The following is a 72089-nucleotide window of genomic DNA, read 5'->3' on the forward strand; positions in this document are numbered from 1 at the left end:
AAAGTTCTCCTCTAATGCCTTGCATGAGTACAAAGCCCATGCGTTGTTCCTACTCATCTCGAACAACGTATGGACAACGACCGAGCTGTTTGGAACAAGCCGTGGCCGCACACCCTCTAGGACAACAGTATGGGACTGCTGGTTCACACGTAGAAGGCGTATAACATGTGATTTCAGGCCATCTAGGTCAATAGATACCTCAACCGAACTCTCTATGTACTGGCAGTTCTGAATTGTTATGAGTCTCCTGTGCAAAACTGCAGGATGTTCTCCATAATAAATATGGAAAGTCATACTGTATCTCCTAAACAAATGTACATGTAATAAATAATAAGTAAAAAAATAATACTAATTAAATAGTGCAATACTTAACAATACTAAATATTTAAGTAAGTAACTATGCTAATTAAATCATCAATATTGAATTTAAATGAAAGAACAAATATTAAAGATCGAATTAAAATATTAATTAAACAATACGTAAGTACTAATATACAACTATTATAAATAAGTACTAATATACAACTAATATGCATCTTTATTGCTACTGCACACTATCTTCTACGGTTCTATTAAACCTAAGTGATTAAACTAATTAATCAAGTAAATTGAAATAATCAAATTACTTTAATAAAACTTATTACCTGGATTAAATTACGTAAATTTATGTTATTAAATTAAGTAAAGAATGTAATGACACTTACTAATAAAATTCATATAATTCAACTAAACAAATAATCTAAATACTCTAATTTATCAAAATAATATAATTAATCAAATGTACTTGAAAGGATTTAACAATCTACTTACGAAGGGACTAATATACTTCTGAACGGACTAAGAAAAATCTAATTACTATTACTAATTAACTACGTAATCTAAGAACTTATCTAAAGGAAATTGAGCGCGGCTGCTGCTCGCGTTGATCCTCTCCGGCTGCTCCCTCTGCTCGAGCTGCTTCTCCTAGCGTTGCTCCTCTGCTGCTCTCTTCTCTCCACTGCTGCTCTCTTCTCTTCTCCCTTCTCTCCTCTGCTAGCCAGCGCATTTTATTAGGCACAAAAGCATCAGAGACTCCGCACATGTCACGCATGCACCGAAAGCATCGACACAACGCGACGTGACAAGATGCAGAGGCGACGCACGCGCCAGGCCCAGCGGCTTTTGAAAACTGAGGTGCCGAATACGGCACTGTGCACTGTATTCAGCACCTCAGTTGCAAAATATAGAGAGTTTTCAGCAACTGAGGTGCCGAATACATACCGTATTCGGCACCTCAGTTTCCGAAAACTGTAGAGCCGGTGTTTTTTCGATATTTCAATAACCGAAAATAAGATTTCGGATTTTGAGGTTCGAATACATGTGCTAAATTTACAAATACGCTTATCTGTTATCTATTTTTACAAATACACTACAGTATGTTATCTTAAATTTCCAATTTTGCCTTTTCCGGGGTATTTGATGTTTTCCCGAAGCAAAATTTTCCTTCCTCTCAAGTCTGAAGTTGAATAAAGCTCGCTACCTTAAAAATATACAAAGGAATATTCTGCTCGGCACCTCACGGGAACGCTAACAGGCTGCGCAGCCTTACGTCGCCGCCACTGCGATGGCCGCTCCCGCCGCCGGAGATGGAGGCGATGTCTCCGAGCCGTGGTGGCGGAGGAAGCGCCAGCGGCGGCCGCCGCCTCCCCCGGAAGCGGACGCTGAGGCGGTGAAGGCGGAGGCTCTGGAACTGATGGCGGCACTCCCCGTGCTCCCGCGCCTCGTCGTCTTCGACCTCGACCACACCCTCTGGCCGTTCCAGTGGTCCGTCTTTCTCCCCCCTCCATTCTCCTATCGCTCTTTGGCATCTCTTTTGTCTTATTTTCCGTCAATACTTTTTATTAGTTGATTGCTAGAGAGGTTAATTGAGGCTCCAAGAATGGTTCTTGGAATCTGAGGACTTCGCCCGTTCTTGGGTTATACATTGTCTCTGATTATTGTAGGAATCTCAGCACTTAAGCCAGGGCCTATACTACACAAATCACTCATATTTGGCCTTAGGATAAAGTTTTGAATGTCCATCTCGTGTTACCTGAAAGGGGTTTATCTTGTGTTCATTCTTTGTTGAATTCGAGTTATTGGCTAAATTTCATAATTGACGAGCTGCACCATACCAATTAACGGGTTAACTCCATTAATTCGCATCATGCGGTGTTGGCTTCATGCCGCCATGAATTATGTATTTTCTTGCTCTAATAAAGCAATAGCTTTGACATGGCTCTGGATTTAGGATTTACATAGCATAGGCTTCAAACTCTACGAAGAAATGGTGCTACCAGTAAATTTCCTTGGATGTTTTGAATGTGGTGTTCGCCCTGATTTCAACATTTCCCTCGTTTGTTTGCTAAACTCCCTAGCTTTCTTATATTAAAGGAAGAACCAGTTATAAAGAACAGAATAAAACAATTTCTCTTACTTCCACTATGAAGATGGTTATGTACTTATGTTCACTTGGGTGTGTAACTGAAGTGCTAGATTACTTAAGGTTCTCCATGGAGTTCTGATTCACACAAACCACATTATCATGGGAATCAAATTGGATTTCCTGCAAACGGAACTTACTCCTGACTCTGGATAAAATCTCATCAACATAAAAATTTGGAGTTAAAAGTAAGAAGGTCAAACATTTAAAACACATGGGGTTATTTGTGTCACAAGTTTTACTCGATGGTAACTATCAACATACACAGTGCTGAATTGTGAGTCTGAGCCAGGGTTAGAAATGGTAAAGCAGGAACAGGATTCTGTCGAGACAAGGTAAGGTCGAAAACGGAGAGATGAACCAAAATGAGAGTCTAGCCACCACTATGTCAACCGAAGGAAAGCAGTTGGAGCAGGTGTCAAAGTTGTTTTTCATGGGCAAGAATAGACTCAATCGCTCAATAAACCAATTGTGTAACATTTTAGATTAATATCACCAGCCACTTTGTATAGTATTGCACCACTTCCGTTTATGGATTTCTATGATCTTCATAGCAATGTTTTTTCGTTACTTACGACGCAAATTCAGAATTTCTTTATAGAATTATCACACTTTTCTGGAAATAGAACAATACATACCTGAAAATCTATTGATTTCTGACTATATGTGAGTTCAGTAATGTTGATCATATTCAATTGGCCTAAAATGGTCCATCAACTTCTGATGTGAGACTTTGCTTCTAGTACTAATCCTTACCTTCTTTCCACAACTGTATGATGATTAAATCATATGATCATTTTGCTACGATGCCGTAAAATCCCTTGGCAAGGGACTTATTGAAGCACCTGTTCACAGTTTCTTTCTCAATGTTTCAATAGTTCACGTAGTATGGTCATGCTTCTATTATTCCAAATTTGGGTCTTATTTTGTGACCTGGGTTTTTCAAATAAGCTAATGCTAAATTCTGCAACTGCGAGCAGCTGTCCATATCTGTAATAATTTCACTTCCTGTATCAGCTTGTTATTGCTCTTTTTTATGTGGAATAAGATGATAATTTATTCCAGTGACCGTCTGCCCAAAGATGAAATGCCGTATCTTTATCCGCAAGCTAGAGGCATACTGAATGCACTCAAGGATAAAGGAGTTGAGATGGCCATTGCTTCTCGAGCATCGAGGAGAGGTGCTGCTAAAACATTTCTGGAAAAACTTGGCATTCACTCCATGTTTGGGGTACAGGTGAGTGCATTTTATTTGGACACTTCTTAAAATGTTGAAAAATACCATTTACCAGCATGTCCATGTTTGTGTTGTAGTTAACTTTCTCCATCATTGTTTCTCGGTAAGATATTGGTGTTATCATCAGGACAGAATACCTTTTGACTCTACTAGAAGTTTGTAGCTTTATGCGAGGCACCCATAAAGCTGTAAGAGAATGTTTTTATGCTACAGAAAAGTGATGTTATTTATCACTGTAAACTTGAATTTTGTATTTGCCATCTCATTCCATCTGTTTGGTTTTTTCTGATTCAAAACAACATCTGGTCCCTTGTTGCACTGTTTTCCGTAACATTTTGCTAAAATTAATTAGGGCAAAATGTTGCTAGCATTATAAATTTCTCTATTATGTAAAAGGAGTATAATAATGTTACTTGGAAACCATAAAGTAATATGAACACCAAAAGAACATTTTGAACCCTAGGAATATGTTTGGACAAACATATGTATATTCTTTTGTCTTTTCATGCCACAATACACAATAAACTTCTACTTGCTACTTGTCGCTAAAGAAGTTTTCATGTAAAATAGGAAATATTCTATACTTGGAGCCCGAAAGGTGACCATTTCCAGAATATCTGCAGGAAGACAGGTGTACCTTATCAATCCATGCTTTTATTTGACGATGAAGTCAGGAATATTATAGCAGTAAGTTCCTTGTACTGTATATTTCTCCACATGTGGTTCTTCTTTTGATACAATGCAGATATCCGTTTATTTGTACTACTAGACCCATTATGACCATGCCAAACAGATACAGATGGCTCTAAAAACAAATATTAGTTAAGAAAGCAGGCATACTTTCTTTCTTGTTACATAATATACTAAGAAACAAATATTTGTAATAATCATCATGAGCAATAAAAAAACTCGACATTGTAAAAAGGATCGGTGACGTCTTAAGAGAGGGTGAATTTGAACACCTAAAACTAATTGGCTCCAAAAACTTTACAAAATAAATCTGTATCAATTTATATCTAAATGTGTTTTAGATTTATCTAGTGTATCTACTCTACCATTCAAAAGGTTTGCAATCTATAGCCAATCATAACAAACTACTCTAGGAAGATAAATATGCAAAGATATATTGCAAGAATGTAAATACGGAACCGTAAAGATGGTAAAGAGAGCAAACTCGGCATAAGGAATTTTTATCCTATGGTATCGATGGCATAAATGTCACCCCTAGTTTACATTAGAGTAGCCACCTAAGCTATAGCTCCCGGATGGCACCCGGTCACAGCCCTTAAGCCATCTAGACCTCAAGTACATGTCATTAGCACTTTTATGGAAAAGTTATTTAATGTTATTGAACTTAGAGACTAGCACATGATATTTCCCATTACGCACATCCTTTGTACCTTCATGTATTTCAATGAGGTTAGTCTAAATATCATGACCATTAGTGAGAGAATAAACTCGATTAAATGTATCAATGTGTAGAGATGATAAAAGGATACCCTTCGCTAAAGCATCGAATTGTCTCTCCTTATTTGTGACACGTTACTTTATCCCCTCTTTGGTGACTCTCCAAACATCTAAACATTTTGGCTTGCAAATAACAAGTCATTAGAATTTTTCAACAGGAGAAATAAGTGTTGTCAAAACGTGGAGCACTACCGGTATCCATCCTTATCCTGAACGTCACATCTCACTAGGCGGTGAAGCCTAATCGATCAAAATGAGAACACAGCTCACATGCCACTTGAATTGACTTATCCTTGTGAAAGGTTTGAGTTCTGGCTCTAATACCAATTGAAAGGGTCGTAGAACCGGCTCTAATACCAATTGAAAAGGATTGATGAGGTCCTAAGAGAGGGATGAATTAAGATATAAAATTAGTTGGCTCCAAAAACTTCACAAGATAAACATATATCAATTTCTATTTAAATGTGCTTAGGTTCATTTAGTGTGTCTACTCTATCGTTTAAAAGGTTTACAACATATAGCCAATACTAACAAACTACTCTAGGAAGGTAAACATGGAAAGGTAGATTGCAAAAATATAAATATAGAAACGTAAAGATAGTAACGAGAGCAAACTTGGCATAAGAGATTTTTATCCCGTAGTATTGATGACATAAACGTCACTCCTAGTCCATATTGGAGCAGACAACTAGGCTATAGCTCCCAGACGCACCCGGTCACGGCCCTTGAGACACCTAGGCCTCAAGTAGTTTGAGCCACTAAGGCAAGTCCTCACCACAAGCCTCTCTTTTGATAACTTGCCACCGTCTTCACTTCGGAGCTTGAGCTACCAAGGCATGGGTCTCCACATCCTTGTACAAGAGTTTTGTCGTTGCTCCACACCAAATTGGAGAATCAACAAGTATGAACCACAAAGGCTCACGGTGTCGGTGAGTCACCAAGATTTTAAGGCGCTGGCATACCACTTGATACAAGCTAGGATCACTTATTGATCCTTTCTCTAAGCAGCAACGCTTAGCAACAACTCTCTCTAGACCTATTAGCACTAATCACTTTCTAATCATGTGCTAATTGTCTTGGATGATCACTTAAGTATTTTGGTAGCTTGGATGTCTTCTTAAGTGTTTATGAGCTTCTCTAGACTCTAGCATACTCAAATGACCGAGTAGATGGTATTTATAGCCTCAAACTCATGCACTAGCTGTTGCTCCAATGATCATAAAAGACTGTGAACACTGGATGATCCAGCGTTAACAGCAGTACAAACACTAACCATTGGAACCCCACTCAAACTCATTGTGAACACCGAATATTCCGGTGTAACCTTGAACAACATCACCAAATTATCCAGTGTGTTTGCTTTAGTCGACCGAGCCTTTCTTCTACACTGTTCAGCCGACCGAGCCTTTCTTCTACACTGTTCATTGTCCGGTGTCTAGATCTTCAGGACACCGGATCATCCGGCATGTACAACCATGCCAAACTAACCATTGAAACATTCTCCTGAAAAATACTTCGGTGCAATCATCCGGCGTGTACACCTTCGAGCATCGGACTATTCGGTATGTATAAATCTTCTACGCCAAAATATTCCTTCTAGAATATACTCCGGTGAGGTTGTCTCAGTGATCACCAGACCATCTGGTGAGTCCATCCTTCTTCTTTTGAAAAATTCACTTCTCCTGTAAAACACTCTGGTGTTCATATCACCTTAACATCAGACCATCAGGTGTGTTATTTTTGGAAAGCTTCTTTTGAGCCAAGAACACCCCGGTGTGTACAACAATCTGAGCACCAGACCATCCGGTGAGTGCAATTTTATCTGATCTCATCCAATTCAATCTTTCTTGAGTTTGGCTTTGGTAGTTTCTTCATGTATAGCATATATGAGACCTACTTAAGCATATATTTGACAAACATATTATTTTCATTAACTATGTTATCATTAATCACTAAAATAGTATACATACTCTAAAAGGATCATGTTCGCTACACATGGAGAGAAGACATCCCTAGCTTCATCTTAAAAAAGGGGAGTAACAAACCCTGGCTAGCTAGGAAGCGCACTGAAACCAACTCTTAGGGAGGTACCAACTTTTTGTTAGCACACTGGTTCGAGTCTGGGTGAGCGGTCTCTCAACTGTAGGCTCTACCAAGAAATTATGCTAGTTGGGTATACAGTGCATCAATGGACTTGAATCTAGCTGTTGATTACTACAAAGTTGATCGAAACTCCAATTCTCCTTTAACATTTTAATAAATGTGTGCATCTCCTTTTGCTATTGTTCTTTCATTGTTGTTCAAGCACATATTAAATTTTTAGCTTATTTTCTTTTACACTCGTCGTGTGCTGTTTCAGACAAATAAGCTAGGGGTTTGTTGCCTGCGCGTGGAGAAAGGTGTAACTCTTGAGAAGCTAAGGATGGGACTGAGCAACTTTGCTAAGACTTCAGCGTCACCAAAGGCAGATCCAACTAGGATGGGACTGAGCAGCTTTGTTAAGACTTCTACAGCTTCGACAGCAGAGAGCCGGTAGAGAGATGAGTTTACTGCATTCCTCGATCCCTTCCTATACTGTCGGCTATGACTACCTTATTGACGCCTGAATTCAGCTGTGATTGTGCGTTCAGCAACACCACTGGGTGATCTATTAGTCTGTTTGCTACATGTCGGGCTTGATAGATGTTGATTTTAGCAAATTGCAATAGGGACTGCATTTCCCGAGTGCAAGAAAATCCTAAAACGAGAGCACCACTGTTGTCATGCTATGCTTGGCCCCCTAAAGATTTCACATGCAATTATGCGAAGGGTAGTGATATTGGAAAACTTTGCCAGGAGAAGTGCGAGGCCAGGATGAGGTCCAGCAAATCAAGTGCTGAAGTGAAGCGGATGTGATGGACAAGTTCATCATCCTGTTGGAAGAAGCCGAGGAGGGGTGGCTTCCAGTGGTGGGTGCGGAAGCTACGGTGGAAACTGGGCTCAGAGACAATGTGCCGCCACTGCTTGCAGACAAGTCACGCAGGAGGGAGAGCGGCCGCAGCGGGAGGCGGAGTAGGATCTCGATGAGGAGGTCCTCATCGTCCAGCGGGGTCTTCGGTGCCGCTGAGCTAGGGAGGCGGCACTAGGTCATCTTGCCGTCTTCACCGCTATCTACGTGTGCTCACGAACTACGCTGCTGTCGGATTTGCGCCAAGGGAGCCGCGCTACCGGAGGCTACTGAGGCAGATGCCACCAGATTTGAGCCTCAAGAGGCTTCTGATCTGGGTCGGAAAGAGGCGGAAAGTTTTTGGTTTAGGGAGAGTGAGGGATCCAGTTGAGCTAGGTCTCAACTTAAGCACCATACAAGATGGATGCAAACCAGCTGCAAAAATGATAGGAAAAAATAGAGCAATGTGTCAGTGCTAAATCCTCAACACAGATGAATTTAGTGTTATATTCCAAATTATCTCCTATTACCATATGTTTGCAATGAAACAACTCCCTCCATTAAAAAGGCATTTTGAACATTCAAGTGTTTTCCAAAACTCTTCGTGTCGACGTATGTGTTGTTTGAGATTATAGTGTGAGTAGTTAGCGTAGTCCAAGTGGCTTGAATGACAAATGGACCTTGAGCTCGAAGTGTAGTGGTGAGTTTTAGGTTGTCGGGAGGTATGTGATGCCGTTGTGTTATGTTTTAAAGTTGTCGAATAAATTTTTTAGCTATGTATACTTATTGTTAAATATTACACCCGCCACTACATGCAAAGGGTAGTGATATTGGAAAACTTCTCCAGGTTTTGGGTGCTGATAGCCGATAGGTCGAAATGGCGCAGTGCGGTCAGAACTAGCAACTGTTGTTACGAGATACAATATGTTCATCGTTGGGTAATTCCAAGAGTACGAGTCACAGCCCACAGGTACATCATCTGTTTTGGGGACCTGAAATTCTTTTAACTTTGAGCATCAAAGCAATATGAAGAATTTCCAAAAACAATGTATCAGGTTTCTCTTTCCGTTCTCCCAACACGAATTATACCTGAACTTGAAAATGAAATGGACTTTTACTAAATTCGAGCTACTTTCGACAAATTTTTGTAGAAGTTTTCATGTTTATTATTGCTCGATCTTGGCTTCGAAATTTTTAAAAGATTTGTTTTTACCGGATATATTTCATTAGAAATGAGTCAGGTTTGCACCACGGTCCCACATGCGAATAAGCCAGTACCAGTTTAGACTAGGGGAAAAAAAGGTCCGATTGGTACGGAAGTGTATCAACTTTCAGCTAATTTGCATCAGATTTCTCAAGTCAAATTCCTTAGCCCGTGTGTTGTCCGCTCTGAGACCGCAAAGGCTCAAAGTACTATGAGTGTATTGCCAACTCAGTTTGCTCTTTGGTCGAATCAACTGGATTCCTCTACATCCTTTTTTTTTTAATGGAAAGTAACTCCATTAACCAGAGGCCAAAACATCAGCGGCCACCAAAGATATTACATCTTGAGGAACGGAATCCGGCCAAGTAGAACACCACCAAAAAAAAGACCGGCACTAATGCTAACTAGCTTATAAGCTATCTTGTTACATGACCGTGGGTTATGCAAAACTCGAACCACATTGAAGCTAGTAACCATGAGAAATTTAATCTCCCTAATAAGGACCCCAATGCTGACGAATCTAGGATTGAACTGGTAATAGTTGATTTCAAAGTGCTCGCATCCGTCTCAGGTTCAATTCTCATCATACCAGCCTCGCTTGCAAAGTTTAGAGCCTATAGACATGCTTCAGCTTGCAGGGCATGAGAGATATGTTGGATACTCCCTGCACCCGATGCAACCTCCTCACCACGGTGATCACGGATGATGAAGCCCCAACCACCTTTATTTCTTTGCTCATAAAAGGACCCATCGACATTGACTTTTAAAAATTCTTCTGTAGGCCTTTGCCACATTCGATCAGAAATTACATGCTGCACACGTGGCTTTTGAAGATACTCCAAAAATTTAGTAACGTGTCTCTGAATTTGGAAGCAGATCTAATCATGAGATTTAGCCTTATCCCCTGCATTTACACCATTCCTTTCTGTCCAGATCATCCACAACACAACAACCACCCATAGCTAGATTTCTTCAGGCAAACTCCAAGTATACAACAGGATTTCCTTAGGAGAAAGCATGGCCTGCATTGCATTACGATGATCCTCCATTTGTAGCTGCCTCCAGATTACTCGGGCAGACTTACATTTCAGCAGCAAGTGACCCCAGTCCTCATCGAACCTAAAAACACATAGGACATCTGTGTCCAGATCAATGCCACATGACTTAATTTTCCTGCGCATGGGCAAGCTATTATGTGCCAATCTCCAAGCAAAGACCTTTATTTTGTTCGGACATTAAGATGCCATATCTTGTGCCAAGGGAAGCCAAACCCCATTTCTGGAATTTGAATAGCAACAGCAATACTTGGGCCTTGCGGATCAGCGCCACAAGCAATGCAAACCTTATAAGCCGATTTAACACTAAAAATTCCTTTCAGATCAAAGTGCCAAGCAATGAAATCTTCCATATCATCACGGAGAGGAATAGAAAGAATGATATCTGCATCCTCTGTGTTGAACCTTTGCTGTACCAACTGAACATCCCATCTTGCCGTGATTGGATTAATTAGATCACTTACTCGGTGCAGCAAAGATTGCCCCTGTATGGTGCTCGGCCTCCTAGTAGTTCCTCTAGGCATCCATGGATCAGACCAGATATTAACAATTTCCCCATTGCCAATACCAAATAAAGCCTTCTTTCAGAAGATTGATCCCTTTCAACACACTGCACCAGGTTATGACATACCATCTATACCTTGCGCTTCAAGTACGTTCCCATGTGGATAATATTTGACCTGTAAGATTTGTGCACATAAAGAATACGATTCTTTTAGCAACCTTCAACCTTGTTTAGCTAGCATTGCCAAATTAAACACATGCAGGTCCTAAAAACCCAAACCACCATCTTTCTTTGGTTACGTCAACTTTTCCCATGATAACCGATGCATCTTATCCTTCTCCTGCTGACTCCACCAATACCGACATATCATCGAGCTCACTTTATCGCAAAAGCTTTTCGTGAGGTCGAAACATGCCATTGCGTAGATCGGAATCGCTTGTGCAACCGCTTTGATCAAGATTTCCTTTCTAGCTTTAGAGAGAAATTTCTCCTTCCATCCTTGTATGCGTTTCCAAATGCGACCCTTGATATACTGGAAGGCCTTTGACTTGGAATGGCTGATATGTATGGGCAAGCCCAAGTATTTATCATTGGGAGCTTCTAAGCTTAATTGCAGGACTTTTTTTACCTCCTGGCGTCTGACTTCCAAGACATTCTTGCTAAACATGATAGATGATTTTTCATTGTTTATCTTTCGCCCCTAATACTCCTCATAAACCTCTAGTATATGTTGCAACTGTGATGCATTCTTGGCCTTCATCAAGATCAAAGAATCATCTGCGAATAACAAATGCGAGATACTGGACGCCCCTTGGCATATGGTAATACCTTGAATCATATTGTTTGCTTCAGTGTGATGTAACAAAGAAGAAAAACCCTCGGCACAGATCAATAATAGATATGGAGACAAAGGATCTCCCTGTCGTAGTCCCCTTTTTGGGATGATCTCCTCCGAAAGTTCACTGTTAATCTTGATACGTTACCAAACAGTCCGCACATATTTCATGAGCAAATCAACCATACCTTGATGTAGACCTAGACGTGTCAACATGGCTTCCAAGAAATCCCATTCAACTCGGTCATAGGCTTTGCTCATATCGAGCTTCAGAGCCAAATAACCATCATTCCTAGCCCTCTTATTCTGCAGAAAATGTGTCATCTCATATGCCACGAGTACATTGTTCGTAATCAACCATCCTGGGACAAAAGCACTCTGGTTTGGTGATATAATATTATTCAGAAAAACTTTGAGCTGATTAGCTAACACCTTAGAGATGATCTTGTATTAAACATTGCATAGACTAATGGGACGCAGATCTTTTAGACGCTGAGGATCTTTTACCTTAGGAATAAGAATCACCATTGTTTCATTCCAACCTCTAGCACATCACCCCCATTCAGCACCATGAGCACCTCCTCTGTGAGGAACCGTCCAAATAGTATTCTAATTAATCATCAGGAGGATCATTATTCATAATCACAACCTCGACGATTAACCAGAATACCATTCCGGTAGTCCCGGCACGTGTTTTGTGCCCAGGATCGGAACACATGCCTTCCAACTCAAATATCACAACACAGTTTAATAGAGAGCAAATAATTAAACTGGATTACCATTATTAAACAAGCAACTGCTTCCACAATTTACAACAAAAGAGGAACAACAACAACTAAGCAGCGGAAGAAAACCTATACAACCAAAAGAGTATGGAGCCGCATGCCCTTAGGCTCCATACCAAAAGCGCCGGAGCTCGGAGTAGAAGGTGCTACTCCTGCCCGCCACCCTGATCGGCAGGCACAAAGTAGCCGAACACTGCCTCTTCATCGCCAACCTGCGAACCTGGAAGCAACTTAAGGGCAGCACCCTTAGTACGAAGGTACTAGCAAGTCTTACACAGTATGAGTATATATATTCTCGACTCCAAGGATCATGCATTTAAAGCTGTAGCAAGGATTAAGACATGTTTAAGTTCATTAAGCGGTAAGCAACCTAGACTCTAGGTGTAAGCAACTGACTTAACCAACCACCAACTCAAACCCTGCCAACCACCTGATCAAAACAGATATGTAACAACAAGTGTATAAAAGTAAACCATTCCCACCAAACCACCAACCACATACCGACCAAACCACCCAAACCATTCCCACCAAACCACCAACCACATACCGACCAAACCACCCCAATCCAACCATGCCACAACCCACATCGAAACTCTACGACCAAAATATGGTCGCTCGGTGGAGATAAGCGATAGCGATGCTCATGACCGAGAGCGCGGCAGCTCGAACTGATTTTACACCCTGCAGGGGGATACTCCTGGACCCACACGACACAGGGACCATACGGCTTGTGCCACCCGCTAAGATGCGCACAAGGGGGTACCCGTGACAACCTTTCCCAACCAGGCCCAACCATGTGGATCAACCATAGCTCGGCACGGCGGTATTAGAACTACTCCCCGAGCAAACTAATACCGCTAAAAGCCGGACTCAAACCGGACTCACACCGTCTATGACGAGGCCCACATGACCACGTCTGCGAAGGTAATCGGCTCGCCTACCATTATATCAGCATGTGGTGAGTAAGGTATGTGCTAAAGCCGACTACACCGATGATCGGTGCTTAACCGGTGCAAGCGGTCTACGGTGTCCGGGTTCCCTCCCCGAACTGCCTGAGGACTCCTCGTGAGCAGATGACACCCCTAACACCGCCCACACCTCGTCTCAACTCACCACTCACCAAACCGACTCATCATCAACACAACCATAAGTGCGAACAAATAATAAGTCCTAGGCTCGCGACAACGGTGGACGCCGTCGTCGACTTCTACCGGAAAGCCTAAGTACCACTAAGCATAGCGAACTAAAATTAGACCTCGATGACACCACTAGGCTCCTAGGAACAACACATGACACGTGACCGAAATGGGATAATGCATCGGCATAGGTTCTACCCAACTCAGTACCCGACACATGCAATGTATACATAAGCGTAGATAACATATTAAAATTTCAAGTAGACACGGTGCAATATGAACGATGCTTGCCTTGCTGCCCTGAATCAGAAAGGTGGGACGCCTCACGATCGCCCACGGCCTCCGGGATCGACGGATCGGCGTTCACTACAGAGAGCAACGCGTGCAATGTAATGAGCATGTATGAAATGCGATCATGTAGGAAAAATATGCTCCACAATACATGACAACATTATTCCAAGATCGTACTGTCCAAACCAGAATTTTCCAAGTGGTCTCAAAAGTTTGGAGTTCCTACGAATTAACTACGAATTTTACAAGCTATCAGCTATCAGGAAAGCCTGATAAACCGTGCTCGGGTGCCCGGGATGAACAGTACTCACGGGGGTACCCGGGGTGAACAGTACCCGGGGGTGCTCGTGATCGACCGTGCTCGGGTGCTCGGGGGTGAACAGTACAGGGGGGTGCTCGGGGTGAACAGTACCCGGGGGTCGTCGGGGTCGACCGTGCTCGGGGTGAACAGTACAGGGGGTCCTCGGGTGAACAGTACCCGGGGGGTCGTCGGGTGAACAGTACCGGGGGTGCTCGGGTGAACAGTACCCGGGGGTCGTCGGTGAACAGTATCAGGGAGTGCTCGGTGAACAGTATCAGGGGGTGCTCGCGGTGACTGAACTCGTGCTCGGGTGAACAGTACCCAGAGGTCGTCGGGTGAACAGTACCCGGGGTGCTCGGGAGTGCTCGCGGTGACTGAGCTCGTGCTCGGGTGAACAGTACCCGGGGGTCGTCGGGTGAACAGTACCGGGGGGTCGTCGGTGAACAGTACCCGGGGTGCTCGGGAGTGCTCGCGGTGACTGAGCTCGTGCTCGGGTGAACAGTACCCGGGGGTCGTCGGGTGAACAGTACCCGGGGTGCTCGGGAGTGCTCGCGGTGACTGAGCTCGTGCTCGGGTGAACAGTACCGGGGGTCGTCGGTGAACAGTATCAGGGGTGCTCGGGTGAACAGTACCCGGGGTGCTCGGGTGAACAGTACTCGGCGCTACAGTAAAATCAGCCTCGCGCAGCTCCAGAACAGCAGCCATTACGAAGGGAAAAACTGAGCTAAACTAACCTGGGAGTCTCTCTAAATCAAAAGTAAAAATGCCTAGAAGGGTGTACAGGGTCTAGACTTTGCTCAACCGCCTAGCAACATGATTCCTAACTCAAATCCACATAAATCCTCATTTGTTCCCAGACTGCAGAACTTTAAGAACTTTGCAACCCTAGTTCCAGATCCAAGATCTATCCAACCAAAAATGAGCATACTTGCCATGGGAGCCTAGCAGACTCACCTAAGGTCCTTTGCTGAGGTTGGTGACCGCCAGTTGAAGGAGGAAACGACGGAAAATGGCTTGGAGAAGAGAGGAAAAAACTGCTGCTTCCTTGCTTCTCCCAAAGAACACCAAACAAGTTCAGAACCAGCTCGAATTCCTTCGGGGAAACTGAAAATGAATTGGATGGACGAGTAGTCCCTGAGCTGGTGGTCAGGTGAGTACCACATACGTACCTTGATCTTGCTCCCAGAGGTAGGGATCCAAAACGGGAAAAATGGAGCCTAAAAGAGAGAGTGAGAGACAGCCAACTCCAACTTGCTTCCTCAAAAAGCCTTATCTGGTGGAGTGGGTGAGTAGTACGTATGGGCAAGCTTTTTAGGGGGAGAGAGAGTGTTGTTGCCCACCTATAGAGAGATATTTTCCACCCAAGTGGGCCCCATTTACCTAGAGGAAAGTCCAGACTTGCTTCTAGCTCTTTTATTTCTCTTAGATTTTCCTTCTCCCACCTCATTGATTCAAAGTGAGGTGCTCCAGTGACCCAAACTGGAACATGAAGCTGAAATTGCATGTTTTAGGATTAAAACACACAATTACGGATTTTAGGACGTGACAAACCTCCCCCCCTAAAAAGAATCTCGTCCCGAGATTCAGTATGAGTCGGGGAGAGAACGATGAGCACACTCATGTGAGAGATTCCAAATATACCATATTGCGACATCTTTCACAAGTCCTCAAAGAACTCAGGATACTCGGAGCGGAGCTTATCTTCCCGCTCCCATGTCGCTTCGGCTTCTGTATGGTGGCTCCATTGGACTTTCAGGAATTTGGTAGAGTGGCGTCGTGTCTTGCGCTCGGCTTCATCCAAGATACAAATTGGTCGCTCACAATATGTCAAATCCGGTTGCAACTCTTGGGGTGCAATTTCAACGACTTCCGTCGGGACTCGGAGACACTTCTTCAATTGTGACACATGGAACACATTGTGTACGGCGGAGAGAGACGGAGGTAAGTCCAACTGGTACGCGACCTCTCCACGCCGAGCAAGAATCTGAAATGGACCAACATACCGAGGCGCCAATTTGCCTCGGACTTGGAATCGACGAACGCCTTTGAGAGGTGAGACCTTCAGGTACACGTGATCCCCCACCTCAAAGGTGAGCTCTCGGCGACGTCGATCTGCATAGCTCTTCTGCCTAGACTGGGCCGTGAGAATACTCCTGCGGATATTCTGGACATGGTCTTCTGCCTCCTTGACCAAATCCGGACCCAGAAAAGCCCGCTCACCGGATTCAGACCAATTCAGCGGCATACGGCACCTCCGACCATAAAGGGCCTCGAATGGCGCCATCCCAATACTAGCCTGGAAACTGTTGTTATACGAAAATTCCGCGAACGGCAGGCATATGTCCCACTTCTTCCCATAAGTGAGCACACAAGCACGGAGCATATCTTCGAGAATCTGATTTACCCTCTCCGTCTGACCATCCGTCTGCGGGTGATACGCCGTGCTGTGGAACAATTCGGTTTCCATAGCCTCCTGGAAACTTCTCCAGAAATGAGAAGTAAACTGTGTACCCCGATCAGAAACGAGCTTCTTCGGCACTCCATGGAGACAAACAATTCTAGTGAGGTACAACTCCGCATACTGCTTAGCAGAATAAGTGGTCCTGACAGGAAGGAAATGCGCGGATTTTGTCAACCGGTCCACGATGACCCAAATAGAGTCATACCCACTCGAAGTCTTCGGTAAGCCAGTAATGAAATCCATCCCAACTTCTTCCCACTTCCAAGATGGAATGGGCAAAGGCTGGAGTGTGCCGGCAGGCTTGATGTGTTCAGCCTTCACCCTTCGGCAGACGTCGCACTCAGACACATACCTAGCAATCTCCCGCTTCATGCGAGTCCACCAGAAGCGGGGTTTCAAATCCTGATACATCTTCGTACTGCCAGGGTGAATGGCCAGCAACGAATCATGAGCCTCGTCAAGGATCTTCTTCCTCAGCGCCTCGACCCTCGGAACCACTAGACGGTCCCCAAACCAGATAACGCCTTGATCATCCTCAGTAAAGCACAAGGCCTGCCCGATCTTCCTCTTCTCTCGAATTCGGGCCATACCCTTATCATCCCTCTGTGCAGCCTTAATCTCATCAATGAGCGTGGACTTGATTTCGAGATTGGCAATAAAACCGTCCGGCACCATATCAAGCCCAAGACGCCGGAAATCATCGCATAACGTGGAATCCATCGGCGAGGCTACAAGACAGTGACAATGAGCCCTTCGACTCAAAGCATCGGCGACCACATTCGCCTTGCCAGGATGGTAGTGAACCTCCAGTTCGTAGTCTTTGATCAACTCAAGCCACCTGCGCTGCCTCATGTTCAAATCTGACTGCGTGAAGATGTACTTCAGGCTCTTGTGATCTGTGTAGATACGGCACAAGTTGCCCATCAAGTAGTGGCGCCACATCTTCAGAGCGTGCACGACAGCTGCAAGTTCAAGATCATGTGTTGGATAGTTCTCCTCGTGACGCTTCAGCTGTCGGGATGCATATGCAACGACTCGGTCCTCCTGCATCAAAACACAGCCGAGACCGATGCCGGACGCGTCGCAATACACATCAAATCCTCTGGTCACATCAGGTTGAGCAAGCACTGGAGCGGTCGTGAGCAGCTTCTTCAATGTCTGGAAGGCAGACTCACAGGCATCTGACCACTCAAACACGCTGCCTTGCTTCAACAACTGAGTCATCGGCTTCGCAACCTTGGAGAAGTTCTCGATGAACCGACGGTAATAGCCTGCAAGTCCAAGAAAACTCCGGATCTCACTGACATTCTGGGGCTGAACCCAGTCGAGCACATCCTGCACCTTGCTCGGGTCAACTGCCACTCCGTTCTCTGATAGAACATGTCCCAGAAAAGCCACCTCCCTGAGCCAGAACTCACACTTGCTGAACTTGGCATACAACTGATGCTCTCGGAGCCTGCCCAGAACAATACGGAGGTGCCCAATGTGCTCTTGTACAGTCTTGGAGTATATCAGAATGTCGTCGATGAAAACAATGACAAACTTGTCCAACTCCTCCATGAATACCGAGTTCATGAGGTACATAAAGAAAGCCGGCGCATTAGTCAAGCCAAACGACATAACGGTGAACTCATACAAGCCGTATCGAGTAGAGAACGCTGTCTTTGGAATATCCTCTGGTCGGACCTTGATCTGGTGATAGCCCAGCCTCAAGTCAATCTTTGAGAAGACTCGGGCTCCAGTCAACTGATCAAACAAGATGTCGATCCTAGGAAGCGGATACACATTCTTCACAGTGACTGCATTCAGTGGACGGTAATCAACACACATCCGGAGAGTGTCGTCCTTCTTCTTCACGAATAGAGCCGAGCATCCCCAAGGTGAGGAACTAGGACGAATGAAACCCTTCGCCAGCAGCTCCTGGATCTGCTTCTTCAGCTCAACTAGCTCAACTGGCGACATCTTATACATCTTCTTCGAAACCGGGGCCGCACCGGGCACGAGATCAACAGAGAACTCCACTGCCCTACCAGGCGGCATTCCAGGCAACTCATCCGGAAAGACATCCGGAAATTCCCACACCACAGGAATGGTCTCCATAATCCTGGTGGGGACAGCCTTTACGGCGAACAGGCAGGACTTGACATCCTCTAGCTTTAACTGGACCCGAGTACCCGACAGACCATTGAGGGTGACGGTCCGCCGAGCACAGTCCAACACAGCCTTGTTCTTGGAGAGCCAATTCATCCCCAGAATAATATCAATTCCCTTCGAGTTCATCACTAACAGATTGACAAAGAAGGGAACTCCGTTGACAATTACCGCCGCTTTATTCACACACTGGTTGATTAAAACTTTGGCCCCTGGGGCGTCTATAAGGTACGGTGTGTGGGTAGCACTGACTCTCAACCCACTTTTCCAAACATAACCCGAAGATATAAAGGAGTGAGAGGCTCCTGAATCAAACAAAACCACTGCAGAAAAGATGTCAGAGTTGAAACTCATATCCAACGTACCCATTAGGACGGTGTCACCCTCCTGAACCTCGTCGGCGGTAGTGTGGCGAGCTCGACCACGCTTGGGAACGTGAGTCGCCTGCGAAGACTGTGGTGCTGACTGAGCCGGCGGTGGTCGCGGGGCACTCAGCGCGGCTCCTGGCCTCGGATACGGGCACTCCCTCGAGAAATGGCCGACGCGGCCGCAGTTGAAGCACGGACCGCCTGAGCCACCGGTCACGCTCACTTGGGAGCCGGCTGGTCGTGCAGCCTGCCCCTGTGGAGCGGAGAACGCAGGACGTGGTACAAACCACATCGGTCGTGGGTAGCCAGCCGACGGCACTTGAGACTGTGGAGGCTGACTCTCAGTGCGGGCGCGTTGCGAGCTCCCGCCCACAGAAGACGAGGAACCCCTCTTCCGCCTCTTCTCCTCTTGGTGGCTCTTATACTTGAGCTCCACTGTGATCGACGTGCTCACCAACTCGTTGAAGTCGGCGAACTTATGCGCGGACAACCGGTCCTGCATCTTTGAGTTCAGGCCATTCACAAAGCGGCGCTGCTTGCGCGCATCCGTGCTGACCTCCTCGGTAGCATATTGTGCAAGGTGGTTGAACATCTGCACGTACTCCATCACCGCCCGACCTCCTTGCTTGAGGTCCTCAAACTCCCGCCTCTTAGCCTCCATGAGGCCACTCGGTATGTGAAACGAGCGGAAGGCCTCGCGAAACTCCGCCCATGACACGCGGTGATCGGCGGGGTGCATGGCCAGAAAGCCGGACCACCACGCACCCGCCGGGCCCTGAAGCTGATGGGTGGCGAAGAGCGCCTTCTCGTGATCCTCACAACGAAGAAGGGCGAGCTTCTGCTCAATCGTCCGGAGCCAATGATCAGCATCGAGAGGATCCTCAGCTCGCGAGAAGACCGGCGGCTGAGTCCGCAAAAAGTCCGAGAAGTCGTCTCGGCGCACGGCCCCACCTCCTCCATGAGGAGCCGCGTTGCGCACGAGAGCCTCCAGGAGCGCTTGGTTCGTCTGGAGGAGAGCGTGATTCGCTTGGCGGTTCTGCTCAATTTGCATGAGCACTTCCGCCATGGTCGGCGGTGGAGGAGGGTTGTTCTGACCGGAACCCTCCGGAACCTCTCCACTACGCCGAGTGACAACCATTCTTGAAATGTAAAATAAAAGGGGGAAACGTCAAATTCCGACTCAGCACAATGCGTTCGCCGGATATATTGTTAGAATCCCGTAATACATGTACAAACATGAATGCATGCATGAATGCCATGAAATGATGCATGCTCGAACCTAGCTACCGCTTCTTTCTCAAAATAAGAATCGCACCTGCAAGCATCAAAATCACAGGCAGTTTATAATATCCAGAACGTACCCTTCGCGCTAGAAAGAGTAAGAGCGCGAACGGCCCTTGTACCACATGCCGTACAAGCGACAATCCATACGTCGACAACGACGTATTCACTTCCCGTAGACCCTACGGGACATCTCGTGTAAACGCCACACGAGTAGACGACCATGTCTCCCATCGCATGGTGGATGTTCATACGCTATTGCTAGCGTATTCACTTCCCGTACGGATCACCGTACGGAACATGCCGGGCCCCTGCCTCGCATCCGGCTGAGCCCTCGGTGATTAACCGCCACCGAGCGTCGTACCTTACCTTCCGACGATGCAAAGCCGAAGATGCAATGCTCAACATGAATCGATGCAGGGTCGAAAGCAAAACAATGTGGTATAAGACATATAAACGTCACTCATAATACGCATTTTAACTTAGGGGCATAAACGATAGCAGTTTAATACATATTAGACCTGAAGAGGCATAAACATAATTCATGGGTTATTTAGGTGAAGTTGTCGACTTACTAAACAACGCACTAATTATGTTTAGGCTACTAAATTAAACCAGGCTCTGATACCAAGCTGTGAGGAACCGTCCAAATAGTATTCTAATTAATCATCAGGAGGATCATTATTCATAATCACAACCTCGACGATTAACCAGAATACCATTCCGGTAGTCCCGGCACGTGTTTTGTGCCCAGGATCGGAACACATGCCTTCCAACTCAAATATCACAACACAGTTTAATAGAGAGCAAATAATTAAACTGGATTACCATTATTAAACAAGCAACTGCTTCCACAATTTACAACAAAAGAGGAACAACAACAACTAAGCAGCGGAAGAAAACCTATACAACCAAAAGAGTATGGAGCCGCATGCCCTTAGGCTCCATACCAAAAGCGCCGGAGCTCGGAGTAGAAGGTGCTACTCCTGCCCGCCACCCTGATCGGCAGGCACAAAGTAGCCGAACACTGCCTCTTCATCGCCAACCTGCGAACCTGGAAGCAACTTAAGGGCAGCACCCTTAGTACGAAGGTACTAGCAAGTCTTACACAGTATGAGTATATATATTCTCGACTCCAAGGATCATGCATTTAAAGCTGTAGCAAGGATTAAGACATGTTTAAGTTCATTAAGCGGTAAGCAACCTAGACTCTAGGTGTAAGCAACTGACTTAACCAACCACCAACTCAAACCCTGCCAACCACCTGATCAAAACAGATATGTAACAACAAGTGTATAAAAGTAAACCATTCCCACCAAACCACCAACCACATACCGACCAAACCACCCAAACCATTCCCACCAAACCACCAACCACATACCGACCAAACCACCCCAATCCAACCATGCCACAACCCACATCGAAACTCTACGACCAAAATATGGTCGCTCGGTGGAGATAAGCGATAGCGATGCTCATGACCGAGAGCGCGGCAGCTCGAACTGATTTTACACCCTGCAGGGGGATACTCCTGGACCCACACGACACAGGGACCATACGGCTTGTGCCACCCGCTAAGATGCGCACAAGGGGGTACCCGTGACAACCTTTCCCAACCAGGCCCAACCATGTGGATCAACCATAGCTCGGCACGGCGGTATTAGAACTACTCCCCGAGCAAACTAATACCGCTAAAAGCCGGACTCAAACCGGACTCACACCGTCTATGACGAGGCCCACATGACCACGTCTGCGAAGGTAATCGGCTCGCCTACCATTATATCAGCATGTGGTGAGTAAGGTATGTGCTAAAGCCGACTACACCGATGATCGGTGCTTAACCGGTGCAAGCGGTCTACGGTGTCCGGGTTCCCTCCCCGAACTGCCTGAGGACTCCTCGTGAGCAGATGACACCCCTAACACCGCCCACACCTCGTCTCAACTCACCACTCACCAAACCGACTCATCATCAACACAACCATAAGTGCGAACAAATAATAAGTCCTAGGCTCGCGACAACGGTGGACGCCGTCGTCGACTTCTACCGGAAAGCCTAAGTACCACTAAGCATAGCGAACTAAAATTAGACCTCGATGACACCACTAGGCTCCTAGGAACAACACATGACACGTGACCGAAATGGGATAATGCATCGGCATAGGTTCTACCCAACTCAGTACCCGACACATGCAATGTATACATAAGCGTAGATAACATATTAAAATTTCAAGTAGACACGGTGCAATATGAACGATGCTTGCCTTGCTGCCCTGAATCAGAAAGGTGGGACGCCTCACGATCGCCCACGGCCTCCGGGATCGACGGATCGGCGTTCACTACAGAGAGCAACGCGTGCAATGTAATGAGCATGTATGAAATGCGATCATGTAGGAAAAATATGCTCCACAATACATGACAACATTATTCCAAGATCGTACTGTCCAAACCAGAATTTTCCAAGTGGTCTCAAAAGTTTGGAGTTCCTACGAATTAACTACGAATTTTACAAGCTATCAGCTATCAGGAAAGCCTGATAAACCGTGCTCGGGTGCCCGGGATGAACAGTACTCACGGGGGTACCCGGGGTGAACAGTACCCGGGGGTGCTCGTGATCGACCGTGCTCGGGTGCTCGGGGTGAACAGTACAGGGGGGTGCTCGGGGTGAACAGTACCCGGGGGTCGTCGGGGTCGACCGTGCTCGGGGTGAACAGTACAGGGGTCCTCGGGTGAACAGTACCCGGGGGTCGTCGGGTGAACAGTACCGGGGGTGCTCGGATGAACAGTACCCGGGGGTCGTCGGTGAACAGTATCAGGGAGTGCTCGGTGAACAGTATCAGGGGGTGCTCGCGGTGACTGAACTCGTGCTCGGGTGAACAGTACCCAGAGGTCGTCGGGTGAACAGTACCCGGGGTGCTCGGGAGTGCTCGCGGTGACTGAGCTCGTGCTCGGGTGAACAGTACCCGGGGGTCGTCGGGTGAACAGTACCGGGGGGTCGTCGGTGAACAGTACCCGGGGTGCTCGGGAGTGCTCGCGGTGACTGAGCTCGTGCTCGGGTGAACAGTACCCGGGGGTCGTCGGGTGAACAGTACCCGGGGGTGCTCGGGAGTGCTCGCGGTGACTGAGCTCGTGCTCGGGTGAACAGTACCGGGGGTCGTCGGTGAACAGTATCAGGGGTGCTCGGGTGAACAGTACCCGGGGTGCTCGGGTGAACAGTACTCGGCGCTACAGTAAAATCAGCCTCGCGCAGCTCCAGAACAGCAGCCATTACGAAGGGAAAAACTGAGCTAAACTAACCTGGGAGTCTCTCTAAATCAAAAGTAAAAATGCCTAGAAGGGTGTACAGGGTCTAGACTTTGCTCAACCGCCTAGCAACATGATTCCTAACTCAAATCCACATAAATCCTCATTTGTTCCCAGACTGCAGAACTTTAAGAACTTTGCAACCCTAGTTCCAGATCCAAGATCTATCCAACCAAAAATGAGCATACTTGCCATGGGAGCCTAGCAGACTCACCTAAGGTCCTTTGCTGAGGTTGGTGACCGCCAGTTGAAGGAGGAAACGACGGAAAATGGCTTGGAGAAGAGAGGAAAAAACTGCTGCTTCCTTGCTTCTCCCAAAGAACACCAAACAAGTTCAGAACCAGCTCGAATTCCTTCGGGGAAACTGAAAATGAATTGGATGGACGAGTAGTCCCTGAGCTGGTGGTCAGGTGAGTACCACATACGTACCTTGATCTTGCTCCCAGAGGTAGGGATCCAAAACGGGAAAAATGGAGCCTAAAAGAGAGAGTGAGAGACAGCCAACTCCAACTTGCTTCCTCAAAAAGCCTTATCTGGTGGAGTGGGTGAGTAGTACGTATGGGCAAGCTTTTTAGGGGGAGAGAGAGTGTTGTTGCCCACCTATAGAGAGATATTTTCCACCCAAGTGGGCCCCATTTACCTAGAGGAAAGTCCAGACTTGCTTCTAGCTCTTTTATTTCTCTTAGATTTTCCTTCTCCCACCTCATTGATTCAAAGTGAGGTGCTCCAGTGACCCAAACTGGAACATGAAGCTGAAATTGCATGTTTTAGGATTAAAACACACAATTACGGATTTTAGGACGTGACATCCTCCTTCACTTTTACACCAATATTGTCCCAGAAAGTCTTCAAAAAAACAGCCGGCATTCCATCTGGCCCGAGAGCTTTCAGATCACCAATTCCATTAAGGGCTTCAACAATTTCCTCCTTTGTAAATGCTGATGAGAACGATTCGTTCATTGCCGGAGTAACACAGATTTGAACTTTGTCCAGCACCTCATGTACATGTGACACACCTTGAGAAGTGAACAAATCATTATATTGTGTAGCAATGTAGTCACACAGGCCACTCTCTTATATCCAGGTCCCATCCTCATGTTGTAGGCACTTAATTCTATTTATTTTCTTCCTATGGGAGGCGGATGCATGAAAGAATCTTGTATTTCGATCACCTTGTCGCAACCACTCGACATGAGCCCTCTGTTTCCAATACAAGTTCTGTTGGTCCTCAAGATGCTCGAGCATATACCGAATAACTTGTTCCTTGTGCACACTATCCTGAGAGATTGGTGCTCGTAGACAATCTGCAAGTTCTTTCTTCACCTTTTTTATTCTTTTCTCTAGATCACCAAGAACATTCTTGTTCCAATCTGATAGAACTCAAGATACATCCTTCAGTCCTTCCTTTACAGAATTAGAACCCAGTTGAAAAGATTCCATCCACACTTGTTGCACCAACTCCGCATAGCCATCCTTCATGAGCCATCGAGCTTCAAATTTGGAACACATCAGGGTCGGCTCATTAGTATCTCCGTTATCCATACCATCTAGATGGATAATAATGGGACGGTGGTCAGAGTGTCTAGGCTTGCCGTTTACAACTTCATGGAGAGGGAAGCGACTTCGCCCATCAAGATTCACCACAGCCCTATCCAACCTCTCCCGGATGTATCGATCAACAGTATGTCTCTGATTACGCCAGGTAAAATCATCACCGTTGTACCCCAGATCATTCAACCAAACCACAATCCTCCAACACCTCCCAAAACCTGTCCATGAAAGCTTGGGGCCGAGCTACCCCACCCTACTTCTCATGAGTGAACAAGATCTCGTTGAAGTCTCCCACACACATCCATGGACCCGAAACGTGATGGTTTTTCAATGTCCGAAGTGCCCTCCATGTGAGGTCCTTCTTATCCCATTGCGGCTCACCATAGATGCTCGTAAGCTGCCAAGTACCACCATGCTGATCTCCCACGTCCACATCAATGTACAGTCTCGAAATCTCTTTGAGACTTACATCAATGCCCGATCGCCAAAATAGTGCCAAACCTCCACTTCTACCCACACATGGTTTGCGCACCATATTGGTAAGCCCTAACATCCATCTAAACTTCTCAACTCCCCGCTTGTCCATCTTAGTTTTAGATAAGAAGATAATATCCTAATCCACCCGCTTCTGGAGACCCAGAAGCCCCGAATTGCCGAGCGGTTGCCCAGCCCCTAGCAGTTCCAAGCCACTATCTTCATTGGGACTTGCAAGGCTGTTTCGACAGCCCCACATCAATGTTTGCACCTTTGGTAGCAACCACATCCTCGCCACATCCGTCCTCCATCACAATATCTGCACCCATCGAAGCCATATCCTTCACTACTTTCGCCACACCCCTACCTTTCTTGACAACTCTACCATCTGGAACCTCCTCTACAGAACCAGTATATTTACGGCCAACCTCTCGCACAACCTTCATAGCATTAGTTACCACTCCCCTAGCTCGCTTCTTATAGGTGCCTCCAAACTTCTTCGTCTCTGCTTTCTTTATGTCACTAGTAGATGCTAGCTTCTCCAGTCTCGACCCATCTCTAGTCACAGGAACAATACCATGAAGGGACCCAACAACTTCATCCATAGTACCCTTCTCACCCGCACTCAACACCCTCCCTCCTTCCAACCTCCCCACAACACTCCCACCGACCTCACCGTTCTTACTCCCAACATCAATACACCGAAAAGTGGATCCTTTCGACACCTAAGCTTCGCCCTTCCCGACCCTATGAATGGTGTTTAGTCTTTCTTCTTCGTCTCTCCAATCTCCACTACTACTCGAGTGCCATTTACTGCACGAGTGACCCCTGGCCATCACCCTCCCTCGTATATCTTCCGAGATGTATCGTTTTGCTAGGAGGACACAAAGCCACTTGTCATATTGGCAATCAGATGAACTCTTGTCCCTAGCAGTACAATTCTTGTCAATATGACCAATGATGCCAAAACAAAAAAAACAGAATTCCAGCAAGAACTCATACTCAAAAGGGCACCACCTCTTCTCCTCCTCCTCCTCAACCTCCTTCTCGATCTCGAGGGTAACACCTCGCAAAATCGGAAGACGAATGTCTATGCGCACCTTTATCCTAAGATAGCACCCTACAACAGACTCATTCTCTTCCACATCCACGTCTAGGAACTGCCCCACCTTATTAGCAATGATCTCTACAACCTCCTGATTCATCATGCCGAGCGGCAGTCTTCCCACTTGGGTCCACATCAAGATGTGATTGAATTCCATCTCTGCCAGATCCTTGCGACCGTCGTACACCGACATCACCGTCAAGCTATGGTTAGGGCATGTAGACCATGGCCCATCCTCCAAAGCCCTTTTGATCCCGCAAGATTGATTGGAAGAGAAGAGGAAAATACTATCTCCCATCTCCTTGATCACCATCCCCTTATCCGGACACCAAATCTTGCTAAGGGTTTGATGCAAAACATCAACAAAGACTGGTTTCTCTGCAAGAGCTTTGCCCACGTCATGCCAGTCCTCTCCCCTTAAAGATTTCACCACACGCCACACCCGGAAAAAGGAAAGAACAGCAGGTGGAAGAAAACACTGGAAACCCTAGATTAGAACCACGCCGTAACGTAAGCCCGAAACCCTATTTGAAGTCACCCAGGGAGCCAGGCACCGAAATTTTTTCGTCAGACCCGCGTCAGATTTGATCCTGGAGAAAAAGGATTTTATGGCCACAGATTCCTTGGACGTAATATTCCTATCAGAAATTGTATTCCTGAGATGAAAAACAGAGCTTAAAAAAACTGAAAGTCTAATTTGCTAAGTGTGTTCATAAAAAGAATCGTTTGGCAACCTAGCCACTCAACTGACTTTTGAAAAAGGTTCGGAAATATAATTCCATCAGATTTGTTCATATTAGATGCAAATTTGGCTTCACGATGCTCTGGCACACTTCGCACAAACCCCAGCTGTATGCATAACCAACTTACATTTCAGATAAAGAAAATACGGCAACATCTAACACAAAAACCTCAATTAATGCATACACCGTAAGAGGCTGGGCGATGTCAACATACATGAGTATAGACTATGGATAATAGACATTTGGGGGCAACTTATACATTCTTTTAGGGTTATTTCCCAAAAAATTGTCTGATCTCAGAAAACTGTCACGATGTAGGGATGTGGCCAAAAAACAGAAATGGGAAATTTTCTCACAACTCCAACCTACGAACCGGTAAATTATCAGCAACTATCAAACAGGGTGTACAACTTTTGCATACATGTCCTTAAGATTGAACGGCCAGCCTTTGAAGGTGCTCACAGAAAACCTGGAAGCTAACATCATCGGTGAATATGATGTCAGAACCTGGAGCAACATCGTGTGCTGAGTTATATGTGGCCGATGGATTAAGCTTAGCCAACAAAAACCTTGCCTGCAAAGAGTGGTACAATATGTGGTGTCAAATATCGCATGGGATAAGTTGCTGACACTTTCTTCACGAATGCAGTATCATACACAACTGTAGAAGGAAAATGTTCTCTCACACTAAACAGTAACAAATATCCTCTACAAGAAACAGTAGTCAGAAATATCAACTAAAGTGTACTGAAGTTCTTGTGTGCAAAGAAGCCCACTAAATTTATGTTTTTCTAATTCAAAATAGAAGGTAGAAACAAGGATAAAAAAACTATGAATTTTCAAAGCATTTGTTGCAAGTTGCAATATGAAGATGGCAGTAGCAACAAACGAGAATGGAACATGAAATACGTAAAGATCACAAACCTGGGAGCCATGTTGGTCACAGACAACCAGCCTTGGAACTGGAAAACGACCTTTTATTATCATCTGAGCCTCCTCGTGGGGAGCTTGTAATAATTGTGCAAATTGCTGAAATAAAATAAAATAGTGAGCATAAAAAATGCAAGAAATTCTAGATTATGGATAATGTTTCAGGCGCACATCAGCTCACAAAATACTATAAGTCCAATGTGTGCTCATCAAAGACAGTATGTAAGATCTCCAAAAGGAGCATACCCACTACCCAGCAAGGCCATTAGTGTGACTGGTGAAACATGCACACCAGTGCCTACGTATTTCTAGGACCAATGTCCTCACAAAAGAAAAATGAACCAATATATACTGCTCTCAAAGCCTCGAAAGCAGATGAGCTTATATACCTAGCGAATTATTAGGGTGCTAAGGCCTGTAATGAGGGAAACAAGTGCTTATGGATTAGAAAGTGCATAAAAGATCACTCAAGTTACCTCATGCTCAGGTTGGTTCTGGTAACCCATGTTTCTCCATTGAGCAATTGTCATGCCATGGAAGATGACAACACTAAAGTATGCATCAAGTAGCAGTATACGATCTGCTGCTATCGATGCCACATCAAGGAATACTGGAGAAGGAGGTGAATCAAAAGAAAATGAGATTAACGAAGGCTGGATCATGGCAACCGAGTTGGTGATACTCTCGCGGTTGAGTAACATCCGGAAATAAGCTGTCTCATCTGGACTGTTATTGAAAACCTGTAACATAAAATCTGACAGTGTTAATAAGGCAACAAACAATTTTCCTACAGAGGGGGGCAAAAATAGGTGTGTAACACATCACCTGAACAAATTGTGAACGCCGCAGATTAAACATAAACTGAGGGAACAATGAGAAATTTGAATGCAGGCTAAATGAAGAGGGATCATCCTTCCTATAATCCCCAAATCTTGAACAAAGTCGTATGAGAGATCTATCAAGCCACCGTGTTGCATCAAACTCTTCCTACAATTATTAGAAGAAAAGGTTACTGATGCGTCTCAACGTCTCAATTTTCAGATAGAAATTTTGATTAATCAACACAAAGGGCAAAAAAAAAGAGTATGTACATATGCAATTGTGCGTGTGCACATGTAAGGTAGGGAGGAAAGAGTATTCGCCACTAACACGTCATCAAAACAGCAAAAAGATCTGTTTTACAAAATTGGCTAAAGAAACATTCTTTAAATGTCTAACCGAGCGACCCCAGCGACAACCGATCAGTTACTGGTTACTGCTATTAACGAATATTTCTAGTGCACACTGGGAGAACATATCTCAGGCATGGAAGTATTGAACATTTAAATTCTAATTCAGATTGAATTTAAATCAAGGGATAATAATTACAGTTGGGAACCGATTATTCTGGGCTGCAACCAAATTGAGAATCGGTCATGTTCAAGAATCAAGATTATTAAGTAAATTCACCAAATGAAAGCAGCCAGAAAATGAACCAGTTCCCGCTTGTAGCCTGGGAACTGGTCCAAGATTTTGTGATAAACAAAAATCTGAACCCCTGGTAACTCAGAGACCCTAAGGTTGTGATTGGTTAGGTGCATGCCCTTGGGCCAGGCTCCCTGCATGCATAATCTTTTGACAATGCACTTGTTTTGATGGTTGCATGCCCCTCCAGGCTTGGCTGAACTCGAGCAAATAGGGCCTCTGGCCAGACTCCATAGGCACGCGGATCTTCTCCATTCCTCCCGAGCCAGGCTGCGCAGACTCTGCACGTGGACTCACGTGACCGTTCCCCTCACCTCTGTGTACTCTTCTTGCCCCCACCTCCTTACCCTCCTTCCCCAATCCACAACTTCTAGATCCAGAAAAGGCAGTAGCTCCCGTTCCATGGATGGTGACAATTTTTTCGGCACCGGCAGTGGAGCCTCCTGACGGCTGCGAAGCGAACTAGTCAACCAGAACCGCGTTGGTGGTGTTGCGGTGTGGGCCTCACCGGCCACCACCGTAGCGCTGCACACCCGACGTAACAAGCGTTGAGCACCGAGGCCAACATCAGGACTGCGACAGCGAGCTTGAAAAGAGTGTGCCTATGCATGAGGTGAGCATGGTGGGCATCCTTGCTGCCGCCTCTTGGATCGATCTTGCCTCACTAAAGAAACATGGCATGCTCTGTACCATTCATGATTGGCTAATTTATCTCCTTTTCTTGTTACTTCGATTCTTTTACTTGATGCTGGGTATGATTTTGCTCTAGCAGCTGCAATTTGTAACAAGTATTTTATTGTGAAGTTAATATATTATTTAAACTTGCTACGTTGGTTCTTGCTTTTTCTTTTAACTTCGAGAGGAACGTGAGTGGAACTGGGGGTAACGCTACCATGTCAACATGCAAGGTAAGGTTATCAATTTTGGTGCAGTCAACCAATCAAGATCTTAGAAGAGCCTGGCCAACTTGTGATATCAACCAATCAACCTAGCACTGCATCAACAGTGCCTGGTTTTGCTCAGCCAGGCCCATCCACCCAACCAGGCCAAGAGACCTCCAGACAACAACTCACACCCTAAGCTGGTAGCTGTCAGCTTTAAGAGCTATTAATTGAATAAACTAACATAGCAGTCATTTGACAATACACCTTAAGCTTTAAAATAAGGTTTCTCTTAGCATCTTCCAGTCGAGGAGATGAAAATTCACGTAGATTACTCATGATATATTTTGTATGCCCGAGCAAAGAACAAATACTAGAATTGGGATTGGGGTGGAGTTATCATAAGGAGGTGGCTGCGGAGTCAGGTCGCAAAGATTCTGCCGAGGTGGCTATGGTGTATGGTTTCAAAGAAAATATTTTCCAACAATGCAGCCAATGTTTTCAGACTGAACTGTTCTCATGACTCAATAGAAACACACTCGCATGCACTAACACAATAATCGGGGAAAAAAAAGAATATGCAACAAGTTCAGCACGGTGGTATTGAATGCTGAGGACAGTAGATAAATTGATGTTACCAAAATCATTAAAGTCAGAAACAGCCCAGCTTAAGTGAGAAGAACATTATCACTACAGTTAAGATATACAGAAAGGTTACCTCCATTTCCATTTTCAAAGAGATGTATCTTGCCAAAACAACAGCTGCAGTTTCCTGGTCAAAACCTTCCACTAATTCCTATATTAAAATAAAATCTCTCTTTAAGTCAAATCTGCAAGGCTGGCATTTGCCATTTCTTGGAATATCATCCAAGGAAATTTAATATATCAAAAGAAAAACTTTTGAATTGATATTCTTCATATGAATAAGCAAGCACAAATTTGTTTGCATAAAAATATCACAAGAAAACTGAACAAAGTGTTGTATATTGACTTTAAGCAGAAATTGTGCACAAGAAATTATATGATTACGAGGAAAACATGCAAATGCATATGATCTACCCAGCACGAGCACGACCACAGATGCTCCAGTGATTCACACTTGATTTAGATTATATATTGTTACAATTAGATTCAAATGGTGCATATCATAACATACAAAGCATGTAAAAACTTTTATGGCTAACCTCGGTGTTAGTGGAACCATCCACCCATTTTCTGCATATAGTAGTAACTCTTATCCTCATTTGGCCTTCTGGGTGTTGGTAACTATAAAAGAATCAGCACAATTAGTACATTGAGCCATCATTACACCGAAGGTAACAGAAAAGGATAAAATACCTTGTTACAAATTGTATATACAAATGGGGATTTTGATGTCCTGGTTGGCTCGACCTTTCACTCGGCGAGACATCAAAAAATACTGTCAACGAAGTATTCCTATCGAGACCACACATTTTCCATGCAATTGTATTTCCTTGACCAACAACTGTGTCAGCACACAGAGCTCCTTTCTGTGAGAGAAAGGTGCAAATATGAAGCCAAATCTTAATATTGGTACCTTCGATTTTTATGAGATATAAATAGGCGTACCTTCTCCAAAGATGTACATGGTCCAACAATACCTTGGACTTTAATGTCTTTTGAACAGTTTATTTCAAGAGTGCCACTATAAAATAAGAAAAGCCATGAATCAGTGCATTTTAAGAGTAACTACAGTAATATTATATTTAACGAAGGAGCCGTTCTGATATGCATATAAAGCAGTACAACTGAAAGCTTATGAGACTAGTAGAAATTAGGTCCTATTTGGGGGAGCTTTTGCTTTATAAGTATCTATTGGCTAGCTTTTCTGAGGAGCAGCTTCGTCCTGGTTTTTTTACTTCTAGTGATTGAGTGACTTTTGTCAATGCCACCTCCAGACTCAACTAGGAATGTGCAATAGCCAAGAAGCATAATTCATGATTTCATGTTAACCATTGTGTTAGGAAAAAATGGTAATTCATTCACTTAATCCATGTTCTAAATTTATGCTTCAAGAAAATAGCAGACTCAACATACTTTATGCATCTCATCTAATCTTAAAGATCTCAAAACAGAAACTCAACTCATCTATGAGCACTTTCTGCTGCAACTCCATGGATGTTGTGCCAAGCTAGGCAAAATTTCTACTCAACTCATCTCATGAGGTCGTTCTGTATTTTATCCCATACTTTTTCGTCAATTCAGTCATTAAATACAAATCAAGATGGTGTAGAACAGGGATATTGTTATTACTATATAATCGTGTTCTATGCACAGAAATAAAGATATCTAACAATAGCAGGCATGAAATGTTAGCCAGCAACTATACATATATAATAACAAACTGTAATATCTAGCAAAAATGATTCAGGTCTTTAGGTTGGTAACGAAGCAGCTGTTCCATATTTGTTCTAGACAAGGAACAAAAAAAAACAATTTTAATGTGATCTTTGATTATAACAAGCCCAATATGTAACCTGCATGTGGCACAAATGTCCACCCTAATCAAGCAGGCTAGAAATCTCATTGCTGCTCTTCTTCAATCTATTGATACAATTTGCACTATGTCAGCACCATTAGATTCCTAAAGACATCTGATTTTGGTTGTCCCGCATATCCAAATCTCAACGGATACTCCTCTCCCAAATCCTAATTTGTATCTAAGCAAACTGTCCAAATTCAAACCCCGAAAATGTCTGCACCATCAATTTTGTAAGGTCAGCAAGGAAATATCTGATCCAGTTGCACCCCTAAATGGTGATACAGATAAACGATTTAATACATGCCTCACATTATATCACGACTTCAAACCTCAGGGATTTTTCAGGGGTTATCTCCAAACAGATATCCAAACATATCAACTTCGGGTGAATATGTAAGAGAGAGAGAGAGAGAGAGAGAGAGAGAGAGAGAGAGCAGCTAACTCACTTGAATGAAAGGCCTAGAGACTGTTCACCTCCCTCAAAAATGCGTTTGAAAGAATCCTTAAATACGGAATGCCCAAAACTTTCAGATAAGACAACAAGGCCACCTGTTCTCTCAATAGCAACCTTCATCTCAGCTAATCCAACCTGTTGACGTTCCAAACATTAGTACAAGCACATGTTCAAGCCACTTGTCTAACACAATCAGCAATTAGGGAGTGACAAGTAAAGAGAATCAGCTGTAATTAACATACCAACTGAGAATTCTGTACCACTAGCATACCTATTACAACTAAGTCAATACTTAGTAATCATTTTAGAAAATATAGCCCATTCTCAAGATCACAAAACTGACAAAAGTACATGTATGCTGCCACAGCCCACAACGCTGAAGCTCCCAAATAAACCATCAAATATATAATATAATTTGCTGAGTCGTATTTTGTCGTGCTTACACTTTACAGCAGTTGGTTTCACATAGAAATTAAGCAAGCACTCATAGATTGATATCAATGCAGAATTGCACACATGGGATAAACAGGAAAAGTTACCATGAAAACAATGTCTGATGGGGGTGATATTGGCTCATGCATTGTGGTTTCATTAAGATGATCATATCTTAATCTTAATAAAGGAAAAGGTCCACTTTTTTCTCATACTAGAAATCACATTTAAGTTGAAAGTTTGTGCAATGATAGTTGACATCATGCCCTATCCAAGTGCTTGAAACCTATGCAAATAAAAACTATTTAAGAGAATCTCTAGATACCCTAACAAGTGAAATATAACCATTATGATATACGGCAAGTCAGCAAGTAAAAAGTTTGTGGAACAAGAACATACACTCATCAGAAATAATAATTGATTAAACAATGCTTTGCTATCCACCAATCCAGTGCACCCCAGTATATCCTGCTAACTTTTCCCAGTTTCCAAATATTCGATCAAATATAACCAAAGATCCACAGGATTAAAAATTCACTGTTTAGCATCTGTTCGTGAACTAAATAAAAAAATTCAAGATATTGGTTCTCATAAGCCCTCATTACTTTGTTAGAAACAATGCAAGAAACATTTATGTATTTTATACCTTATGAGACATGATGACAAAAACATATTCTTAAGAGGTTTCCAGTTAGACATTTAAACATAGAACTTGATTAAGGAGGAAACTGACAACAATATCTTCGACTGGAATGGTGAGCACAAATTGACAACATTTTGAGCAATATACCAGAACACAATACTTCAACATAATGTAGAACTAATGAAGATAGAAACCTTGATGCAAATGCAAGCATAAATTGCCAGCTAAACAGAGTATTATACAAACCTGATCGAGAGCAGATGCGAAAACATCTAACACGTGGCCTTGACTGACCAACTGCTTGGCAAGACCATCATAAAATTTGACTGATTTCTGGAAGTGAGGAGCTGCGTCCTTGTCGAGATCCTTATGCGATCTAACTGGCTCCGACAAATCTTTTGAAACAATCTGCATTATCCAGATAAGTACAAAATATATTTCAAGCCAACATGAACATAACAAAAGAGAATAAGTAATATAGAAATATGCTATGAACAAACAGCATGACGTGAAGTTCTACAAATCTAAAGGATACCATATATGTCTGTCAGGAGGGTACTGATTAATCAAAAGAACAGCATCTATGCAAGTTCCAGAAATATAATATGTATATTCAACAAAAGTGGGCAGAGGTTTTAACCGAAGTTGCCTCTTTGCCTACAAAAGCTATACAAGTGCACTTCAGAATAATGCTTCTGACACCCCATAAACCAGTAAAAATATCCAATTTCTAAGACATCTTTAACAGGCCAACATTCAAGTACATGATTAATAGCCATCACCAAATTGTATCACAATAGTGTCAAAAATACATTCAGACTGTAAATAAAGGAGGGGTCTTTACCATTCCAGGACCCTCGGTACATGGCCCGCCAAGCAATGCAATAATCCTTGCACCTGTCCCAGGCATGCAAGCGCCAAGCAGCCCAGCTGCCACGCCCAACGCAACACCCGTGCACCGGATCGCACGGTTCCCAGCCTCTACCGGCCACTGGTCAGGCTGCAACTCGTCCAGCAACTGCAACGAACGAGGAACATATATCAGGTTACAATTGCTTCCAGTCAAATCCCCAAACCCAGTGGCTCCAACCGAATCCCTCACCGTGCTAAGCGTGCATTCGCACTCTGACACCGGGAGCAAGAACCTGTTCACCCCGGCCGTTGCCGCCGGATGCATCCCGTTCGACTGTGGCCCGCCCGGTTGCTGCGGCATCTTGGGGAACCCCGGGCGCCCGGTACCTGCCAACCCAAGCTGATCCAAAATCTGCTCCTTGGAGATCTCCTTGGTCCCCCGGAACACGTAGATCTTGTTGAGATCGGAGAAGCCGAGCTCGTGTAGGTGCACCTGCGTCCCGAATGTGACTAGCCCGACAAGCGCGTACTCCGGCAGGAGCGCAACCGCCTTCCGCATGGCCATCTTGACGTACTCGAGCTCCTCCTCGATGACGCAGGTGTCGATCACGAACAGGAATACCGGCGGCGGCGGGGCCGGTGCGCCGGGGGTCCCGGGGACGCCGGCACCGCCCACGAGGTACTCGACGGTGGAGCACTGCGGGAAGAGCTCGGCGGGGACGTTGGACTCTGAGATGGCGGCGTAGTGCGGCGGGAAGTGGTTCCGGGAGAAGCAGAGCGGACAGATCCAGATCTTGGCGGCGAAGTCGACGCGGGCGTAGGGGTTGAGGAGCGCGGAGCAGGGCGGCTTGCAGCGGAGCGGCGGGTAGGGGAGCGGCGGCGGGGAGGGGGAGGAAGGGTCCGGGGCGCGGGCCGGGGAGACGGTGGCGGCGAGCGGTACGACGCAGCGGCTGGCCTCGACTTTGGAGCGCGGCCAGGCGTTCCAGGTCAGGCGGACGGCGTCGGGGCCGTCGGGGTCGGCGGGCGCCGCGGAGGAGTCGGCGATCGACATCGGCGAGCGGCGGGGCGGGCGGATCGAGGAGGAGGGAGGCGGTGGTGGGGCTGCGCCTGCGCGTGCCGGGTGTTCCGCGTTCTCGGGCTCGGCGGGGGTGGCTTGGTTTTCTTCGTCCTGATGCGCCTAGGTGTGTCTTATTTGGTGTGTTGGGTCCGGTGTTGTTCCGGCGCGACGGGGGTTTCGGGCGGGTGCGGGTGCGGGATTTGGAGGCAAGGTGGCGCACGAGCACGATCTACCTTGGTTCTGTTTGGTAGGGTAGCTGTCCGAGTAGAATTATTTGAGTTCTGTCAATTAATATTTTTGTTAGTTTTTAATTTTTCAAGTAGAATTTATAGAACGAAAAGATTTGTTTTCGATCGTGCGGAGACTGTCTGGATGGCACGTATGCTCCATCTGTCGTTCGATTCGCATCCGTCATCACACGTTTTGTCTTCGTGAGACGCATCTGGTCCCGCTCGGACATTTCGACGCACAGTTCAAACATTGGGAGGCGCGTCCAGACATTTTGTCGCTCTCCTTTCTCTCTCTAGGTTTAGCTCTCTGGCTCTCTCTCACTTGCGGGCGATTTCCGTTCCCCCTCAAATCGATTGACTATGGTTCATTTTGAGTGTTTGATCTAGTGGGAGAAGTCGAAATCGAAAGCGGGGGAAGGGCACATAGGAAGGTGAGATCGATTTCGTGCCCATCACTCGAAATCGGATTTGGGATTTTTTTAGAGGATTTTTGAGTGTTTGTGCCTTTGATTTCAGCGGATTGGACGCGGGGGGATCTTCGCGCATGAAGTCGAGCCGGTTCGTTTCATCACGCGCTTCTATCAGATTCGTGTTTCTGTTTCTCTCTCTAGCTCTCTCTCACTCCCGGGCGATTTTGCTTCCCTTCTCCAAATCGATTTAATAGGGCCTGTTATTTGGTGTTTGATCTAGTGGGAGTAGTCGAAATCGGAAGCGGGGGAAGGGCACACAGGAAGGTGAGATCTCGCACTGTGATTCTTGTCGATTTTGTACACCTCACTCGAAATGGGATGTGAGATTTTTTTTGGTGGTTTTTGAGTGTTTGTGCTTTTTTCATAGATAGGGGTTTCTGATTTAGCTCTGACGACGTTCATACCGTGTGCCCATCGATTGTATTGAGCAAGCTTTGTGTTCATCGAGCGACCGTATTGAGAGATGTAACATGCCTATCGTTGCTAGTTTTGTTGTTTGTTCTTGTTTATTTTCATTTTTTGCCCACTTTTTTGTTACTGGTTTTGTTTTGCATGTCATGCAAATTTGTGAAGAAAATCGTTAGATTGATTAGGAGATGATATAAATAGTAGTATTGTTGCAGTTTATCAATAGATTAGCTTTTGTGTTATGGGTATACTTTTTTTTTTGCAAGTGCAAACAATAGTATTGCTGCAGTTATCGAAAAATGTTTCCATACCAGTTTATCCTTGGGCAAAATTTTATGACCAACTGTTAGGCATTGAACATTTGACATATGATGTATGTTAGTTCTGGGCATTGGAGCTATCTATTTTTTCTTGATTTATTTTTTGTTGGGCTGAACATATAGTTTGTTTAGAAATAGGGCTAATAAAAGTTAGTTAGTTTAGCATAGTAACCTCAATGTGGCAAAGAGTAATGCTTGTGTTTGGAAATGTTTCACCATGGCAGGATACTAGGATTACTTAGTTTTCAGTGTGTATACTTTTTTAATAGATAGATCAGTTGCATGCAGCCAATCACAAGCTTATGTGTTGCTATTGTGTTATTAGATAATGGCAAGGATAAATAGGAAGAAAAAGGATGTTCCATCTACTTCACGTAGCAATCATGTTGGGAAGCGTAACTATGGGGTATGTACATCTAACTTTTTTTATTTTTTAATGATATTTTCCCTTTTTTATGATTTTGTGTAAATATGATAAGCAGGTTTTATCAAATGTAAAAAGCAACTAGTTTAAAACCATGATGCAGTTTTGTTCATCGATTATTGCATTTGTGTGTCCAGTTCTCTATTGTCCCATATGTGTCTTATGATCAGTAAATCAGTACTTGCTGGGGGTTTCATCCTCATTTGGTATTTGATTGTTTATTTGAGTGTCTCATATGCATCCCTGTTGATCGTTTTAGAATTAACGTAATATTTTCGCTAGGAATTTTTATCATAAACTAGAATTTTTTGGCTATTTCTCATCATAAATTTGTGTATGTCCTTTGCATTTTGTGCATATGCAATAGGGATAGAGCACATTTTTTGTTTATGCTTATGATCACTCATTTGTGCATGCTTGTTATCCGAAAAATGTAGGCCAGGTGATTACTAGGGATAAAGCACCTTTTTTTCTCCCTGTTGATCACTCACCTTTTTTCTTTTTTTGGCAAGCAGCAGGGATGAAGCTAGTAAAAGTAGTTTTGAATACCTTGTTCAGTGTGCACTTTTCTGAAAATATGAAAGCAAGTTCTGTGAATATGAAAGCAAGTTCTTTCATAATCATTATGCAGTTTTTTAATCATCCATTATGCAACTTTACTTACCAAGCACTGATGCATGCACACTGATTATGTAGCTTTTTACTCATATGGTTTATGCATGGCACACTGATTATGCAGTTTAGTAACCAAACCATAGATTTTAATTTTTTTACTCTCTTTTATTTTAATTTAGGGTGCCAAAAAATAGAGCTTCACCAGCAAGACTTGTTAAATTGTACAAAACTGTGTCACCTGAGCAACGAAACATGATAGAAGGCATTAGGTTTGGTGGGTTGCTTGATATTGGAACCAATGTGTTGCCTGTTGATCTAACCAAGTGAGTGATAAGTACTTTCCAATCTGAAACAAGTGAACTTGTGATACCTGGGAGAGGGTGGGTGAGTGTTGCAGCAGAAACAGTTCAAGATTTTGGGTCTGCCAAGGGGAGGGAATAAGGTGATCTATGACTTCGATGTTGAAGCTATCAATTTCATTCATGAGGAATACCAAATTGATGATGGTGTGGCACCTCAGATCAAAACAATTGTGAAAAGATTTTAAGACAATAAGAATGCATATGAGAATTACCTTAGGTCCTAGCTTATGTTGACTGTGTCCACATTCTTGTGTCCAACCACTTGTTTGTTCATTAGCCCAAAGTGTTATCCTGCATTGCGCGATTTATCAAAAGTCAAGGAGCTTAATTGGTGTCAATTTGTGGTTGATTCATTGAAAACTTCTGTACATGAAATGCAGACTAGGAATTCTGTCAAGGGTTGCCGCTTCTTTCTTGTGGTAAGCTATGCAAGATACTATCCTTTACTAATTAGCATTTTTGGTTCTTTTCAGCTGTAATATATTGAGGGTTTTTTCCAGTGTAGTTCTTTACTAATTAATTTTTTCACGGACTATAGATTTTTCTATTTACTTTCTTTAAACATATATTTAGCCACACATAAGTAGCTAAATAAATAGGTAATTGTGATATGCATGGTCTTGCTAGAGCGCTTTTTCCATTTTCTATGCAAGAGTGATTTCCACGAGCTCATTCTAGCTGCACTAACATGTGCCTAGTATTTGCATTCTGTTAAGTTCATTGACAGCTACAAGTAGTATACTTGTCCTCTTTTGTTGTCTAATTGAGTGGATAGGACCTCTGTTATTAGCAACTAATCATTTTCTGTTATATATTAACAATAAGGCGATGTTGTTTTCTTTTCCTAGAGATGCAGTGGACAAGCTGCTATTGCTGTAAACATTCGTCTCTTTTCCACTGTCAAGGTTAAGCAATGTTGTGATTATTTTTGTAAGCGACTTACTTATCATGGTTAAGCAAGTTAGTGATTCATTTTTCCTATAGATCGCTAAATGATGCCCCCTAGGAGTTAGGTCAAAAAGCAGTATTGCGTATTTTTAAAAGCAATTTTTTTTTCATCAGATGCTATTTTTTAATACTTAATTGAGTGACCAAATACATATATGCTTTTTTTTTTGGCAAGGTTGCAACTATCCGTAACAATACGTCCTTGTTAGAAGCAAGATAACAATATAGTTATTTTTCGTGTATTCTTTCTCCACAAGTAATACTGTATATTTTTCATAAGCATTTTTTAATCATCACAAGTAATTCTTTTTTATGTTGAGTCTGCAAACATTGTATAGGAATATAGATTTTTTTTTCTTTTTTGAGCAAGCCAATTGATTCTTGCATAATATAAACCTGCTGTTGACTGAGAAGGTTTAATGAATGTATGTTTTTTTATTTATCTGTGCAGGTATTGTACCTTGACTCGTTGGCTGTTCCAAATGCTCAAATTCTCGGTGGTCTTCCAAGAGTTGTAGCTTGGAAGAGGGCACTGATTGACAAGGTTATCAAGCTTGATACTAATATAGACGGCACCTTTGGGAAACTAAAAGTATGTTTGCCTTTTTCTGCAAATCAAGTTTAACAATAGCTTGAGGCTTTTTTATTTCAATGGGGGGGGGGGATTGATTTTTTGTTTTTGTTCACTATTTCTATTTCAGATTAAGCAAGGGGATCACTCTATTGTTCAGGAATCATTACTCGGACAGATGGAAGACATTGAGAGATTTGTTGCATCAAAGGTCAAACAAGTCTATCATCTCAGGTTTGTAAAATATTGTTTTGAAGACTTTCCATTATGGCAGTTTTTCATGGTAGCTACTAGTATTGTGGCAGTTTTCTGTTATTTTGTTTAGAAGCAATTCATGTACAAATGATAGGTGTTTTTATTGAATCTGAACTGAGATAAGCATATCTTATCTTACTTTTTATATTATTCAGTTTTATTTCTTTTTTTTCTTTAAGTTGTGCAATTTGTTGAAACATTTTCTTTCTTCCTTTTTCAGAAAAAGAGGATGCTATCTCATGCTGTCAGCAAAGTTTGTATAGGTATCACAGAGCTTGTGGGCAACTTCTTAGGAGAGGTCTCTAAAATAATTGAAGGAGACAATCTCATGGATCAAAGCGAAACAACACTTAGAAGTTCTAAGCGGACAAAAATCAGCAAAGAAGATAAAGATAATGTTGATGAAACATCTTTGGATTCTGATTATGAAGAGGAAGAAGAATATAACGATGAAGATTATGAATCAAGCCAAGACAATGTGAGTGATGAGGAGGAGCAGGATTCAGGTGCAGATGAAGGTAGAGATGTAGAAGATGAAGAATTGGATCAGGAGGGAAACCCAGTTAATGATGATGAAGGAAAAGAACCAGATGATAGTGAAGGTAATGAAGAGATTGAAGTTTCACTTATCCGGAGATCAAGAAGGAGCAAGGTTATGGAATCAGGGCATATCGAGCCTCATAAGGAGCAGATTGAAGTTCCACTTGTCCCTGTTCAAATGGAGCCAAGCCTCACAAGGATATGGAATCAAGGCACAATGAGCATCAACAATAATGCTGAAGCCTGTCCTCAAGCTATAGCTGTCATCCCTAATAAAAATGCAACCAGCGAAGATGTGAGAGTTGATTACCAAGGTAAAGGACTTGCAAAGAGCAGGTGGCCAAAGTTGAAGCTGCTCGAGACAATTGGAACTTCATCAAACATTGCTACAAGCAACTCATGGGATTTCTCGTCCCCCGATTGCAACATCATGAAGTTCATTGATAGTGGTTCACAACAAGGTGAAGCTGCAGTTCATTTTATAGAGAAAGGTTGCATGGCAGATTGTACTATGGAAGTTCCTGAAGCAAAAGGCCTTCCACTTGAACAAGGCTCCCCTACACATAGTTGGTTAGATGATTTATCTTCAGAGGAGCTAGATAAGCTTTTACAAGATGCTGAAAGGCAGAGGCAAGTTCAAATTGATGAGTCTTGTTCAAGGAACATGAACTTACATGACAAATCTGTAGCAAGCCTCCAAAGAAACATTGAAGTGTCACTAATTGAAGACCTTCAAGACAGAACCCCAGCACCAAGTGTTCATGAACCTCCTATTGGAGCAAGCATTTCTGGTACAGCTACGTTTCAACTTCAGCCAAAGAGGATGTACAAGGTGCTAGCTGCATTGCGGTCTCCATATATTGATTACAGCAGCAAGAATACTTTCAAGTGCAGTAAGGAGATATGCATGGTATACAATGTTGTGTGCCGAGCCAGTGGAAGGTTTATAAGGTCCAGCCAAAGTTCCAGCCCATAAATGTATGTCATCTTCATTTTTCATTCACCATATTCAGCAATATAGCTGTCATATTTCTACAATTATTTATGTAGTTTTACTTTTGCATAAATAGTTCGTAATACTTTTTAAGTTTTATTGTTTTGTGCAGCCTTATTATCATCAACTACTTCGCCTACTTCGTTAGTTTGGCTTATCTTTTAGAGTCTGTTAGACCAAAGGGGAAGCTACTGAACACTGTTGCTGAAATTGGAATCTATGCACTGAATAATTTCAATAGAAGGAACCAGATAAAACAAATACTGCCATTAAGAGTTGTTGTAGGTTTTTTTTTTGGTTTCTTCTTGAAAATATTGCAGTTTCTGCTTGCCTAAAATATTCATTCATGACATGCAGCAATACTACTGCAGCAATACTAAAACCAGTAACCAAAAAGCTAATACTACTGCAGTAGTATTGCTAATCTATTGATAAACTGCAGCAATACTACTGTTTGCTAATCGATAGATTGATCAGGAGATGCTGTAAACAGTAGTATTACTGCAACAGATTAGCAATACTACTGATTTGCTTTTATACAGAGTCCGATTTGCTTTTCAATTTTATAATAATTGCTTATACAATTGTACTAATATGCTTTTCTCAATATTCAAAATGACTCTTCTTGTCCAAAATAACTTTGACATGCTATTTCTATGAATTTACTTATTATTTTTGTACCAACTCATTCTACATTTATGCTGAATTTTTCTTCAAAATTTGTGTTCAATTTTGTATATTGGTTAGTTTATGTTGGATTGTTGGGAGACATAGAGAGAAAGAAAAACAAGTTTGCTTAGTTTCTGTTGAGAGAGGTTGTGGTTACTGGTTGATGGCTGTCCTACATGTTACAGATTTGAAAGCATTTTTATGTATTTGTAAAAGCAATACATAGTCAACTTGAAAGTATTTTTTTCTTCTGATTATCGAAAGCAAGTTCAAATGAATCACACAATTTTCTGGTTTGCAATAAACTGTTGATTGAGTGTCTCATATTCTTAAAGCATTTTTAAAGCATCTCTGAAAGCAATACATAGTCCGCTGCAAAGCATTTTTTGTGATTACTCACAAAAACGCTTTTTAACAGTGCATATTTTTCATAAGCCAGAATCATGCATATTTGCTTTTTAGTAGTAACCCCAACTTACAACTTGCCTAAAATATCATGACATGCATTCCTTCTCTCCTCGTGTTCATTTTCATTTTTTTCAATCATTTTGAAACAATGCAGCTTGCACTTACTCTGTATTTCTTTTTGCTAGACTTACCTGCAAGACGGTCAGCTAGACCACGCTGAAGTCAAAAGGGCATTCCACAGACGTATACAACATTTGGATCATTTTCAAATGGTTTGTTCTATCTTGCCTTAATTTTTTTTGTTTTTTATTATTAAGTACAAGCAGTATGTTACCAAGCTGTGTTGCTTATCTTTTTGAGAAAACAATATAGGTCTTGTTCCCTGTCGTTCAAACATGGACACCAAAAAGGCTGGATGAAAAAGTTGGCCACTACTTGCTTTTGGTTTTGAACTTGCGGGCAAAGAGTTTTGAGGTGCTTGACTCCATGAGGTCTCTAAATGATGAAAAGCTAGCAAGTTACTGTGCCACCCTTGTATCACGAATCAAGGAGTGCTGGAAAATATTCTACCCAGACACAAAGAAGGAAATAGACACCTATGAAGTAATAGACATTCAGGTCCCTTTGCAGATCAATGAGTAAGTTGATAATATCACTTATGTCTCCATCTTATTTTTATTTTACTCTTGTCTGTTCAAATTGTGAATTCATGTGCTTTTTTTTCCAACCAAGATTGTGGATTTTATATGCTTATGCATTGTGAACATTGGGACAGTCGAGCCCTATCTACATTCAAGGAAGAATATATGCCAAACATTCGTAAGTTGCTGACATACAAATGGCTCAATCACCCTAAAAATAACGTGAATTGGAAGCTCAGGCTAAAAATAGAATAGGTACCTGCTACAATCTCCTAGTTTTTATTTCATTCAATTCGACGTGCAAGTATTTTTATGAGTTGCATAAGCATATATGCAATGAAAAAGAAGTTAAATTTCTGTAACTTGTACTCCCTAGGTGCATTATTGGTAACTTTAGGGTGGTATGATAATTCCATCTGCACCTTTTATCTCACAAATGTTTATTGAATACTTTTTTCTATGACATGATTTGCTTATATGTTTCGATTGAATGCTATTTGTAGCTTCATGCTCGTTGAAGTAAAAGTAGTTTTCAGATATTTTGTAGTAATGATATGCAAAAAATGTCTATTCTCATAGGTTCATATTTTGATTTTTTATTGTCAGTAGCTCTATGCTAATGTCCATGGGATTGTTTGACAGAGAAAGTATCAAGGTTTGTTTAGAGATTGTTTTAGGTGTTCTCTAGGTCTGGATAGTCTGGTCAATATTAGCCACATGAATCACTGCACATATGAAAATTCTAAACATTACTGTGCTCTAATCACAGGGTTATTCTATTTTTCCATAAAATCTCACTGAAAATATTCTTGCGCTCTAGTACACACTAATACACTATCTCCATTCAGATTTTACAAATGTTCTGGAAAAACAAGCAAAAATAGAGTGAGCACTGTGTTTGTGTTGGGGTTCACAGCTACAATAGTGTTACTTGAAGCAAAATTTCTGTTTGTCTGGTATATGTTGTTGCATTTTTTGCCTGTTGATTAATGATGATGACATCTTGGATCTTCTGCCATATGTAAGAGAAGCATATTTACAAAATGTAATAGTATGTACAAGCATATTTTTCAAAAACAGAGAAGCAACCTGATATTCAAATATAAAGTAAACTGCATCAATCACTTTTGGTTCAATAAAAGCAACACATTGTTCATTACATAATTAAATTAAATTAATATTTTGATGTTTTATATCTCTACATATCTGCTATGTGAATAGCTGCATTTCTTCATTTTGAACTCTTTTTTCTATTTTATTCGGACACTTGGGAGCTGTGTGCTTATCAGAGTGACAAATGCTGCATTGGTTCCTCCTTTTTGGTTGTGCATTCAATCCATTAGATAGCCTTTTTGACTTTTTTCTCCCTTTTGACAACTGATCTTGGAGGATTCTTTACTTTTCTTGAATTACTAGGAATAGAAGCATCCTGTAGATTTGTTCCAATAGTCCCAAGTCCAGTAAGAGTAGACATAGCAGCTGTGGATGCAGCAACTGAAATTGCAGTAGTTAAAGGTGCAGAAGCTGCAGTCATATGTGCATTTGTAGCATGAGGAGTGTTGGGATTATTGAGAGCACCAGCAGCAATATTAGCTGATATCTCATTACACTGTGTCCTTTTCTTCTTCTTCTTCTTTAGATCTTCAAGTTCAGATCGCATCATTCCAATGTGCTTTTTAACAATTTCATAAGCATCTTCTGAGTTTGATCCCTCGCGAGCAAACTTTGTGAGCGTGGAGGCAAGATTGTTGAATCTTATTGTCTTTTGGTTCTTCAAAGGCATACCACTAGTCCCAACATCAGCTTGAAGATTTGCATTAGCATTTGTGCCAATAGTCATTTTCTGTTGCTTCCACCTTTCCATTATGTATCGGTCAGGTAGCTTCTTGACACCAAATCTGCTCATAACCTTGATGATGTGACAGCAAATTATGCCTGAACATTTTTTTCTATTTGGGACAAGCTTGTCATTTGGCACAAGCATGAACTGGTAGTCAGCTATATGCTGCACAAAATACTCTTCGATTTTTTCAAATTCTTTTGAGAATCTATAGAATATGTTCTTCATGTACACAGTTGAGGGATGCTTCTCAATAGGGTTCTTCGACCATGTGTTTCGAGTCTTATCATCGGTTCTGAAGTCCTGCCCATCTTGAGCAACAAGGTACTTATCTTGAATCTTCTGGTATTGCTTGACAATGTCCAGTATTGATAAGTTTGGGCTGACATACAACTTCAACACTGCGTTAAAACCTTCACTTCTTTGCGTGGATTGGAGGAACGAGAAGAAGCAATGCATATAGTACGCTGGCACAAAACTCTGTCGGATGCTGTACAAATGCCCAAAATGCTTGTTGTCCTGCAAGCCATGCTTTTGAATCATAGCTTGCCACTTTGCCTCAAACTCTTTCGGCATGACACTTTAGTTTATACAGTCCTTGAATTCATCCTCCAACACTTGATCTTCCTTAAGTAACGGACCTACAGTACCAGTTGCTTTATTCATTATGTGCCATCGACAGTTCCTATGATTTGCATGTGGGAACACATGTTCAATTGCACTTCTCATAGCACCATCTTGATCAGTAATAATATTCAACGGAGCTTTCTCTTTCATTGCTTCCAAGAATGTTTGGAAAAGCCAGACAAAGCTTGGTGTATTTTTGTCGGTGATATGGGATCCGGGGGTTCCCAAGTCCCGAGGCCAGGACAGTGCAATGCCACATGGTGCCTTCCCTCGGGGACCACTTCCCCGAGGGCCCGAGGGAAGCCAGGTCCGGGAGGGGGTGCTCGGGGCCAAGAACAGTTGGTCCCCAAGTACCCAGAGTGCTCCGAGAATCCGAGAAGAGCCAGGTCCGGGAGTGGACGCTCAGGGCTAAGTGCAGTTGGTCCCCGAGTACCCAGAGTGCCCCGAGGACCCGAGAAGAGCCAGGTCCGGGAGGGGACGCTCAGGGACAAGAGCAGTTGGTCCCCGAGAATCCGAGAAGAGCCAGGTTCGGGAGTGGGCGCTCGGGGCCAAGAGCAGTTGGTCCCCGAGCACCCAGAGAGCCCCGAGCACCTGGCAAGCCCCATGCCGGTGGACCTCACAGGGACTCCATGATGAGGTGTCGGTCGGTGGGAGGCCCGATGCTGCATTTAATGGGGAGCGCAGACGGTCACATCCAACCACTCTCCCCCACATTTTCCATTTATTGTTTACGAGAACTTGTGACTTCGTTTTGGGCACTCCCTGGAGGGCCTCCCCCCTGGTAGATAAAAGGGGGGGAGCACTTCGTAGAAAGCGGACAGTCGAAAGATAGGCCCCAAACCTTGTAACACAGAGAAAAATAAGAGAGCGAGAAATCCAAAGAAAGGCGTTCGAAGAGCATTGATAACATACTAGACACACAGGAGTAGGGTATTACGCCTCCATGCAGCCTGAACCTGTTTAAATCCTTGGTGCATTCATTACTACTAGCCAACAATGATTCATCCCGCCTAAGTCCCTCACGCATTAACCCCACGTACGAGGTAGTTCCAGGACCAGCCTCCCGGCCGAATCTCAAAGGGGGTCCCTCAGGATCCCTACTTGCGGTGTTCATCCACCGACACTTTTCATCTCTTAGGAACGCACAACCAAGCTGGAATGATTGACCATGACTGTTTATCCCAATGAAGGGTGCAAAGGGCATATCATACATGTTTGTCATATATGTTGTATCAAAAGACACACAGTCATGATATGTTCCATGCGCCCTCCTTGCTGCACCATCTATCCAGAATAGGTTCTGAAGCATGTAATCATCATCCAACTTAAACTTGTAAAAAAAATCTGGGTCATGTTGCTTCAATTCTTCAAACAATTCCAGCGTTTCTTGCATATCTTTATACTTTTCAGTTGTACATAGTGTTGAGTGGAAGTTGTGCACATCTTTATCTTCATATGGTGCTAGTTGCCTAGATCCATATAATTCAGACATTAGCTGCATAACACGTCCAGTTTTTAAGTTGCAACCATGCAACAAAGAGATAAAGGCTTTCTCTTCTTTAGGAATTTTTTTATGTGACCTAAGGAAGAATTTTGTCAGTGAAGGCTTGGTAATGAGTGCATGATTGTGCTCAGATATAAAATAAATCACATGCCACCTAGCACCAATGAGTTTCACAACCATTATTGCTTTGCATTATGTACACTTCATTTTTTCCCTCTTCCTTTTGATGCCAGCACTCTTTTTGTTATGCTTCCTATCTTCTTCTCCTTCTATTGGCATCTCAGCACCCCCCTCTTGATTAGAATTAGAATCATCATTAGAATCATATATAAGCTCATCAATTTGTTCTTTAGATTTACTTTTCTTCCTTTTACCTTCTTTGTTGCAAACAAATTGTACATTTTCTACCTCTTTTGTAAATGCTGATCTGCGTGATGTGTTGATCCTGATTGAGAAGCCAATTCTTTTAGCATATGAATTGTAGTACTCTTTTGCTTCTAATAGCGTGTTGAATGTCATTCCATTATGTGGCCCTTGAGGTGTAGACCACACTTTTGCCTCAGCAGCTTCTGAAAAAAATAGCTTCTATACCAGATTGACCACTAGCCAATTCTGTGTTATGAACAACTTGCTGAATTTCTTCTAAGTATGTCTCTTCAAGTGACAACCTAACCTCTGAAATGCTAGGAGCATCTCGCTGGTCAACAGGATCCACCTGAGTGTAAAATTTAATAGTATGTAGAAGCATATTTTCAAAAGGTACAAACAAAATGTTATAGTATGTAGAAGCACATGTTGCATAAGCATATATGCAATGAGTTGCATAAGTATATATGTAATGAACAAGAAGCAAAATTTGTGTTGTATAACCATATTTTCTCCTTTGTAGAAGCATATTTTCAAAAGGTACAAGCAAAATGTAAAAGTATGTAAAAGCATATGTTGTATAACCATATATGCAATAGGTTGCATAAGCATATATACAATGAGTTACATAAGCGTATCGCATAAGTGTATCTTCAAGTGGCATTCTAACCTCTGAAACGCTCGGAGCACATCGCTGCTCAACAGGATCCACCTGAGTGCAAAAGGTTGGATTGTTTGTAGACGTATCTATGTTAGCTCCAAAAATGAAATCAAAGTCAACATCAGGGGGTAGTTCATTTAAATCCATCTTGTATCACTTCTTTTTTTTGTTCCTGCACGGACATGGAACATAAAACCTGAATTGAATGACATATGTACAACAGTATCACACTCACATGTTTGCCTTTTTTTAACATTTGTGCATTTGTGTGGGAACGAGATGCTATAGAAATATTGAATTCTGTATTGTTTTTTGTTTTTTCAGGGAGCACTTTTGTGTTTCATGCAAAGCAACAGCCAGCAGTAAGGTAATTCTAGTATCCAAATTAAATCTAATGTGTTTCTTACTCTCAGATATTGCTACGCGACCTATGAATGCATACTGTGGTATCTGTGAAGCAAATCTACTTTGTTCATCTTATTAAATATCTGAAGAAGCAATATTTTAATAACTAACAAGTCTAAACCACCAGAGATTTAGCCTACTTCATTAATTGTTCGGCTTATTAAATGTGGAGTATAGGTTCTTTCTTTCATTTGCTCATCTATCCCCTACTGGCTACTACCCTAGAGAAAGTAAAATGGACCACCAACCTACTCCAAGTTTTGGAACTTGTCTGCTGCTGCTTGCACTCACTGTCAGGCAAATCTGGTGATCAAGTTAGGTTACTTAAGTGGGTTGGAGAAGCATATTTTTATGAACTAATAAGCATGTTTGGCAATCAAGTAGGTAGATTGCAAAGTTACTTGCTCACACACCTTTATTTTTCTCTGTTTGCAATGCAGGTACTCAAAATAGTCACTGCAATGTTTGTTGTATATGCATTATGCAAGAAAAAGAATCTACTCATTTGGGAAGCAAAATTGTGTAGATTTCGGTCATGTTTGCTTTTTGGTAGTTCAAAACTACATTATGTGATCTGTGCATTTGCTTTCTCATGTAGTTCAAAGTACAGTGCTATGTGCAGCTGAGGTTAGGTACGCGAATATGTGTAGATATATGGTCAGATATATGTGAGGCAACTTTTTGAACTTGTGCCTAGATTTATGTGCTGTGGAAACTTGCATGTTAATCTATCATGCATATGAATTGGGACAATTTGACTTGATGTTCAGATCTGAAAAACAAATCTACAATATTAATGTGCTGTGTTGTTAGGAAAACATATTTTTAATGTTGATATGTGATGCATAGCACTAGGGGATCAAAACTAGCAACATCTTGCTATATCCAATTTGGTACAGATGTGCTTATATAGGCAATTTTTTCTGTCTCTTTTGAGTTATGCATTTATTAGCAAGTTTATGTTCAGATATGCATTTAATCCACATTAAGGGCTCTTTTTCTGCAAAAAAAGCAAATCAGATGGCCAATCAGATGGGCAAATGCATACCTGTTGCTCCAGGGAGCAATGGTGATCTGGAAAATTTTTTCTGCTTCTTCCTGTGCGGTAATGGCTATCTGGAAGATTTTCTCCTTCTTCCTCTTGCTGTAGGGAGGAGGCGTGCGTGGTTGGGAAAGCCTGCTGGGGTGGAAGACAGAGATGGGCCCAGGAACTGAGAGGAAGCGTGTCGAGTGGGGGTTCTCGCGCGCTCGGACGGCAGATGCTTCTTGCGTGCAGATTTTGTTTCCTAATAGGGAGTGTGCGGACAAACATGCAAACGGACGCACGTGTAGGCGTTAGCGTGTCCTTTATAGAAATAGTTGCTGTAAACTGAACAAAGTAATTTGTCTTGTTTCCCTTTCCACGTAAAATCATTTTTTCTATAAAATTTACACTAGTAAATCACTTTCAGCCGTACAATCACTCCCTCTAAAATATTTAGATCAGAAGAGAAACTCTACCAAGCAAACCATTGGTGGGGAAGCGGTGCGCTGAGATTTGCTTCTCGAGCCATGAGGCCTGTGATATTGTAACTTCGGCTAGACTTATCGTGAAAAATATTACTTCCTCCAATTAAAAATACTCGATGTTTTGGCGTTTTAGACATAGTGTGATCATCAATGAGTACTTTTGACTATTATTTTTAACTAAAATATATTTATTTAATTCAATAATTTTATAATATTATAAAATATTTTAAAGACAATTCTGTTTCTTCTATCTAAAATAAAAGAACCTCCCAAAAAGCAAAGTTGGCTTGACGAGCGATTATTTTCATGTTTTAAAACTAAATATTGTAAAGTTATTGATGATCAAAGTTTTAAATTTTTAATCAGATCTTGTTCAAAATGTTATGCATTTATGACAAGATGGAATACTAGTGCTCTGAATTTCTCAAATTTCTCGCTTATATTAAAAGGTTAAACCAGAGTACAAAGATATGTGTAAAAATTTATCTTAATATATAGTGACTTCATTGATAATAATTATAACAATATTTAATTAATTGTACTTAAACAGTCTTACAAAAGTGACCTTCGAGGGTTGAAGAATCAAATAAAACTACAGCGGATCTACATGAACTTATTCTTTACGATGACTTCACAGGCAAACTGATGAAAAACCACCTTAGAACGCTCTATCTTCTATAAACTCTCTAACATCTTCTCCAACTGAGTTTGTTTGGTTATAGCAAATATGAGAACATGTCATATCCATAAGTTACGAGGAAAATATGCACCTGAAGACTTGAATAATAATATGGCAATTATGACTCTTTTACATAAAGTAGCATTTACTTTAAAGCAGTTAAAAGCGAGTAAATAATTAAGTGAATAACAATAAATGAACACCTAACATCAAGATCATAACAATCTTAACTTAAAAAACTTTCTAATAGCTCAACCAAAGTTCTTATCACCATCTTTGACCATAACTAACACCTCAATCATAGTTCCCATCATCATAATTGACCAAACCATCAAACCATCAAGTTCTAAGCATGTGAGGATCTCTTGTCACTCATGAATATGAGCACAACTGATTAGTCTATTTTACATTTTGTAAAGGTTGTATACTTTACCCATAGGTCATAATTATTTGTTTTGCCCATATCAATTAAATACTTACACACTTCCAAGGTGTGTGCCTAGAAAATCACTATAAAAGCTTTTACAAAGCCCCTCTCAACATGTGCATACCTGCTAAGGTTTTACTGCAACGTGAATACACCTCAACAACTCTTGCGCCTTACGAATCATATGAAGTACACCCTTCTATTCCGTAGCATCAATTGGTCTGCACCTTGCTAAGAATAAAGCTAATTAATTGGCTAGTCTCGTACTATACCAGACTTATGATTATACTGTTAACTCGAAATGATGGCTCCATGAACCAGTCCTTAGATTTAAACAAGACTACAACAACCCAACCATATAACATGTACCGGTCTCATCCAAACCACTTGATCAAATCTTAATTCCATGTTGCTACAAAAATTATACCATCATCTTTTATCATCATTGCATAAGACCATTACCATATTCAGTTGAACCATTATCGTTATCACCATCCCAAAGAAAAGCTAAGAATCATCTACCATTCCAAAATCAAACCATAACCATGGTGACAAGGATGTTAAAGAAATACTAGGGTAAAGTTTAACATGGAATTCCCAACAATATCATTAGCATATATGTTTGTAAAACAAAACATTTAGAAACTGGGATCAATATGGTCAAAGAGACAACTTGCCTTTGCAAAACTCAATTGGAACTTGAAAGTATGGGTCTTGCGGTCCTTCTTGTTCCCTTGGAACATTGGCATATACTCAATAAAATAAGAAGAAAGACAACAAATAAACACAAAGATCTAAAAAGAACCAAATAGCATACAACAAATAACATCACTCGATAGATTAAGTTTTTTCTAAATTTTTTAGTGAAAGAATGGATCAAATAGGAACTCTATGGTTAGCAAGTTGTGGCTTTCTGAAAAATTAAAAAGATAAAAGATTAATTACAGGTAAAAGTAAGCAATTGGTGATTTTTTTAGAATTTTTCAAAGCAATCTATGATTTTTTTTGGATTTTTAGGATTTTCTAGAATTTTTTTCAATTACTTAACAAGATAAAAAGTATTAAACATAATTAGTAATCATTTATTTATTATAGAAAAATATTATTAAAATTATTATCAATTTAATCCTAATTATTAGAATTATTTTTGTATTGAAAAATATATTTATTACACAAGCATTCTATTTATGATGTCAGCAACCGAAAACAAAATAAAAAGAAAAAGAAAAGCTAATTGGATTATACGCGTGGCTGACACATCAGCGAAAGCACTGAGGTTGCGGTGATAGAGCGCAAACGTGGCGACTGGTGTGGCTAGTTGTCTAAGCATGTCAACTGGACCAACATATAATCAGAGTGGGTGATGTGGTGTTGATGTGGCTGGCCACATGGCGATAACGCGTACGATTGATTGGGATTATGTGTATTTTAAATATAGATTATTGATTCTAGATCGGATAACTTAGATCTATTCGGCCAAAGGTGTATCCAACCTTCTAATCTCGGCCATCTACTCAAGATTAGACGATGCACGTGCTATTGTGCTCGACTCCGACTGCTATCGTGGCGGCAGCACTTCACCGGAGTTTGGTCAGAACAACACTAAAGGCTACGGAAAGTGGCAGAGACAGGTGGAACAGAGAGAGGAAAGCACGGTAAACTCACCTAGGTAGCGTGTCATCGTCGATGATCTTCACCGAGGCCTAGGGACGAGCAATGGTGGTGGCGGCATTCGTAGATGGGTCTCGGTGACTAATTCACCTCAAAAACTTGGACGAAAGTTGTGGGATGAGTCGAGGAGCTCGTGGAGTCACTATTTATAGTCAGGAAGGGGTAGGGGTCGTTACCGTATCAGTTAAGGTCTAGCGGAGTTCAGCAGCAACACATCTTATCCTGAGCTCCAATTAGAGTTCAAAACGGGCTTGCCTAGAGATTGATCGGGCAAAAGCTTGTGTAGGGCATATGGAAACTATCTGATCGAGCTTGGGAAAAGAATTGCCACATATTTGGCCATATTGGGAAGGATTTCACATGGCTGGTGGGGTTGACTTGGACTCGAAATTCTCATTTGAATCGAGCTTCATTGGAGATAGGACGAGCGAATCATCGCGGAGTCTATGTCGATCTTGTTTTGGCAACCTTGGTGCAATCTCCGACTTGGATACAGGCAGGTTGACACGGTTTTCCCCATTATTGTGTTCTTGCTAGACAAGAAGAGAGAGATAGAGTGTGTGTGTGTGTGAGGAGGAAGAAGATGACGGCTAACGAGCTAGGCTGGATTCCTCACACGAAGAGAGTCAGAGAGTTTTTTTTATATTTTTTTATTAAAAATTTAAATAAATAGATTCCCTGCAGGAGAATTTGCAAAACTAGGCGCTTGCAGCCCTCTGAGGGGGCGGTTAGGGCCTTTTTTTCCTCTAAAAATGTAATTTTTTGTGTAATTGAAGAAATAAAAAGGAAGGGGTGTAAGGAAATTAAGAATTTAAATTTGGAGTAGGTTATGTAATAGTCGGAGAATAAAAAATCAGTAATTAGCAGTTGCAGCATTTTACGTGGGTATGGAGTGCGAACGAGGACAAACATAGTATTAAACATAGGGTGAAAATATTACAATACACTGTAACCGCGACGACATGATGAGGAAACAAAGATGGCATGTACGATTCGCACTAAGACCTACTTATTAGTGCGTCGATCCTAATCATAACATGCCTTAGGGAGGGAAAGTATGTCGAGTTACATTAGGTACTCTCTAATGAGTGCATCTAGGATACTTCCCCTTTCGGAGGGTATCGGGACCTGCCGTCTTAGCACGGCGGGCTCTCTCCCGCTTCCTTTCCCTCTCAGCCTCCTGAGCCTGAGCCACGGTACGGTCGTGCGCCGCCTTCCTCATGCGCTCTTCTTCCTCCCACTTGAGGCGAAGTTCCTCTTGCTGTTGCTCGTACTCCCGACGTGCGTACGCTTCCCTTCTCCACCTCATGTTCATGTCGACCCACTGCTTCTGTGAGTCATTTTGCTTATTGTCGAGCCACTGAATAAAATCACAGCGGTGGAGGGGACTGAACAAATGGAACAAGATGAGCGGTTAGTAAAAGAGGGTGCGAAATCGAAAGAGATGAGGCGGATATCTGTTACCGTACCGGTCGATAACCAGTTGTTGCATATCGAGGCTTGTCATACTCATAGTTGGCACACATGAAGAAGCACAGCCCATAGGTGTATGAGATGTCCTGCGACTCGTGGAGCTTACAAAGGTCACCACAGAAGCACATTGGTGGTTCGAGACCTTCAGATATGGTGGTCCCTCAATGTTTCTTTGGTAGGCTTGATGGAGCTGAGGAAGACATTGCACTTGAGAGATATGAGAAATGAGCGATGCTTCAACGTAAGGAGGTTTGGCTATTTATAGTTGGGGAAGGCAGGAGCATTGGATTCGCTCGTGAAGAAAGGAGTGAGGGTAGGGCGTAGCTGGTGGCAGGAGCATCGGATTCCATCTTGAAGAATGGGAAAGTTGTGTCATTGCTCATGGTCAGAGATTCCACATTTATTACTATATGCAACATTAACGAATATTAAAATAGTACAAAACCAGCACAAAGCACATAAAACTCACCTAGACAACAGGTGCATCACCAGGTGCATTTTTGGGACAATATTTGTACGTGTGACCTATTTTATTGCACTGACTGATCACTTCATCCTAGGGCCAGCCTCAGATTCATCTATATCGTTGCGAATCCGACGAGTTTGTCTTCGGTCCAGTGCGTTCTTCATCTTTTCCAAATCAGGCACATATATTCTTGCAGGCCCTGGATTACTTGTAAAAGTGTCAACAATGCCGTAACCATACAGCTCCTGGTTCCAAGTGTTGAGTATTTGATCTTTCATAAAATACTTTGACACATATTGCCTGGGAAGCATATGGTGCTCCGCACACGCAGCTATGACGCGTGTACAAGATTTGTGGAGTAATTGTGGCTTCTGACAACTACAGATGCATGTCCCACTCCTTAGCACACACTCTTGAACATGCCGCTCACGTCTACCCCCTCCGACCTTTATCCCGACGCAGGACACTGAACTTGTGCTCTGTAGTGCCCTCTTGATTTGCACAATGCATGTGGGCCTTCTTATTAGCCTTCTCCATATACTCACATAGCATCCGTCCGTAAAGCATACGATTGTCCTTCATTACAACCTTAGCAGTTGCATACCAATCAATAAAGTACTTACAGGTCCCATGCAAAATACCTTCTACAATTCCAACTAGTGATAGGGATCTCATTCCTCGCATGACCCAGTTATAAACCTCTGCAAGATTTGTAGTCATTACTCTGTACCTTGCTCCCCTTCATCAGTTACACCCATCGGTTGCAGCTCTGGAACATCACCAACTTCCTCCCTGGACCCTACATTAGCCGCCTCTGATTCATTTTCCACTGCCTCACTTGGTCCTGTTACTCTTCCGCAGAGTTCACCTCATTTTGATCTTTCAGGTACGCATCAGCTAACAAAACAAGCGGTAGGCCACGTTCACAACATATATCTACATACTGTCTCTAAGTTGATGTGGCTTCGATGGGAATAAGCTCACCAAAGTATCCATGACTAGCACGGCTCAGGACAGCTTTCAACTTCAGCTCATGTTGCTGCGGATCCAGTTGGAAAAACCGCATGAGCCATTTGCACACACCCACAATGGTCCTCTCATTAGCTTTACTAAGCCCCTTCATGATATGACGAAATCTAGACAGATCTACACCGTTAGGACCGTACCTAATTTCACCCTCACCATAATATATCTGAAAAATTAATTTATCTGCCATCCCTGGAAACACCCGCAAACATAACCCATGTTAAGACAACAAACTATATTTCTAATTATCGGATAAAATAATTTCTAAATGCTATCCTAGGTTCGCAAATTATCATCTACTGTTACCTCCTACGTCCACAGGTACAACCCCACTATAGTTAAAATAATATACTAAAAATAATATTCTACATTGCACTGCTATCGTACCATTTTCTAAATAAATTTGACAATTTTCTAAACCCTAGGTCATAAATGTCTAAAACCTATATCATATACTACTAATGCACTAATTAACAACAATAAAAAGGAAAAAAAGACTTACCCGAAATTTTTCTTCAAATCAGCGGCTCAAATGCAGTAGGGCTTCGCCGACCTCTCTTCCTCCCCTCTCCTCTCCTCTCTTCTCCTCTCTCTTCTCAACTTTTTATTTTTTCGGATTTTAATGAATTTTTGGCCATTTTTCGGCCTTTTTATAGGAGAGGGCGCCCGGGCGGGCACCGCGGCGCGGCGGGCGGGGAGGCCCCTTACCGCCCCCTGAGAGGGCAGTAAGGACCTCTACCTGCCCTGAGAGGGGGCGGTAAGGGATCTGGTCGGGCGGGCAGGCCGTACCCTCCCTCTGAGGGGGCGGTTAGGCCTACCGCCCTCTCAGAGGGCGGTTAGGACCTCTAACCGCCCTCTTAGAGGGCTGCTGCCCCCTGAGAGGGCTATAGACACCTAGTTTTGCAAATTCTCCTGCAGGGAATCTATTTATTTAAATTTGTAATCAAAAAAATATAAAAATAAAAAAAACTCGAGAGTCAGAGACCGGGGCACGCTCACGGCCCAAGAAAGAAGAGAGAGTGGGGAGAGAAGAGAGGAGGTCAGGCTGAGCAGGCCGATCGGCGGAAAGATAGGAGAAGAGAGAGGGAGGGTTTGGGCTGATAGCGAAGGACGTCAGCCTAGGTTAGCTTTCTCTTTTTCTTTTTTTTTCCTCTTCATATTTCCTAGTATTTCTTCATGTATTCATGTACATACATACATATATATATATATAATATTCTTTAATATACACTATAAATATATTCACATAATTCAACAAACATAAATCAAACATTTGCAGTAAAAAACATAAACCTTTTATATTCGTACTTATGTGTATATATATTGGTTTTATTTATTGTATCGGTTTATTTCCTTTTGTGAAAAATAAATTTTAAATTACTCTATTTTTTGGGGTGTTACACAATCTATACAGTGTAGAGAGAGAAGGAGAGAGAGGACATGACCACAAGCATGCAATCATTTTCTTCTGTGTAGAACATCACTAAATGTGGGGCTAACAAGCAAATAAAAGAATACGAGTCTCGAGCGGCGGATCTTCAAGCCCCCCTCTCATCTACCGGTTGTCACTTCTTTATAGCCTCCCTCCCTCTATTTTTTCCAAGAGCAGAAAGAGAAGAAGAGGGAGTAGAGATGGAGGAGGAGGAAGAAGATCAACCCCCTTCATAACATCGCTACATCCACTACTCACTCTATTTCTTTTCCCATTTCTTCTCCGATGACCACTCCAGATTATTGTTCTTTTGGGAGAGTTCAAACATGACACAAATTTGAACCCAAGTGTGCAAAATGCAGAAGGCAAACAAAATTTCTACGAATTTATACACATCTTAGAATACCATCGAGCTTTCATTATCAATGATCCATCAGCCATCATTATCAAACAGAGAAGGTAATCTTGAGCATTGTGTCGGCAAAAAATCTAAAAATAGGCAATAGACGCTACCGTATTTACCAAAATAGACAATATATCGGCATATTTGCAAATCTAGCACCTGTATTTGGCACCTTAAATACCGAAAAAATCGATTTTTGGTACCTGAGGTACCGAAAACTCATGTATTCGTCACCTGAGGTTCCGAATACGGTATTCACCGTATTCGGCATCTAAGGTGCCGAATATAAGGAGTTTTATAAGGAGTTTTCGGCACCTGAGGTGCCGAATACGATGAACAGGGGCGTATACAGCACCTCAGGTGCCGAATACACGTCGTCCCTGCTAACACCGCGTTGGGTCGGTGCTTACGGTGCGACGGTTACGTCGTTTTGCTTTTGTCACTTTTTGAACTCACGTGATGCTGTGTTTCACTATAAAATGCGAGCGAACTAGTTTTATAGCACAATTTAGTTTTACCAGGGCACAAGAGAATAAATAAAGAAAGGAACTGGATAAGTGAGTGTGTGTAAATTTGTTTCAATGTAATTTTATCGATATTTTGTTATTCATTTAATGTATTTGTGTAGGTATCTTTTTAGCGAAGTAACGTCGGGAGGATACAAAATCTAATTTGTGAAAAAATATTAGTTGTGAAGTACGATTATCATATAACTTGATATAGAGGTTACATACGTTGATAAACATTACATGCAATATGAGGTTTTTCGTCGCTACTTGAATAAACCCTAACCATAAAGAGATGACGACAATAAACGTTGGCATGTACGGTGCGCCTAAAAACTAACTTAATAGCATGACGCTACTAAACCAATTATACCTTAGGGAATAAAAATATACCGGGTTATAATAGATGCTCTCTACTGAGTGCACCTACGATATTTGCTCTTTTGTGTGGCATCGGGGCTCTTCGCTTTAGTGCGACGGGCCCTCTCCCGCTTTCTTTCCCTCTCTGCTTCACGTGCCTCAGCCGTAGCATGTTCCTTGGCTGCCTTCCTCATACGCTCCTCCTTTTGATTCTTGAGCCGTAGTTACTCCTGCTGTTGCTCGTACTTTCGGTGTTTATACACTTCCCTCCTCCGCTGCATGCTCATGTCGACCCACTACTTCTGGTGCGCTTTTTGCTCCATATCTAGTCATTCCATAAAGTCACAGATATGTGGAGGAGACTGGACAAATGAAATAAGTGGGTATATTAGTAATACAGTACATGAAATCGTACGGAAAGTGCCACATTAGTGATGTACATCGCTATACCGGTGGGTACTCATACGATCCTTGTTGAGGTTTGTCGTACTGGTAGTTGGCATACATGAAGAAGCGTAGGCCATAGGTATAGGAGATGTCCTGGGACTCGCGAAACCTACAAGGGTCGCCATAGAAGTACATAAGCGGTTCGACCTTCTGTGGGGTGAAAATCCTCCAATGTTTCTTGGGTAGACTTTGTGGAGTTGAGAAAGACATTGTAGTTGAGAGAGCTGAGGAAGAAGTGGTCTATCCATAGATGAGGGTGAGGGTTATTTATGTTGGCTGGGGGTTGGTGTATGGATTAACTGCATAGGCTTTGTTGGGGGGCTAGAGTATAGGATTCCCCTTGAAAGATAGAAAAGTTGTGGCATTGATGCTTGACAGAGATTTCCTATGAAAGCTATTATTTGGTGTGGTCATTTCATTCTGCAGAGTTCAGTAATGAGTTATTGTTGCCTCTGCATGGTGGTATAGAATCCTATTAAAGTATTCCCTGTGAAAGCTGTTGATTTTGAGTGGGTGTAGAAGTAACATCTATCCCTTTGATCTTAATCTAAAGTCGAAGCCTGCTTTAAGCATTCATCCTAAAGCAAGCATAGTCCAAGGTTGAACAATTCATACAATCACATTATTGATTTTAGAGTTGCAATTAATGTTAGTCTCCGAGGTGCTGGTGATATATTAGCGTGTCTAAAGCCTAAGTTCACAAATACCTTTCATATGTTAGAAAGAATTATGCTTGATAGTACATTAATATAATAAACTTACCATCACATTGATTAGACAAATAGTTCATAAATAGTTTGTAAACAAAATAAATAGTCTTGGCTGCCATTTGCATAGTTCGTAGTGTATAGATGTTGAATACCTAGATGATGTCAAGATGGCGGAGGAAAGTGACGACACAAATTAGTGAAAGAATGCTAGTTATGCCAACCAATGCTATCAGAGTAATATGATTGTCATCTCCGATGTGGTAATGGGAAGTTGTAAGGATGGGTACCAACAAATCCACCATTATTTTCAGGGTCATCAATGTCCTCCGGAGTTGGAGGCCTCGGAGGGAGGGGTTGTTGTGGCATGAAATCGTCATCGTCATGATCTTAAGCTATCACAGTAGTACCATGTCCTATTTCCTTATCGGTTGTATGCTATCTCGATGTGGTGCGTAAACATCCTCTTGCAGTGATCATTGAACCTTCTCATGTATTGCTGTTGGAACATCGAGACATTGAGGGTATGAAATCATTATTCTCATCGTCCTCGTCATTTTCTGGATGAGTAGTAGAGGGTGCCCCTGTACCCCTTAGGTTCCTTGATCATTGTTGTCTTCTACGCAAACCAGGCATGACACCCTCATCGAAGAGCATATACATCATAAGAAGTTTGTGATGTCTTTGTTGATCAATTGTGCGTCTTCTAGGAATGCCGAATGGAAAAGAAGAGCATCCAAATCAAGGAAAAAAAGATAAGTAGGGTGAGCACATAGAAAATTACGAACCTGAATGTGGGATGCCCTTTTTCAACGGTCTCGAAGATAGAAATTTTGCATTTTTATCTATGGGGTGCATACTGATCAGGAAACATCACTATCATTTTTTGCCTCATAGATAAACCTGGAATAGAAGGATGATCGACCAGTTCACACACCCTCAGATACGTTTGACGCTGCTAGTTCAAGAGGGCCCTAAGGTCCTCGGTGGTTATATGTTGGAGCGAAGCGGTTAACGCAGAACAAAAGGGTCTTACATGCAATTTGGCCACGGCTTGGATTAGGTTGCTCTCTTTGAAGGGATCATCCTGCCCTTCACGCACAACATGCAATGAGGCATTAAATGCTATATGGATTGTTGTAGGTGTCCATAGAAAGCTTTTACTCGAAGATCTCGCAATAGATTTATTGATCCTTCACTGCAACGTTATGACTCTGTACCAAAGCACGAATCCCTGATTATTTAAGAAACATTAAACAAGTATTAAATATCATAATTATTTGATAAACATTACATAAATTATGTGCTATAATTATTTAGAAAACATTATATAAACTAAAAGTAATTAAATTAATAATACAATGAATAATATATATTAGGAATGACTACGATAATAAAGTCAATAATACATATATCGTTAACAAGTACAAGTGCACTGAACAACTGCACTAGCGATTCAATGACGATGATGCCACATGCAATCACCAAGAGTTTACGTGTTTAGTGGGTGTGTGACCCTCATCCCAGCAACCCAGCACCACGAAAGTTCTGGATCGCAGGCACCGGGTTATCGTTATCAGCAGCTTCTTCATCCCCGCTACCACCATTTTCATCATCCATGCATCCTACATCTAACTTAGAAGGGTCCACTCTAGCTCTCTCTCTACTAAAACTGCCATCCTCGACATGCCCTTCATCCTCTTCATGCATCACCTCCTCGCCTGATCCTTTCACGGTAGTCACTGTATCATCTTGCACCAGTCATAGCACTATGTTTACATACACCCCATATCAAAATTCTCATCCAATATCTTGCGTTAGTACAAAGCCCATGCATTATTCCTTCTCATCTTGAACAACGTATGGACAACGACCGAGCTGTTTGGAATAAGCTGTGGCCGCACACCCTCCAAGACAACAGTATGAGATTACTGGTTCACACGCAAAAGACTCATAACATGTGATTTCAGGCCATCCTGGTCATTAGCTACCTTAACCGAACTCACTATATGCTGACAGTTCTGAATTGTAATAAATATTGAAAGTCATATTATATCTGCTAAACAAAGTACTTCTAAGAAAATAACTACTTAGCTGTATGTATGATACACAACTAATTATGCCCCCCAATAAATAATAAATAAATTAACAATGCAAAATAGTACTGTACTTAACAATGCTAAATTTTTTAAGTAATTAACAATGGTAATTAAATCATAAGTATTGAATTCAAATGAAATAATTAATATTTAATATTGAATTAAAATATTAATTGAACTAACATGAAAGCTATATTGACCAAATATTCATCTCATTATAAATTGGCTTCAAAATTATTTTGGAAGCTAGTTTTGCTAGCTTTCTTTACACAACATTTACTCTTCCAGAAGTCAAAAGCATCAACATGTCGCTCTCAACCCGGGTGATCACCTCCTTTTTACGGTGAATACTACTATGTCTACAGTTTCTAGCAAAATTTCAGTGCTTACATTTAACAATACCCTATTAACCTATTTATAGATTTCTTTATACTGAGTGAGCTAAAAAGAGAAAGGGTCTGGTCTACCGTGAGTAGAAAATATTGAAATAATACTAATTAAGAGCAGGAGTTCATAGCTACTTCTTTAACTAAGAGCAGGAGTTCTTGTACGCATCGCTATTTTAATAGATTGAATTAAAATACTAATTAAATAGGTGCACACCAATATTAATTAAAAATTTTAATTTGATAATGTTGTGGTGCATCGTGATTTTTATCAAATCTTTTTGTCGAACCCAAGCTTTTTGAATCTTCCTAAAATTATTTTTTATACATTATCCTTTCTTTTCTCTTTTTACTCTTATTGCACCGACACCCTACTTCCACCTATAGAGTATGCATGCACTAGCCCACCACCCTACGCCACCACTAGACCATAATGTTATTAAACTAATTAAATAATCTAATTACACTGACTAATTAAATTCATGCTAATTACTATTATACAATCTACTTACTCTGACTAAGCAATAATTACTATTATACAAATTCATGCTAATTACTATTATACAAATTCACACTAATTATTATTACATGGACTAAGCAAATAATAAAATTCATATAACCAAACTAAGCAAGTAATTATACAAATGTAATTGAGCAGATTAAACATCTACCTGTTCTTGCTTGTGTTCTCGATTCGCTTGCAGGAAAAGCCTTCTTGGCGAGGTCAACCGTGTCTTGGCACGGTTGATAACTACGGAATAGTGGTGTAGTGGTTGCGAGGGTTTTTTTTATCTGTTTTGGTTGGAGCATTTGGATCATCAACGTCGAAACTCTACTAATTGACTTATTATATTACTTTCGGAAGATCGGGCAAATGCGCATCAGAAAACTTGTGCAACCAGTTTGTCGCCAACTTCCAGGGGACCTACGCTCGACTAGGGGTCGAGGATGACCTGTACCAGGTCAGGCAACATCATGGCAAGATACTACGAGACTACATCTGACATTTCACCGAGAGCTAGAATACCATTGCAAAGATCACAGGGGAGTCTATGGTCATAGCGAGGGTGTTCAGAGACTAGAAGATGGTCGAGAAGCTGGCCTCTAAGGAGGTCTGGAGCACCACCGAGCTCTTCGAGCTCGCAGACAAATGCGTGCAAGCCACTAAGGCTTGAGAGCGCCAGATTTCCGTGAAGCCGCACTCGACATCTGACCAGCCCACTTCTTCCAAAGGAGTCAGCTAGAAAGAGAAAAAGAAAAACAAGCGCATGCACGGGCCGCCCGACGACATGGTTGTTGAGCAAACCAGCCAACCATGCTGACTCTTCAAGAAGAAGGATAGGAGAAGGGCAGAGACTACTGCCCAATCCACCGTACCGACGGCCATTATATGACCGAATGCTCATGCAAAGCATTATTGATAAGGAGCTCAGGGAGTGTAAGCCCATGCACAACGATGATGTTGAGGACGGGGCTAACCTCAACAGGTCGACTCTAGGATTCAAGCAGGCCAATCACACGGTTCATCATATCTTTGGTGGAGCCGCGACATACTCCTCAAAGCGGGAGTAAAAGTCGATGGCCCATGAGGTATGCATGACCATGCCAGGTCTGAGTCCACGACTGAAGTTGTCGGAGGTCCCTCTCACCTTTAGCCAGTCCAACCACCCTGCATATGTCAAATGCCCCGGACGATACCCCATCATGGTGGAGCCCATGGTGCACAATGTGCAAATGGGTCACGTAATGTTTGATGGAGGGAGTTCCATCAACCTCCTCTTCATGGACACGCTAGACACCCTATAGATCCCGAGGAGTGCGTTAAAGCCATCTCCTCCCTTCTTTGGGATCACCCTAGGCTCTTCGTCCAAGCTGTTGGGACGGCTTGAACTACCCATCACCTTTGGTTCATCGAACAACTTAAGGACCCAGATGGTCCTGTTTGATGTGGAAGACATTGGGACCATGTACAACACGATCCTGGGTTGACTGGCAATGGCCTAGTTCATGGTCATCACCCACTATGCATACCAAATGATCAAGATCCCTGGTCCCAAGGGAGCCATTACTGTAGTGGACAACTAAAAGACGACCCTACACTACGACAAGAGGAGCCTCAACGTGGTCAAGATCTCTCCCAGGTCACAACCTGAGAACATAGGGCCGAGTGGTCGCCCTAAAAAGGTCCAAGTCTTTGCTAGTTCCATCGATCAGCTAAAGGTAGTATGCCTAAGAGATGACGACCCAACCAGCACTGTCCAAATAGGGGCCGGCTGTCACACCCGGTTTTTCAATAGAATAACCAGGTGCGTTCCACATGTATACCAGGATCAGTTTCATCATACATGCGGTGACATTATCAGTGGTATAGAGTTCTATATCAAACAAAAATAACTTTATTCAAATAAATATCAGAGTTTACAAGACAACAACGAAAGAACACAAGAGGACTCCTAAGGATCTTCTGGGCACACCACATGCAATCAACTGGGGGTAACGTGACCCAGAATGCTACGTCTTCATATAGCCTTCAGCTTCCTTGATCTCCTTGTTGTCTTCTCCAACTGAGCAGCATTTATTATTGAAAATAGCAAGTGTGAGTAAATCTCATACTCCGCAAGTGTGGAAAAGCATGACATGAGGGCTTATGACAAGATAAGGTCAGACACTGGTTTACTGCACTAAGCAACCTTAACCTATAACCCTAAGAAACAGGCATCCTATTTACTAAGTGTGAAGACAAAACTTAAATAAGAGGAATAGCTCATCGAATCCCATCCAACTACCAAGCTCACCAGATATCCCATATCCAGCTACCAAAACACACCAGGTAATCCCATTTCCTAGCTACCCGACCATCCAAACTAGGATCCTGATCCCAACTAATCAAGAAGAAGTCCAAGCCGCTCTTGTTCGTGAGCACAGCTGATCGATCAGTTTATACTCTGTAAAGTTTACCCATCTTTCCCCACGGGTCGTGATTTCATCACCCGCATTACCAGGTGACAGTCTCTATGTTGCCGTACCAGCCAAGCACTTACACACTCCCGAGGTGTGTGCCAGGAGATCACTACAAGTCATTTATAAAGCTCCCGCCAACCTATAAGCATCCACTGAGGTTTCATCACTGACAGACGATTACATTGATGCAGAAGCCCCCTCTTGTGCCACTAAACCGTCCAAATGGTGCTCACATAACCGGAGGGGTAGCTAATTAATTGGCTAGGCCGTACCTATATAGGACCATGGATTGTTGCTGTTTTAGCTAGGTTACATGTTTAAGAACTGGTCCTTAGGATCCCACATAGGAACAACCACAAACCTGCTGTGCAGCACCACCCTAAACCAACCATCCAATTAGGATCCTTATACCATGTTGCTACAAAAGATTACCACTCCTGATCATGTTGCATAGATATTAATCAAGTTTAACTCATAAACCAACCATGACAGCGACTAGCATATCTACCCTTATTCCCATGACTCTTTCAACGGCGGCAAGGATAATCAGACAATTACTAGTAAACCCTAATCATAGGTTTCCAATTTTAGACAAGCATGCATGAAGGATAAACAACTAACATATAAATCCTAAAATAGGTGCAAAATGAGCAAGGACACTTGCCTGGCTACTGCTCAGTTATCTTTGTAAACTCAGTTCTGGCATATCTTGAAGTCTCGACCTTGTAGCTCATCGAATCTCTAGAAACGCCATATTCTACTCACAAGATCTACTGACGAAAGAGAAGGCACAAAACAACTAAGAAACAATACACCAAACAGAGACAACACATCATAAAAACACTATGGTTGGATAAGGTACGGTTTTAGAAGAATTTGGGCGCAAGAACCGCTCAAATCAAAGTTCAGATGGAGGAGAACAAGATCTCGAAAGATTAAATTAGGGTTGAAGAAAAAGGAGCCAGAATATTCCCTAAAAATATTCTCGACCAATTATTTGATGAAGAAAAACCCTAACTAACAATTGGAATAGAGTGGAACAAGGCGATAGCTGGCGGTGTGCTCTCGACGTTGCCGGTAATGAAGGACACGGACGATGGCTGTGGCGGTCACTGACGTTGATGTTGGCAGTAGTGAGTTTCAACAAATTGAGGAGAGCATGGTGTAAAACATGAGAAGGTAAGCTCGGTTTTATGGTTGTTCTTGGTAGAGGAGTTTCGAAGTAGAGGCAAAATAGTGATGAACTCTCCCAGGTTCGATGGTGACCGCGCACAGATACAACGAAGAAGACGTGCGCATTCTCGGAGATTGGCTGTGATATACAAGAAATGGTTTGAATAGAATTATTCATATTTTCTGGAACACAGTTCTGCAGAGATGGTTTCGATAAGGCTTCACCTAAGAAGGAGATCGATCGGTTGGAACTTTGTCGAGATTGCACAACGACGTTGAAAGTTAGGATCACGTTCCTGGTGGCGTCATTGCAGATGCGAGGGAACCCTCATGTAGCTGCATAGAAGATGTGATAGGACATACTGTGACGTGGTCGGTGCGTCCAAATAGCTCCTGCATTGACGGGGAACGCAAATGCATTCCAGGTGCACGCGCAGAACCCTCACAGACATGGGGGCAGCGATGTAGCGACCACAAAATCATCAGCATCAATGCTCTTCTGGCCAAACTACTTTTAGGAATTGTTGAGGATAACTAGGGATGTCTCAGTGGAGCTCCGGTTCACCGGGGAACACGGCTGACATTGTAGGTACGCAGAACGTGTACAGGACTGGGCAGCAGGAATTGCGACGTCGAGAATGGGGGCTCTATTGTAGCTTTGGACAAACCGATTTTGGGAAGATTTAGAGGACTAGAAGGGGCACATCTCGGCCAAAGGAATCGTGGATTGGAGTGCTCATTCGCCAGGGAATGCGATATGATCCCGGTACTGCACTCGTAGAACTCCAAACTGGGCACCAGGCACGGCGATCGTGATCCCGGTGGCGTCGGGGCTCTAATGTCCAAACGGGTTGGTGAGGGTGTGTGGGACATCCAGGGGCATGTGTTGGTCAAAGGGCATGGTGATCTGACCTCAGATCTGCCGGGGAACGCTGATGCCAATTAGCGGCCACACAATTGTCTACAACGGCGACGGTAGTGGGACGTAGCTAGGGCTTTGGCTAGGCTCGGGGTTTGGTTAGGGATCACAAATGGCATACATACAGGTGAAAAGAGGAGGGGAAGGGGCTGGTCCAGGTCCTCACCTTGTTGCGACGATCGGTGAAGAAGAATTCGTAGAGACGACGATGGCACCGACGATGATGGCATGTGGCACCGGCGGCACGGTGCTGCTGTCTAGCGAGCAGGGGTACGGAGAGGATCCTCGGTGGTGTTGAAGACATGCTGTAGTGCAGAGACATCGTCGACGGTGGTGGGGCAACAGGGTAGCTCCTCCACGGGCAACGACTAGTCGGAACGGCAGCAAACGTTGGCGGTGGTGATGCATGGGCAGGGCAGCAGCTGTGGATATGGTTTGGGAGGAATGAGAAGGGGTAAGGGAGGCTATGGAGCTCCTCTTGATAGCTTGGGTGATGCTGCACAAGAAGGGGAAGAGGAAGAGGCTGGAGGTGGAAGACGAAATGAATGGCTCAGGAAGATGAAACAAACAGCTCTGGTTCCAGGACAATAACTTCACCGTTACAACTCTAAATTGGACATTTTCAGACTCTATCGTATAGTACTCGAAAAGATCTACAACTTTGGCATTCATTATAACTTCTGAAAACACCATCTTGATTTTCAAAACTGTTTGAATTCAGCCTTAACTTTGCAACATTGATCTCGGGGGTAATAGCTCTCAGATCTATTATCCAAATGGGGACATCCATAGGTGCAAATCGAAGCTCTCGACGAGACCTACAACTTTTGTATTGTCAAGATTTGCATTTCTGGCTGTCTTGAACTCCGAAACTTCGTGAGAAGACGAGGCTAGCAACGAGGAGTAACTGGCAGCTAGCTTCAATTGCCATTATGGCCATTAAAGTGGCGGTTTTGATCATTAATTGAGGAAAGTAAAGAGGGAATTGATGAGGGGATTGAATGAGGACAACAACATGTTCAATGTTGGTATTTAAACAGTATGGGTGCACATTGAATTCATCAGTTTTGGGAGCTCCTATGTTCAGCCATGGAGTCAGGAAGGTGAATGGCTTTGTTCATGTCCTCCTCTCGATCTAGAGATGGAAGAAAGGGCTGGGCAGCTTGGGCCATCTTTGGTATGAGAAAGAATTAGGGAGAAATAAAGATAAGAAACTTCGGAGCTTTGGAGAAATGGTGACAAGATATAAAATGGAAGAAATTAATATAGGGGTCTTGGATAATATTGGGAAAAAGGAGCAAGGTTTTATCCAATCTTGAAATTCCTTAACCTATTCTAATATTTTATAAATACATTTTTTATCACATAAAACAAATCCTTTTTAAACTCTAAAATTTATTTTAAAAGTTTTCAAATATCAGGAAAAATATTATTTTATTGTTTTAAAATGCTCACAACTTAAAATCAGAATTTTGGGGTGTGACACCGACCTGGACCCCAAATAGGAACTCAGGCTAATCACTTTCCTCTGGGCCAACGCGGATGTCTTTTCCTGGAGTCCAATATGCCTGGAGTCCCTAGGGACATGATCGGGCACAAGTTATTAGTGTGACCCAAGGTGCGACTGATAAAGAAGAAAGCGCATCGGCCCAACCAAAAAGAAGCACTTCGTGAGGAGATTGAAAAGCTCCTAGATGCAGGCTTTGTCTGAGAGATGCAATCCCCGAAGTGGCCGACCAACCCAGTCATGGTATGAAAATCCAATGGTAAGTGGATGATATGCGTCAACTTCCTCGACCTCAACAAGGCGTGCCTGAAAGATCTGTTCCCCCTGCCCCGGATTTACTAGCTCGTTGACTCGACTACCGATAGCGATCTGCCAAGCTTTTTAGATGCCCATTTGGGGTACCATTAGATTAGCATGTGTAGAGCATATGAGGAGAAACCCGCTTTTGTAACACCCTTTTGGGTCTTTTGTTATGTAAAGATGCGTTTTGGCTTGAAAAGTGCCGGTGCTACTTACCAACGGTGTATCCAGCTCGTCCTTTGACCACTGTTTAGTAAGAATGTTGAGGCGTACGTTGATGATGTGGTTGTGAAAAACCGAACTAAGGATGACCAAGTCTCAGACCTCAAGGAAACGTTCAACAACCTTTGAAAGTACCACAAGAGGCTGAACCCGGAGAGTTCCATCAGGGAAGTTGTTCGGTTTCCTCGTGTCTAGTCGAGGCATAGAAGCAAACCCTGACAAGATCAGAGCCATCGACCAGATGGCATCCCTAACTAGGTTAAAGAAGGTTTAGAAACTAATTGGATGTGTGGTTGCATTCACCAGGTTCAACTAGAGGGTGGGAGAGAGGGGGTTGCCACTCTTCAAGGTTTTGAAGAAGAGTGACCACTTCTTGTGGATGCCAGAAGCTAAGGTGGCCTTTCCTTATCTCAAAAGATACCTCTCCCCCCTTCGGTACTATACACTCCTCGACTAGATGAGGAGCTCCTACTCTATGTTGCAGCCACCCCACATGTCGCGAGTGCGGTCCTGGTCATCGAACTAGGTCTTCAGTGACCATTATACTATGTCAGTGAAGTCCTATACAGCATAAAGGTTTGGCACCCATAGGCACAAAAGCTACTATATAAGATGGGGACCTTTGAAAGGACAACTTTTACAAAACCCTACAACTTTGACAACCTAGAGCAGCTCAACACAACTCAACTTGATGTAAACACCAAGACCATAGAAGATACTTGATGACTTCAACTCTAGTTTAGTTTAGATCTGATCTACTCATTGCAATAGGTCTAGCCACTTTGCTTGTACTCAAGAGAATACCTGTACATCAGCCTCCATACAAGATGTAGGGTATTACTCTAGCCGAGGGTCTAAACCTGTCTACATTGCATGTCTTATTTTGTGCTCGATCCCTAATCTTGAAGGTACCCTAGTCTAATTATGGACACATTGTAACAAATCTTCAACAGCTGGCGCGTCAGGTAGGGGCTTCTTCTGTTTTCAAGATCGATCATATCTCAAGTGCACATCCGCGTCGGATTCTCCGACACTGGTTTCTATGACCACTTTGAGTCAGCAGTAGTCATCTTTGAATCACTTCCCGCCAGCTCCGAGATCACCTTCAGAACTATGGTTTACCACTGGGACAATTAGGGTGGACTGATCCACACCGATATTCTTGAGTCCAGCCCATTCGATGCATACCGCGAGGTGGGGCACCTCGACTAGGATCCCAAGGAGCCTAATGTTCTCTAGTTCATGTACATTGATAATGGTGAAAGTCAAGAAAGTGACAACGACGGCTCCATCGATGGCCAGAGT

At 42.7% G+C, this 72089-nt stretch overlaps 3 protein-coding genes across 3 annotated transcripts; 1 reads left to right on the forward strand and 2 right to left on the reverse strand.

The window, feature by feature from the left end:
* Positions 1-1539: 1539 nt before the first annotated feature.
* Positions 1540-7830, forward strand: LOC133900878 (uncharacterized). The gene is made up of 4 exons (XM_062342137.1): positions 1540-1803; positions 3527-3698; positions 4269-4385; positions 7525-7830. Exons 1-4 carry the CDS (start codon positions 1604-1606, stop codon positions 7699-7701), a joined length of 666 nt encoding a protein of 221 aa, XP_062198121.1. The 5' UTR covers positions 1540-1603; the 3' UTR covers positions 7702-7830.
* A 19965-nt stretch (positions 7831-27795) lies between these two features.
* LOC133900103 (protein transport protein SEC23 E-like) lies at positions 27796-37012 on the reverse strand. The gene is made up of 12 exons (XM_062341227.1): positions 36047-37012; positions 35789-35962; positions 35191-35352; positions 33862-34004; positions 32503-32578; positions 32251-32423; positions 32097-32178; positions 31631-31708; positions 29393-29554; positions 29044-29307; positions 28562-28666; positions 27796-28211 (listed from the first exon to the last, which is right to left on the reverse strand). The coding sequence occupies exons 1-12, from the start codon at positions 36845-36847 to the stop codon at positions 28065-28067; spliced, it is 2367 nt and encodes a 788-aa protein (XP_062197211.1). The 5' UTR covers positions 36848-37012; the 3' UTR covers positions 27796-28064.
* Positions 37013-46047: 9035 nt separating this feature from the next.
* On the reverse strand, positions 46048-47124 carry LOC133900195 (protein FAR1-RELATED SEQUENCE 9-like). The gene has a single exon (XM_062341320.1). The coding sequence runs from the start codon at positions 47122-47124 to the stop codon at positions 46048-46050; it is 1077 nt and encodes a 358-aa protein (XP_062197304.1).
* Between the last annotated feature and the right edge of the window lie 24965 nt (positions 47125-72089).

Source organism: Phragmites australis, chromosome 19 (genome assembly GCF_958298935.1).
Source record: "Phragmites australis chromosome 19, lpPhrAust1.1, whole genome shotgun sequence".
Classification (NCBI taxonomy): Eukaryota; Viridiplantae; Streptophyta; class Magnoliopsida; order Poales; family Poaceae; genus Phragmites; species Phragmites australis.

Bases quoted from the DNA above. Each gene is read 5' to 3' on its own strand.
- LOC133900878 (XM_062342137.1), top strand. From the start codon at position 1,604: ATGGCCGCTCCCGCCGCCGGAGATGGAGGCGATGTCTCCGAGCCGTGG. The intron at 1,804-3,526 runs GTCCGTCTTTCT...AATTTATTCCAG, and splicing joins ACCCTCTGGCCGTTCCAGTG to TGACCGTCTGCCCAAAGATG. The intron at 4,386-7,524 runs GTAAGTTCCTTG...GTGCTGTTTCAG, and splicing joins AAGTCAGGAATATTATAGCA to ACAAATAAGCTAGGGGTTTG.
- LOC133900103 (XM_062341227.1), bottom strand. From the start codon at position 36,847: ATGTCGATCGCCGACTCCTCCGCGGCGCCCGCCGACCCCGACGGCCCC. The intron at 29,555-31,630 runs GTAACCTTTCTG...TAATAATTGTAG, and splicing joins CTTTGAAAATGGAAATGGAG to GAAGAGTTTGATGCAACACG. The intron at 28,667-29,043 runs GTAACTTGAGTG...ATTTTATTTCAG, and splicing joins AGAACCAACCTGAGCATGAG to CAATTTGCACAATTATTACA.
- LOC133900195 (XM_062341320.1), bottom strand. From the start codon at position 47,124: ATGCCGAAAGAGTTTGAGGCAAAGTGGCAAGCTATGATTCAAAAGCAT.